Raw genomic sequence first — 72,089 nt, 5'->3', positions numbered from 1 at the left:
TGGGTGTCTTACAAGGCGCCACCCTCCACCTCTGCCCAGGCAGTCTCTGCTCTATGAATTTTTGTTGAAGCAGCTCTAGCAGTCCAGGAACAGCCCTCTAAGGAAGGATGTAGGATGAAGCTGCTGGAAGTAAAGCATCCAAAACTTGAGGTACGAGGGTGCAGAACTGGTGAAAGCCACCCAAGGGGACTATGGTGAAAGAAAAGAAGGGCTGGGCTTGGAAATATAGAACTTTGATTCAACTTCTCAGCATGCCTTATTGCTTGCTTTTTAGTGTTGAATACATTATGTGCTTATCTGAGCTTGAGCCCCAGTGTTGCACCTCTAGAATTGGGATAAGAATGTACAGTAGTTTTAAAAACTTAAATAAGATAATGCATAGACAAGTACTAAGCTGATAGACTTGTGCCTTGTAGGTATGTTTTAAATAGTGGACCTGAAATAGTTAAAATGTTTTTGTTTCTTTTGGAGGTCTCTAAATGATTTGCTTCTATTACCTCATTATAGCTTAAGAGCCCTGCGAAGTGTGCTGGAAATATTTTCTCAAATATCAAAGAGCCTAGTTAAGTCCATTTTTAAGTGAAGGCAATTCCTGATGATCCATGACATGAAACTCCATGTATTTATTTACTGCAGTACCACATTTAAATTCTTGTTCCATGGTCAATTAATAAACATTCAAATGTGATTAAACTGTAGTTATAAATATAGATATTTATTCTACTCAACATTTGCACTTTTGAGGAAACCACTGTAAATAATAGCTCAACATCACAGGACTGTTTTTTCTTGCTCTTCGTAAAATAGTTTTTGTTGTTATCCACATGAGAGAACATCATGGGATATGAACAGTAAAAGCAATGTTTCATGAAAATGAATGCATTTTAGTTTCATCAAAAATGATTCTAATCCTTTGAGTATGCAAGAAAAATTGCATGTCTTGAGATTACTATTATGTAGCTACAATTGCATAGCTTTCATAGAAATATTAGATGTAGTTTTCTCCTAGTCATAGATTATAAAATATATTGTGTTTTAAAATTTGCTGGAAATCATAACATTTTATGATACATGAAATAATGTGTCAGTTTTGAAGTTGTTTGATGGCTTTAAATATATTGTATTAATGGCAGAAGGCTTTAAAAACTAAGCAAAAGAAAGGAAAAATCCCAAAGGAATTTTTTTTTCACATTCTTGCTCTCCTCTTCTGCAAAATGACAATCTAACATAACCTATTTAATCAAAATTAATATGTAATTGCCACAATGTCACCACAGTCAAGAAAATAATCCATTGACTATATGCAAGTTTGCAAGGTAAATAATAATTAATATGTCATTTAATATCAAATATCAACATAAGATTTAATATGATAATAATAAATTAAAAGAAGAATAGTTTTAGCATCCATTTAGTCTAAAATATTTTGTACATTGAATCAGTTCTACATGCAATTGGCCAAAAAGACTGTACAGCTAGATTCTGGAAAAGAGTAGCCAAGAGTGTTTTTTAAATTGAACATTCGCACATGTATATAGTCATCTGTGGTGCCATTATCCATTTTGTGCACCTAAGGACCCATTACAAACACCAATTTAGGATTTGTGTACACATTTATGTGGCCACTTTTGAAAACTGACCTCCCTTGATACTCTAATAAGCAGCATAACTCAGAGCAATTCTTTGAAAACAAAGAATGAAGTGGTACATGCTGACTCTGTCCCATACATTATTTAACATCTTTCATCCTAGTGCATAAAGTCAGCATGCCTAAAGCAAATGAATGGCAACTAACACTATCCTTTTAGAAACATAGAGCTATGGACATGTATAATGTTTATATTCTTTAGTAGACATATTCTGTTATTCTTCAGTATCAATGTTAATATATTTTAAGTTCAAGTCTTCAAAATTAAGATAACAGAGATTTTATACCAAAGGAATCTAATACAGGAAAAATGTCTAAGGTCAGCTCTTATTTTCTTCCACAACATGATTTTTCTACATTAAATTTTATTTTCATGTAGAGTATTAATTTTATTTGTGAATCATAAATAATTAGTCTTCCTTCAATTTGACAGTTCTTACAATTTAAAAAAGGCATAAAAATCAAAATGTTCTTTACCTAATCCTCTATTCTCTAAGTCAAATTATATTTAGGGGATTTTTATTTTGATGTATAAACTGTCATTTAAGTCAATTGCTGTTAAACCATTGGCCTTCTTTTTTTATTTAAGGATCTGTCTTTCCTTAATAGACTCTCTATTCTTTAAGGCCACATTCTACAAAGATTCTCCTTTAGTTGGAGATGTGTTGCAAGTAGAATATGTTGGCTTACTGCTTTATTTTTCCTTTTAGCTACTTTAGCAATGTGTACCTTTGTTAAGAGACATATCTATTTATTGACAATTGAAAAATCACCCCTCCCTCTCATTTCTGATATAATGATCACCTTAAAGATGAAGTGATATGACTTCCAGGTCATGGAATCTATCTAAATATCCATGAACAGAGGAATGGATCAACACAAGATGTGGTATATATCTATATATCTATATACACAACAGAATATTACTCAGCCATAAAAAGGGATGAAATTGGGTCATTTGTAGAGATGTGGATGGACCTAGAGACTGTCATAAAGTGTGAAGTAAGTCAGAAAGAGAAAAACAAATATCATATATTAACGCATATATGTGGAATCTAGAAAAATGGTACAGATCAACTGGTTTACAAGGCAGAAATAGAGACAGATGTAGAGAACAAATGTATGGACACAAAGGGAGGAAAGTGGGGGTGTGGGGATGGGGTGGGATTAAAAAATTTATGTCAAAAATTAAAAAATTAAAAAAAAATTATCCATTTTCCTCAAATTTCTAAATCCACACCTTTCCTTTGCCTTCAGAATATTGATTTGTCCTATAGTGTCTTAAGAATTCCAGGGACTTCCTAGGTGGCACAGTGGTTATGTATCCACTTGCCAATGCAGGGGACATGGTTCAATCCCTGCTCCAGGAAGATCCCACATGCTGTGCAGCAACTAAGCCCATGCGCCACAACTATTGAGGTCGTGTGCTGCAACTACTGAAGCCCACGTGCCTACAGCCTGTGCTCTGCAACAAGAGAAGCCACGGTAATGAGGAGCCCTGGCACCCAATGAAGAGTAGCCCCCGCTCACCACAACTAGGGAAAGCCCGTGTGCAGCAACAAAGACCCAACACAGTCAATAAATAAATAAGCAAGTAAATAAATGAGTAAATAAATAATTCCAAAGCCGTCAACTCCCCATCCTCCTTCTACCAGAACTTACCTGAATGTCTGCCTACATCTGTTGTGTATTTTCCTCATTGCCTCTTTCTGTATCCACTTCTTTACTGCCATGGTAATTGCTTTCTCTGATTTTCATTTCCTTTAAGCTTTCTGGGGACTGTTCACCTCACAGCATGTTGTGTCTTTTGTCACTCCCTACTGTTACTCCTGCTCATTCACTGTCATTAATGCTTTGTGCTCTAGTGGTTTTTTTGTTTGTTTTTATTTGGCTTATCCCCTATAAACAACTAGCTTAACCCTAATTGTTGACAAATTACTTCTCTCCTTATCCCAGTCTGTTATTTGTTTTTGTGACTTTAAATTCATTCTCAGAAAAATTACTAATAATCATCATAGTAATTCATATACTATATTCAATTTATAATTTCTTTATCCCATAAGCAGCAATTCTTGATTTTGAAGATTTACTTAAAATGGCATCTATGAATAATGAATCCACTCAATTTTTATTCTCTACCTCTGGATATCTCTTCCAAACTATTTAATGCATTTCTTCATGTTCCTTACTCTTAGTATTGGGAATCTTTAGGATTCTATTTGAAGTCCTCTTCTCTTTACTTTCTACAACCTTTTCTTGTGATATCACATCTTTTACAGGGCAATTTTCCATGATTTTGTTCTCATGTTACTTGCATTTTTATTGGTAAGCCATACTTCTCTTTTAAAATAAAACTCACTAGAATATATGATACATAATGTGAAAATTTACCAGTTTTGTTCTCTATTATGTCCTCAGTGCAAATAACATAATTTAGGCTTCATATACATTCAGTAAGTATGTGTTGAATAAACTAAATATTTTAGTTAAACATATAAGTTTCTACTAAACATATTCCATCCATGGTCAGTATTGCTAAAACTGAACTCACCCAATACTAATATTCTCTATTTTCACCATCCATCATCAAGGTAAATGGCTCAACCATCTAAGTAAATTGCTTCCATTGACAATCTAGCGACATATGCCTTCCTCCCTCATACCTCAAATCAATAATCAAGTCCTGTTAAATTTGTCTCAGGCTTTCAAATCTTTCACTTCTCCCACGTATAGTGAAGTCACTATAGTGTATTCTCCCTCACCTGGATTATTGCAATAGGCTCTCATATATTCCCTTGTTGAATTGATTTCCTATCTTTTTGAGCTATAAATACAGACAAATTGTTGAATAATCCCCATGGAAAGATAAGTTGAATATATTAATTTCATTTTAATATATTTAATTTCATCATAATTTTAAATCTCAAAATTCTCTTTACATTGCCTAGAAATACTATTGAGTTTCAGTAGGAAGCTCACAATTCTTCTGGACAAAAACTATATTTTTCCTCAAACTTCCTTATCTTTTAATTTCTACCCCCCCACACAAAATTAATATGGTCAAAAAAGAAATAAATAAGAATCCACGAAAACAGTGTCCTCTCTCCACCTCTAAACACTCTGTAATTGCACTTATCTTGTCCCTTAACTTTTATTATAACAAAGAAATATTCCTGCACTCACAAAGCGGTAACTCCAGCTTTGTGTACTGGATTGCATTAGTTCTTACCTTTTAAAGAAACTTAGCTTCTTTTATAATCCTTTTATTCTCCTGAATCTTGAACCATCCTCTTTAGCATACAAATATACTCACATCCTTAAATTTCCACATGACTCTTCATCTCTATAAAGCTACTCTCCCATTTCTCAACAAAGCATTTTAGAAAATATTGTCTACATACTCTGTCTATATCTCCTCAACCCTCTTCATTGCGTCTACCCATCCAATCTTGTTCCCATGTTGACAATCAAAACTGCTCTTGGATGTTTCCCTTCCTTCATATTTGACATCCTTCCATTAGCATGTGACAGTGTTGATTACTTTCTCTTTCTTGACATAATCTTCTTTCCATCTTTATGACTCAACATTCTGCACTCTTCGTGTTCTTTGTGGTAAGTTCCTCCATAAGGTTTTAATTATCAGCTGTGTGATGATGATATCTAGTATACACATCACCTGGCTAAAAGCATCCTTTAAGCTCCAGATTTATGAACTAAATTCATGGTTCACAAAACTGATAATTTCTCAAAGATTTACAAAAACATCTGTAATGAGAGAGTGTTAAGTTTATCACCTTGCTACAGCAAGGGAAAGCACACACCATGGGAAACCACAAGGACTCTCACAAAAGGAGAGTTAGGGAAGAATACTCACAGGAACAGGGTTGCTGAAGTTTGGCACTGGACAATCCAAGCAGACAATTGTCCGAGTTTATAAACTGGAGATGCTGGAACACTTAGCAATTTTATCTTTTGAGTGCATGAAGTGCTGCTCTGCAAATAGTTTGTCAAAAGTCTTATCTTGGTAGGGATGGGCCTAAAAAAACAAAAATTGATATTAAAACTTTTTTTCTTTTTTCTGGGGGGGTGTCCCCTTATGCTCTAGTGGTTACAATTTGGTGCTTTCATTGCCATGGCCCCGGTTCAATCTCTGGTCGGGGAACTGACATCCTGCAAGCCATACGGTATTGTGGCCAAAATTTAAAACAAAATAAAGTGTTTGAATTTAAATAGTTTGTTATGCACATCACGGCATGTCTGAAAGAGTTTAATCTATCTTGTGAGTCATGAAACATATTGCAAGTTGTGATTTCTGTTCTAATTTCAGTTTCCCCCCTCAAAACCCACTTGCCAGTGGGACCACTTTTCAGTTTATTACTTTAAATCTCATATCACAAAGATATTTCATATTAAAATTCTTTTCAAAAATAAAACAAAAACAATAAACATAGAATCTTTCTCTACAAATTTAATATGCCCACTCTTTCCCTTCTCAGTAAATGACACTAATCATTAGAAACATTTTCTAGCTTTTGGATTTTTTATTTTCCTCACTCTCTAGGGCATTTTATCAACAAGTCTCCATTTGTAACTCCAAAATACATCTCAAATTTTCCAGCTTTCAAATTGCCACTTTCTCCTACCCTATTCCAAGTCTCTGTTTTTCATCATCATGCAGAGCAGAGGAAAATTAAACCAGAAAGTCACATGTCACATTCATACTTAATCAATTCAATGCTTTCATTTTACTGAAAATAAAACCAATACTTCACTAGACCAGGATGCTCTGACTACCTGGGGTTCAACTACCTGTGCAGCCCTCACCTCAGGCACTTTGCACATTCACATCCATGCATTTGCCCTATGGTCCTTCTTTCAATTATTTGAAAATGCCAAAGTTTTAAGTAGTGGCTACATTTTTCTATGTCATTCTGCAGCTTGATCTGCTCAAGTACTCTTTATTCCTCTGCATAAACTTTCTAATAGCAGTTCTCTTTGCCTTTTCAGATTTCTATTTAAAGGTAACTTTCTCAGAAAGACCTTCCATGAACACTTTTTCATGAATCAAGCTCCACTATTAAGTCTTGAACATGTATTCACATAGCAAATACATCTGTACTTGTAGTTGTGTGTGTGGGGGGAGTGGAGTGGCAGGGAGAGGTTATAATCTCATCTAATGTTAATATAAAAAAACAAAGGTTATGCCATTTTACTAAGTTCTTTGAATACAGTATTTGAGTATAATATTTGTCACTAAGTAGGTTTTGATAGTTTTATATATATAATGATATAACAATTATTATGAATATAAATATAAGAAATTAATATTACCAGTTTGTGAAGCTAATAAACAACATGACTAGGATCCTACCTTAAGTTCCTAAGTCCATAACCAATGGTATTTCTATTTTAACACATTGGCTCTCTTCAATCACTGATTTTCCAAATGACCACAGTTAGTTTATTCTACTTGAGTGTCAGTTTCCTTCTTAGATTTGCTTAAAAAGAGATATTTCTACTAAGATCCTTAAACAGTGTATTCAGTCATTTAACCTCAATTTCTCTAGTTCCTTTTATTTTGTAGTTCTCCTCATGCAATTTACTTTAGCTAAGTGTGCAGAGGTTAGTTTGATACCCCCTGAATGTTTTAGGGAATTTTAGAAGCCATATTGTGGTTCCTTGTGAGAATACATTTAGGATCATTTTGATACAACAAAGTATCCCGCTCGCTTTTATCCTTCTCTGCTCCAAAGACTTTTAAAATTGTTATTTATGTGAAAATATTATAAAATATTTTATGCGTATAAAATATATAATGAATATTGAAATCATCATAAGTATTTACCACATCTAAAGAAGTAAAACATTACATGACAACTGAAGCCCAATCTACACCATACTAGGTTTGCATCCCTTAAGACTTCCCACTGCGCGTAGCAAAGAATCTTAATGTTGTTTATTTTGTTTTTCATATTAAGAAAATGTTTTACTACGTCTTTGTACCTTCCAAACACATAAATTCCTGTCAATTTAATCTCTCACCAGTTGGAAATGAGAAACAGTTGTAACTGCAGACATTTCAGTCTTCTCTTGATGTCCTTTCATTCTTGCTTACATATTGACTGACATTTTTGTGAGCCAATGACAACCTCTTGAGCCAGTGACAGTCAATAACAACCAAGGCACACTAGTCATGTTCAGTTTTCAAAACTAGTTGCTTAAAGGCAAGATTCATGTGGTATATTACATGCCTTCCACATTATGGCAGCCATATCTTGTCAATGGTTTCACTGCTCTATAACATAAATAACCCTCTTTGCAACTTCACTGCCCAGCCCTGGAATTAATGTTGTTTATTTCTGTTTGTTGTATCTAATCTGCACATATAACCCCCAATTTCTTTTACTTTAGTAGAAAAAGGACACAACAAGCATCTATTTCTTTTAATGGGGCTCGGTTGGGATGGACTCAGCAAGAAAAAACACAAATCTTTGAAAAATAATGCAATTTTCTCACAACAAAATTTGTGTATATCAGTCTTTTTCAAGAACTTGGCTTTGACTGTTGATTTTTTAAAATTTGATTTTCTTTTCTGTTTCCCTAATTTCTGCTATTTATATGGTTTTTCTTAAAAACACATTTAGTTCATTTGTACAATTGCTTCAGTATCAACAATCAATAATTTTCAACATTATTTTCTAATTTAAACATTTAAAGCTATACATTTCTATTTAATTATATGCAATCATTTTTAGGCATTATATTTTTATCAATATTTAATTCTTAATATTTCTTAATTCTATTGTGATTTCTTCTTTGATTCATAACTTATTTACAAGCGTGTTGAATAATTTCCAAACACATGGACTCTATGTTTTAGTTTTCTCTGTGTTACTGATACTTAAATTAATCTTATTGAGCAGGGGTCAACTGTATGATGACAGTGATTAGATTTTTATTGAAATACATTTTATTATCTAAGACATGGTCAAACTTTGTCATTTTTTTTCATGTGAACTTGAGAGGAACTTGTGTTCTTTTCGGGTAAGTAGTTTTTAATACATACATTGACTTATTCTACTCGTCATTTTTCAAATTTTTCAAATCCTACAAATATTGCTAAATTTTGTCTATCAATTATGAGAGAGGTTTTTAAGTTTCTCTTTCATCATAGACGGATTTGTCAATTTCTCCATTTGTAATCTTTTTACTAAATTTTATTATCTTTAATGCAATATTAGAATGAAATCCCTGGTGAATTGTAGTTTTTATAATTATAGTTATGTTCAACATTCTAGGTAATAAAATTTGCCTCAAGACATATATTCTGCTACTCTTACCTGTCAGCTTTATTTTGACTTATACATTAAATATTGATTTTCATTGTTTTATGTTCAGTGTGTACTATGTGCACTTTTCACATTAATGTATGTTATAACTAATTTTTTTCTTAGTTGGGTCTTAATTAACATATGCATTGAACTTCTACTTGTAGTGATACTATTAATTTTTTTTTTATATGTAGAAGTAGTATGTAGAAGTAGTATGGCACTTCTATAGAGAATCTTCTTGTCCTTATTATGATTACCATATTTATTGTTCTTATTTAAATTATTTTACTTTTTTAAACATACATCTTATTTTCTACTCTACTTTCTATAATTTGGAGCCCAAAGAACTAATTGCACCAGTGGTATTTCTGCTGACTCCTCTTCTTTTGTTTTGCAGTCTTATATTATGATCTCATATTCAATTGATCTTAGTGGAACCTGTAAAACTTGAGTTGACAATTTATTCCTCACAGAATATGACATTTTTTTTTTGACAGATACAGTGGGTGCCACACACTCAGGACTACTTTCAGTTAACTATATCTTTGTGAGTTTGGGGATAACAGTTATTGAAAATTCAAAAATTAGATGTATTAGAAGGCAGTACTATTGTTAAAATTTCCCAGAGTGTTTTTGTTTTGTTTTGTTTTGCTCAGGTCTTGAGGACTTGTTTCTTTATTGTCACCCTGGTTTTTGCAGCCAATTTTTTTTTTTTTTAAGTATGGTTGATTTACAATATGTTAGTTTCTGGTGTACAGCAAAGTGATTAAGTGTTTTTAATATATATATATATAATATGCTTTTCCATATTCTTTTTGATTTTGGTTTATTACAGGATATTGAATGTATTTCCCTGTGCTATATCATATGACCTTGTTGTTTGTCTGTTTTACACATAGTAGTGTGAATATTTTAATCCTAACCTGCTAAGTGAGAAAAAGGAGCATCAAATCCCATACCCCCTTTCCCCTTAATAACCATAAGTTTCTTTTCTGTGTCTGAATCGGCTTCTGCTTGGTAAGTAAGGTCATTTGTGTCGTATTTTAGATTCCACATATAAGTGATATTGTATAGCATTTGTCTTTCTCTTTCTGACTTACTTCACTTAGTAGGATAATCTCTACGTCCATCCATGTTACTGCAAATGGCATTATTTTATTCTTTTTATTGCTTAGTGATATTTCACTGTGTGTATATATGTACCACATCTTCTTTATCTGTTGATAGACATTTAGGTTGCTTCCAGGTTGTGGCTATTGTCAACAGTTGCAGCCTGTTATTTTAATTGAAGTGTAATTGCCATGTAATATTATTTTAGTTTCATGTGTACAACATAGTGATTCAATATTTGTATACAATGCACAATTATCACCACAGTAAGTCTAGTTACCTTCCATCACCATGCAAAGTTAATACAGTATCATTGACTGTACTCCCCATGGTACAGATTACATCCCCATGATTTACTTATTTTATAGCTGATGTTTGTACTTCTTGATCCCCTTCATCCATTTTGCTCCTCCCCCACCCTTCTCCCTTCTGGCAACCACCCATCTGTTCTCTGTATCTGGGTCTGAGTTTTGCTTTGTTTTGTTTATTTGCTTTGTTTTTTAGATTCCACATGTAAGTGAAATCATGTGGTATCAGTATTTATCTGTCTTTGAAACCTATTCTTAATAAGATTTTCCTTTTGGCTCTATGCCTCCTGTGATAGGTTTTTCTCCTCCAAATACTAACTTTGTTCAAGACTAAGCCTTCTCTCATTCTCTAGGGGTAGTCTTCAAAAATACTATCTTCTAGTTTACTGAAATTAGCAAAATCCTCATTTCAGTATGTGAGTCTAGATTCCGTACCCCTCTCTTTTTTTCAATCTGGGTTGTTGCTCTTATTTTTAATATTAGAAAATGATTAAAATATTCTTGTATTTAATGTACTTTTCTACTTATTTTTGTAGTGAGGAGTTTTTTGATTATTAGGATACTGGTTTTCCAGAAACAGAAATTTCACTATTAATTTTCTACTAGAGAATATTGAAATAAATTATAAAACATCAGTAAGAGTCAAAATGTCCTCAAATAATTTACTTACTTTATTTATTTATTTATTTTAGTGCCAGAGTTCATCCTATAATGCCACTGTCAGATAATTATCTTTCATCTGCTTACATAGCATGAGAGACCTCCTGTCCCATAGCAGAATATAAATGTTTTAATTGTTTTGCATATATTAAGGCTTAGTCTTTGTCACAGTAAGTTGTACCTTTGAGCCTCATTGTCCATTTCCATATATATGAAATTCCTTCAAATTTGAAGTCAACTTTCACTCCCACAATCCTGTTCTGGCAAAACAAGTCATAGAAACGTATGTGTCCTTTTTCTTAAGTCAGAAAAAGGAGCAGCAAATCACAAAAATTACAAGGTATGATTTTAAACTTATCACCAAATCTTTCTTGGGGACCGGGGACAATCACACAATTGTTGACTGAGAGTACACTGTCAAAAGCAATGATCAGCATTCTAGAAGCATGTTTTAAACATTTTAAAGGCACTTTAAAATAGATCTTATAAAATAGAGCTTCTTAAGAAAAACTCGATTAAAAAGAACATATGAGTCTTGTACATTTTGTAAGCATAAGCAAACCAAGGCTCAGATAGAGCAGTGAGATTTAGGAACTCCTTAAAAATGGATGTTCTCCAAGGAAAACTCTTGCAGATAGAAACAGAGAACTGTCAGTAGGAGAGTCAGGACTGATCCTAATTGACATTTTAGAGCACAGAAAAAGCTGATTTCTAGAATAACCTTAAGAAATGCATAGAAACACAAAATAATAAAATGTGTTTCTCTGAGGAGAAGAGAATAAAAAAAAAAGGCTGTGTCATTTACACTGTATGTAATATATGCATTTAAACATTCATAAAGCAAAATTAATCCCGCATGTAAAGGGGGGCAGAGATGAAGGGGAAAAAAAGGAAAAACAAGGAAAATATTTTAAAAGGTAGAGATTTCTGTGACTTTAAAAAAAAATAATGTTCAGACTCAGCCTTGCCTGTGGATATTTATGGAGTATGTGTTGGCTCTCATTCAAGGTCCTGCTCTTAGGTCCCCTAGGATCAAGTCACTTCAAAATAAATTTAAAAGATTGTTCACACAGTATTTTAAAACATCTGTCAAAATGTAAGTTCAATTTTTCAGATGTCTTATAAGATGCTGAGTATGGTACAGTACCTTCACAGTTTTTTTGTTTTTTATCATCTCAGGGTACTTATTTTTTATTGATTTACAAAAATATTTGTACAGAATACATTCTTCAAGCAACAGATGCATACTTAATTTTTCTCTCTCCCCCTCTCCCCATGTAACAAATATAAGATATCTTATAGAATGGCAAACATATTTTAAGGCACATTGTGAGAAAATAAACACATGCGCAATTTAGTGGATTAATCTGCAGCCATATTCCCAGGACATTTTTTTAATTCAACTTGTAATCAAATAATATATGTCCCTTGAAACTATCTTCTATTTAATGACATCTGCAAGATCTGAAATAATCCTCCAGTCCTTTCTGGTTTAAATTGCTACAAAGGAATATAGCATTAATGATCATCATTAGGGGTCAAAATTATGGGATTCATAGTGAACTATTCATATTATAATGTAAATGAGACTTGCTATAGACTTCATCTCCTAGCTACTACATCTCTGCATTCTAATTCTCCATTCTAACTCTCTAGTATAGCAACATGGGTTTATATGTCATTAAATGAGCATTTGCAACTGACAGTACCTACCCATTATTTTTATTTATCAATTGAAATAAATTAATTAAAAGTTGTTTTGATAGTCTATGCTCATTTATTAGCCAGTCTATGTTATGAAAACTTAGCATTAGAGATTCTGTGATCATATAAGGTTGGGAAAATTTTGTTTCTTTCTTGGAGAGTCATCATGCATTTTTTTTTACATTAAGACAATGAGAACCTTTATCACAAGAAACATATATTAAAAAATGTTTAATCCAGTGTTTCCTTAATTTATTTGCAACAGAAAGCAGATTATGTAGGTCTCTAAAGTTTTCCAAACATACTTGGGGAAGGTTGACCCATTATAACTAATAGAAATATAAATTGAAGAAACTACTCATTAAATTAATGCATACATATAATGTATAAAATGTATACATGTAAATATATATACATATAGAAATGTAAATATTTTAATTAGTGTGTTATGAGTTAATGCATACGTATAGTGGATTGAGGCACCAGGAAAGAGAAGTATATGTATATAGAAGAGAAAGGAAGACAGCAAATATGGACAAATCCGTAAGGTGAAACCTTACTTTAGCTCAGGTTTTTAGGTAATCCATTTTCACATGAAAGGCAATGTTCTATTACTAACAGTGCAATATTCAATAAATATGTATATATAAAAGAGGGTAACAAGTCTTTTTTATCAATCTGCGTATAATGGATCTAGTACACAGAGAGAGAGGTGTTGAAGACTCTGATGAAAGGACAATTCTTGGGCAACATTCTTGGTGAGGAAGGGCGTGATCAGACTTAGAATGCAGGTGGAGGCTCTGGGAAGGAAGAATGTAATTGTGAATTTGGATCGATTTATAAATCTGGTGGTGGAAGCCTGCAGAAATTTTCATTTGAGCTTCTGTTTCCTCTATGAGTAAGGAGTTAAATTAGTTGACTTCATTAAGGGGATTAGGGCAGGTGGAGCCTGGTAGAGTTCTGAAGAGACTTTGGTAGATTTTAAAACATTCTTGTATACAGTAAGTCCCCTACATACAAATGAGTTCCATTACGAGAGCATGTTTGTGAGTCCAATTTGTTGGTAAGTCCAACAAAGTTAGCCTATGTACCCAACTAACACAATCAGCTATCTAGTACTGTACTGTAATAGGTTTATAATACTTTTCACACAAATAATACATAAAAAACAAACAAAAAATAAATAAAACATCTTTACTTTTACAGTACAGTACCTTGAGAAGTATAGTAGTACAGTGCAACAGCTGGCATACAAGGGCTGGAATCAAGTGAACAGGCAAGAAGAGTTATTGAGAATCAGCGAGGTTCTTGATCCTAGAGGTCTTGAGTCCCCCGGTCCCATCTTTCTCTTCAGTCTGTGTCTGTGTCTTCTTCAAGCTTGCGGCACCCGTCACTCACCTCGAGTCGCCGAGTTGATCACGGCAGAGGATATGAAGGGCTGACTGTAATCACACTGTTGGTAGGAGCACACAGCAAGGTCTCTCTCTTCAAATAATGGCTTTGCCTCATTCCCTATACTATCTTTTGTGGAACTCTGAATAAATAAATACTTTTTGGAGAAAAAAGATGGCGGCGAAGTAGAGAGACGTGGAGTGCATCCCTCTCCACAGATGCATTGGGAATGCACGGAGGGACACAGTCATTCCCACAGAGAGCCAGCTGAACACCAGCAGACGGCCTCGGACACCGGAAAGGGCTGCGGAGAACCTGACATAGCCGACTGAATATTCGTCTAATCCAATACTTGGACATTAGTCTGAGGCTTGGACAGTCTTCTGTAAACACCTCTATCACCAGGACAAGCAACCCCAAAAGTTTGGACAACCATGAGGAAACAAAGAAACACCATGCAGGCAAAGGAGCAGGAAAAAAACCCACAAGACCAAATAAATGAGGAGGAAATTGGAAAAATGCCTGAAAAAGAATTTAGAGTAATGATAGTAAAAATGATACAAAATCTCGATAACAAATTAGAGAAAGTACAAGAAACAGTTCATAAGAACTCAGAAAAACAAACAGCAATGGATAACAAAATAACTGAAATTAAAAATACTCTAGATGCTCTAACCAGCAGAATGACTGAGGCAGAAGAACGAATAAGTGAATTGGAAGATAGAATGGAAGAAATAAGCGCCACAGAGCAGGAAAAAGATAAAAAAATAAAAAGACTAGAAGACAGCCTCAGAGACCTCAGTGATAACCTTAAACGTACCAACATTCGAATTATAGGCATCCCAGAAGAAGAAGAAAACAAGAAAGGGTCTGTGAAAATATTTGAAGAGGTTCTAGTGGAAAACTTCCCCAACATGGGAAAGGAAATAATGAACCAAGTCCAAGAAGCACAGAGAGTCCCATACAGAATAAACCCAAGGAGAAATACACCAAGACACATATTAATCAAACTAACGACAATTCAACACAAAGAAAAAATATTAAAAGCAGCAAGAGAAAAGCAACAAACAACATATAAGGGAAAACCCATCAGGATAACAGCTGACCTTTCTACAGAAACTCTGCAGGCCAGAAGGGAATGGCAGGATATACTGAAAGTCCTGAAAGAGAGAAACCTACAGCCAAGAATACTTTACCCAGCAAGAATCTCATTCAGATTTGAGGGAGAAATCAAAAGCTTCCCAGACAAGCAAAAGTTAAGAGAATTCAGCACCACCAAACCAGCCTTACAACAAGTGCTAAAGGAACTTCTCTAAGTAGGAAACACAAGAAAAGGAAAACACCTACAAATACAAACCCAAAACAATGAAGAAAATGGTAATTGGAACACACATGTCAATAATCACTTTAAATGTAAATGGATTAAATGCTCCAACCAAAAGACACAGACTGGCTGAATGGATACAAAAACAAGACCCTTCTATATGCTGCCTACAAGAAACCCACTTCAGACCAAGGGATACATATAGACTGAAAGTGAAGGGATGGAAAAAGATATTCCATGCAAATGGAAGTCAAAAGAAAGCTGGAGTAGCAATACTCATATCAGACAAATTAGACTTGAAAGTAAAGACTATTAAAAGAGACAAGGAAGGACACTACATAATGATCAAGGGATCCATCCAAGAAGAACATATCACAATGGTAAATATCTATGCCCCCAATATAGGAGCACCTCAATACATAAGGCAAATGCTAACAGCTATAAAAGGGGACATCGACAGTAACACAATTATAGTGGGAGACTTGAACACCCCACTTACATCAATGGACAGATCATCCAAACAGAAAATAAATAAAGACACACAAGCTTTAAATGACACATTAGACCATCTCGACTTAATTGATATTTATAGGACATTCCATCCAAAAACGACAGACTACACTTTCTTCTCAAGTGCACATGGAACATTTTCCAGGATAGATCACATCTTGGGTCACAAATCAAACCTCAGCAAATTCAAGAAAATTGAAATCATATCAAGCATCTTCTCAGACCACAACGCCATGAGACTAGATATCAATTACAGGAAAAAAACTGCAAAAAATACAAACACATGGAGGCTAAACAATTCACTATTAAACAACCAAGGAATCACTACAGAAATCAAAGAGGAAATCAAAAAGTATCTAGAAACAAATGACAACGAAAACACAACAACCCAAAACCTATGGGACGCAGCAAAAGCAGTTCTAAGAGGGAAGTTTATAGCAATACAGTCCTACCTTAAGAAACAAGAAAATGATCGAATAAACAACCTAACCTTACACCTCAAACAACTAGAGAAAGAAGAACAAAGAAACCCCAAAGTGAGCAGAAGGAAAGAAATCGTAAAGATCAGAGCAGAAATAAATGAAAAAGAAAGGAAAGAAACCATAAGAAAAATAAATAAAACTAAAAGCTGGTTCTTTGAGAAGATTAACAAAATTGATAAACCATTAGCCAGACTCATCAAGAAAAAAAGGGAGAAGATGCAAATCAACAGAATTAGAAATGAAAAAGGAGAAGTCACAACGGACACCTCAGAAATACAAAACATCATGAGAGACTACTACAAGCAACTATATGCCAATCAATTGGATAACCTGGAAGAAATGGATACATTCTTAGAAAAATACAATCTTCCAAGACTGAACCAGGAAGAAATAGAAACCATGAACAGACCAATCACAAGTACAGAAATTGAGGCAGTGATTAAAAATCTCCCAACACACAAAAGCCCAGGACCAGATGGATTCACAGGCGAATTCTATCAAACATTTCGAGAAGAGTTAACACCTATCCTTCTCAAACTCTTCCAAAATATTGCAGAAGGCGGAGCACTCCCAAACTCATTCTATGAGGCTACCATCACCCTGATACCAAAACCAGGCAAAGATGTCACAAAAAAAGAAAACTACAGACCAATATCACTGATGAATATAGATGCAAAAATCCTCAACAAAATACTAGCTAACAGACTGCAACAGCACATTAAAAAAATCATACACCACGATCAAGTGGGGTTTATCCCTGGGATGCAAGGATTCTTCAATATACGCAAATCAATCAACGTGATACATCATATCAACAAATTGAAGGATAAAAACCATATGATCATTTCAATAGATGCAGAAAAAGCTTTTGACAAAGTTCAACATCCATTTATGATAAAAGCTCTCCAGAAAATGGGCATAGGAGGAAATTACCTCAACATCATAAAAGCCATATATGACAAACCAAAAGCCAACATTGTTCTCAATGGAGAAAAACTGGAAGAATTCCCTCTAAGAACAGGAACAAGACAAGGGTGTCCACTCTCACCACTGTTATTCAACATAGTTTTGGAAGTGTTAGCCACAGCAATCAGAGAAGAAAAAGAAATTAAAGGAATCCAAATTGGAAAAGAAGAAGTAAAATTATCACTCTTTGCAGATGACATGATACTATATATAGAAAACCCTAAAGACTCTACCAGAAAACTGCTAGCACTCATTGATGAGTTTAGTAAAGTAGCAGGATACAAAATTAATGCACAGAAATCTCTTGCATTCCTATACACTAACAACGGAAGAGCAGAAAGAGAAATTAAGGAAACTCTCCCATTCACCATTGCAACCAAAAGAATAAAATACCTAGGAATAAACCTGCCTAAGGAGGCAAAAGATCTGTATGCAGAAAACTTTAAGACATTGATGAAAGAAATCAAAGATGACATAAACAGATGGAGGGATATACCATGTTCCTGGATTGGAAGAATCAACATCGTGAAAATGACTGTACTACCCAAAGCAATTTACAGATTTAATGCAATCCCGATCAGATTACCAATGGCATTTTTCACAGAACTAGAGCAAGAAATCTTACGATTTGTATGGAAACGCAAAAGACCCCGAATAGCCAAAGCAATCTTGAGAAGGAAAAATGGAGTTGGTGGAATCAGGCTTCCTGACTTCAAACTATACTACAAGGCCATAGTGATCAAGACAGTATGGTACTGGCACTGGCACAAAAATAGAAAGGAAGATCAATGGAACAGAATAGAGAACTCAGAAGTAAGCCCAAACACATATGGGCACCTTATCTTTGACAAAGGAGGCACGAGTATACAATGGAAAAAAGACAGCCTCTTCAATAAGTGGTGCTGGGAAAATTGGACAGCAACATGTAAAAGAATGAAATTAGAACACTTCCTAACACCATACACAAAAATAAACTCCAAATGGATTAAAGACCTACATATAAGGCCAGACACTATCAAACTCCTAGAGGAAAACATAGGCAGAACACTCTTTGACATACATCAAAGCAACATCCTTTTTGACCCACCTCCTAGAATCATGGAAATAAAATCAAGAATAAACGAATGGGACCTCATGAAACTTAAAAGCTTTTGCACAGCAAAAGAAACCATAAACAAGACTAAAAGGCAACCCTCAGAATGGGAAAAAATAATTGCCTATGAAACAACGGACAAAGGATTAACCTCCAAAATATACAAGCAGCTCATGCAGCTTCATACCAAAAAAGCAAATAACCCAATCCACAAATGGGCAGAAGACCTAAATAGACATTTCTCCAAAGAAGACATACAGATGGCCAACAAACACATGAAAACATGCTCAACATCACTCATCATCAGAGAAATGCAAGTCAAAGCCACAATGAGGTATCACCTCACACCAATCAGAATGGCCATCATCACAAAGTCTGGAAACAACAAATGTTGGAGAGGGTGTGGAGAAAAGGGAACTCTCCTGCACTGTTGGTGGGACTGTAAGTTGGTACAGCCACTATGGAAAACAATTTGGAGGTTCCTTAAAAAACTACAAATAGAACTACCATATGATCCAGTAATCCCACTCCTGGGCATATACCCAAAGAAAACCATAATCCCAAAAGAAACTTGTACCATCATGTTTATTGCAGCACTCTTTACAATAGCCAGGACATGGAAGCAACCTAAATGCCCATCAACAGATGAATGGATACAGAAGATGTGGCATATATATACAATGGAATATTACTCAGCTATAAAAAGGGATGAGATGGAGCTATATGTAATGAGGTGGATAGAACTACAATCTGTCATACAGAGTGAAGTAAGTCAGAAAGAGAAAGACAAATATTGTATGCTAACTCACATATACGGAATCTAAAAATGGTACTGATGAACTCAGTGACAAGAACAGGGAAGCAGATACAGGGAATGGACTGGAGAACTCGAGGTATGGGAGGGGGCGGGGGGTGAAGGGGAAACTGAGAAGAAGCGGGAGAGTAGTACAGACATATATATACTACCAACTGTAAAATAGTCAGTGGGAAGTTGTCGTATAACAAAGGGAGTCCAACTCGAGGATGGAAGATGCCTTAGAGGACTGGGGCAGGGAGGGTGGGGGGGAATCGAGGGGGGGGGCGTCAAGGAAGGGAGGGAATATGGGGATATGTGTATAAAAACAGTTGATTGAACCTGGTGTACCCCCCAAAAAAATAAAATAAAATAATAAAAAAAAAAAAAAAAAAAAAAAAAAGAAGAGTTATTGACTGGAGGAGGGAAAGGAGGTGGGAGATGGTAGAGCTGAAGGATTGTCAGCAATAGGAGATGGAGGGCGAGCTGCAGTTTCACTCACACCTGACGTTGATGGCACAGGTTCTGGCTCCCTGCTGGATTCAGTTCTATCTACCTCTTAAAAAAATGATCCAATGATGTTTGGGTAGTAGCTCTTTTTTCTCAGCATAAATTACACAATAGCACTGGATTGCATTCTGAACAGCTGCTGCAACCTTCATGTACCATTCTACCTCTGTGCCTCAAGAACTAACAGTGCCTCCTCCAATAGAGAAAGCCCCCTTCCTGTTTCCTGCATGGCGAATCTCTTAGCTTCTTCAGTTACTTCTTCCTCTTGTCTCTCTTTGCTCTTTCTCTGGGCACATTCGCATCTTTGAAAGTTCGCAACTTGAAAGTTCATATGTAGGGGACTTGCTGTATAATGAAGTAAGTTGTCTGGAGAAGGAGAGTGAGTCCATAGAGTGGAAACAGGGACCCACGCAAGGTTTCCACTGTGAGTAATAAAGATTTTAATCAGTCCCCTTATTTTTTTTGTTACTGCTCTTAGCAATTTTCATGCAAGCATATGCCTCTATCACTTGAAGGATGGACTCTTTTGTTCTGCATGAGTATTCCTGGTTTACTTATGAGATGCTGGTGAAATTTGTTCTGTGAAATAAAATTAATTTATACTTAGAAATTGATATGGAGTTTTTTACTGAAACCTCCCACACTTTTCAATATTGGCTAGGAACATTTCTATTTTCTGAATAAGCATGTAGGTTCACAATGAATATTTATAACTTAAAAGTTTGTGGGCTTGAAATTAACTTCCCAGGCCAGTTTTCTTTACACTTGTTGCAAAAAAGGAATCAGCCACCTCCATATTGTTAAAAATCTATCTGAGCAGGGCCAGAAAGCATTTGAAGAAATAACTATAATTCAAATATCTCTGAAATTTTTAAGATTTATTAGTGTATTTATGTACTCACATCCACTATAAAGGCAGTCAAATGAAAGGAAGTTTTCTTTAATATTTAAAATGTATCAGATAATTTTGAATAGTCTTCACTTAAGCTATTTTGTTAAAAATGGGTTTGGGGTCAAAAAACTTTCAGAATTTTCTTGAGGGTAACAATTGGCCCCAATAATAATGCAAAGTTAGTTCTTTGATAAATCTGCTACCAAAGTAGTTTTGTCAGATAACATAGAAGATCCACAGTTAAATATGCATTTCAGATAAATAATGAATGAAAAATGTATAAATATGTCTCACACAATATTTGGACCATACTTATACTAAAACAGGATACATTGTCTATCTGAAAGGCAAATTTAACTGTGTCCTGTATCTTTATTTTGGTAAATTTGTGAACACTTTCCAAAGCCATCTCATTATACTATAGATTATTTGTAATTTGATTTCAATAGATAAGCATGCACATATGCACACACGCCCATGCATGTGCACACACACACACATTGCAACTGTTCTTTTATGTAAATTGTCAGTTTACTCACTGTGAGTTCTATGTAGCAAACACTGCCAATACCCCACCTGCATACCCTCAACATACCCCTCTGCATGACAAAAGCTTTTTCTTCAAACACTCATGACTCTGCCAAAGAGCTTTTAAATACAATCATAGTAAGCCTCTTAGTGCAGGGTAAGGCAGAGATGTATGTGTTTTAGTGTGTGTGTGTGTGTGTGTGTGTGTGTGTGTGTGAGAGAGAGAGAGAGAGAGAACATTAGTGATGGCCCTGGAGGAGAGAGCCTTCAATCAATGCTGGACAGAAAGTTGGTAGATCAGTAACCCAGCCTCCTTAGTCCAGTTGCCCATAGTGGCCACTGCACCCACTATTGTGTTTTTCTCCCCATTCTTTTGCTGATCTAACTCTTTCTTCCCTACCTAAGCAATGTTCTCTGAATTTTCAAGAACGAATAACCTTACTTAAAGGTTTGCTCTCATATCCTTACTTTAGGATTTGTTTCTGTGAAAACCTAGGCCAAATAGTATAATTTTAAAAATTCCTTATGGTTAGTTTTGAACTCCTCTACTGAGCAGTCTTCCAGAATAATGGCTCCCATTTTGCCTGAGATTTAGTATCTGGGAAACTTGCTAAAGGTGAAGATTTCTGTTCTTGTGCTAGATTTCCTGAATTAGAACCACTGTAGGTGGGACTCGGAAACTCACATGCATAAGATCCACTCCCTGCTCCAAATGACTTTTATGTAGTTAACCAGCATCAAGGTTTATAGCCAGCCACTGCTCTAAGACCTGTTGTCACTGGGATGAAAGAGTCTCTATATTTCTATTAATTAGCTTGCGTAGAAAGTAACCTAACATAGTGTGACATCACTGGTGTTAAGAATAGGATTGTAGCTTTGACTCTGACACTTGCTGTGCAATCTTATGTAAATGTATAAACTCTTTAGGGCTATATTTCCTTATGTATAAAATTTAGAGTGTACTAATGCTATACAGTTTCCCTAAATCACTATTTTATTTAAACTGTCTTTATTCTCAAATTTTCTGTTTGTATTATAACCATAGCTGGGTGAATTTAAGTGACAGAGAAGAGGAAGTAATTAATCATCCCCCCTTTCAGAATGGACACTTTGTTCTGAGTGTTTTATGTTAAGCAGAGCTCTAATCTTGGGAAAAATTACCATCTATTTGATTGTACTTTCTATTCTGAATTGTCCCTTTTCTCTTTTCTTAAACCTTGATCTTACATTTTCTAGGTTACATATATTTATATTTATACTTATATACACACATGTGTGTATAATGTATAGTGTGAGTTAATTACATTAATTTCATCAATTATGGCTAATATGCACATAAACTCCTCAACTACAACAAGACCTATGATACCTTGCATTATTTGTATTTTGTCACTTCTATTTGAAACTAATCCTTCACTATGACATTTTCAATCTTATTAATATTGATTGACATTCATATGGATATCAAGACTTTTTACAGTTTGCATTCATTTGCTTTTCTGATGCTTTTCCTTATAAGGTAAGAACAAAGAAAATAGAACTTGTTTCATATGCCTCTTACATTTAACAAATTCTAACAGGCATTCCAGGAAATGTAATATGTGCGTTCAGCTTGCAAATTATTTTAGAAAATAATTAAATCTTTAGTGCCAAATTCTTCCCTAGATGTGCATCACTGAAATTTTCATTAGCAAGGGAACTCCATGTAATGGGCTTGCTTATTACAGAACTATGTAAATCAGATTACAGGTAGAAGATTTTAAAATATTTCTATACTATAATTTATTATAGAAATTATAATTTAATTACATTTAATTTAAATATGGCAGAGGCAGTTCTTTACAATATTTCAAGAGCAGTAAAAGAAAACAAATATAACTTTGTTTGTATTTATTGAAAATATTTGAGTTCTTTCAAAATTCAGAATTGTTAAAGAAGGATGAGTCCTCACCATCTATCTGATGTTAAAATTAAAAATAAATATTTGTAGAAATTAAATAAATCATCTAAAAGCAGTTTTCTCCCTTTTTTTTTCATCCGGTGTCTATAGGGATTTACATTCTTAAACAGTATATTGCATTTTGCAAAAAAGATCTGAGACTTAAGAAAGCATCAAACAAAATGGTTAGAAAACATGATTCTTGGTAACTCTGAGCTTATTACTTTTTTCTCAGTTAATTTTGTACATTGCTTTGAAGTGCCATGTAATTGTATGCTAATGTTAATTATCCTTATTCAGCAGTGGGAAAAACTGAGAGCAAATTCATAAAGGACAAGCATAAGCTTACGAGTCTCTCAGGATGGCTCTAATATTTTTCACACATGGGAGAAGAGTAAGTTCAGTTTTATCAACTTTTCTGTGACTTTCTGACCTTAAGCATATCATGTAAAGCCAGCATCTTCTGATTCATAATTTATTTTGTCATCTGCCACCCCATGATACCACTCCCCTCCTGCCCAATGGAATATTAAACATTTCTTTTCTTGAGAAACACAAACTATTATTCTATTACACAGACGACAAAACTGAGGTCTAAGAAAGCCGAGTTTCTTCCTCAGTGTTACAAAGAGTATCAATGTACAGAATTAAGGAAAGGATTGGAACCATGTACATCCTTTCCATTATGTTTCCAGTGTTATCATTAAAATAGAAGGGGTTTAAGATTTTATAAAGTCCTTTGGGAATAAAGTCTATTTAAGCAGCATTGTGAATTCATGTTAGTGCTCAGTAATTAAATTCACTGTGAACTTTAGGAAATCTCTATTACAGCATCATTTCCCAGAAAGCTGCTTCACAGAGCATAATGGTCCCTGAACCAGAATACAGATAACTTTTGTTCAATTCTTAACTCCTTTTTTATTAATAAATAAGCTTTGTCATTTAATAATGCCCAACCTACACCACAAAGTGGCTATGTCTATTAAAACAAATCAGATGCTTGGAAATCTACTGAAAATTTTGAATTATTTATTTATATTTTTATATTAATTGCACTTTACACTTTTTTCTTTGTAGTTCTTTTAACTTTTTGTTTGTTTCATCTAATTAGATGTTGAGGTGATAACAACTAAATGTTTATTCCTATATTAAGAGAAATTAACACTTTTCCAGTTGATCCCAGCAGAGGTTCCAGAAATCTCACAGCTCCACAAGACAAAATTATGCATTTTTCATTCTGTTGTATTGTACATATAAATTAGCCTATTTCCTATTCTCAACAGATATTAGTGAGCATTACTATATTAATCAGAGGAGGAAGAGAAGAACAAGAAGCAGAAGGATCTGATGACACATGGGTACATTAGACTCTTCAACTCTGGAAACAGAGTCTTAGTATGTGAATTTGATGTTCCCAAGCATGCGTGAATAAAGAACATGTAGTGAAGTTCAGAAGTAGAGAACTAGTTGTTTGTTAAAACACTATCCCTGCAAATGTACAACGTTGCCAAATGCAGAGTATTTTAAATAAAGAGTTTAGGCATTATTCCAAAATGAGACTAAGGGAGTGACATCATAGAACAGATTATTTGATGTAATAGGCATGAGATAAGTGTGTTGACTAAAAAGTGGAAGGAGGGATGGAAAAGGAAGAATCAAATCCAACATATACAGGAATACATGAATAAATGTGTTCATAATGGAAGAAAGAAAAATGTTTCATTCTTTCTTCTAGAGTATTACTATTTATCAGGAGAGTTGTAAGCAGCACTAAGACTTTAAATAGTCAAGAAACCTGAAAATGTTCCCTAACACAGGTTGATATGTGTGAGAACACAGTAAAGAATTTTTAAAAGCACATAAGCTTTGGTGTTCATGGTCGGCCAGTGACACTCTGATATAACCCTAGATGAAATCATGCTCTCTCCTGTGGGCTTGAAAGAGTGATGAAAAGGCATAGTTTCCCTTCGGATCTCCAAAAGGAGTGGTTTACATTTTGCTACTTCAGTATATAGTCTAATGACCGACTGGGAGAGTGGAGAGAGGTTTACTGCTAAATTACTTTAATGAATTTTGCTTTCTAGCTGCCCCAGAATAAATATGATAAAGGAAGTCATGCTGTAAGCTACTCTGTGCACAGACTTTCTTGAATTAGCAACAGGCTATAGATTACCTTAATGTATACTGATCTGGCAGAGAAGCAATAGATTATCAATCATATCTTATCAAAGATATTATTATTATTATTACATCTATCAATCTTGCTCTTTGCACATATCTAATCATGGCTTAACTGTGTGCAAAACACCTGTCCTTACCAGGTTGACTAAGTGTAACAATGTACAGCATTGTAATCTAGTTCTTGATCAGCTATAATCCAATGAAACTTCACATTTTAAGAAATTTCCAGAGTAAAAATATTTTAATTAGTTTCATGTATGTATGTGTGTGGTTTGTAAAAAAAAACTAAAGAAATAGTTCATTATCAATATTATACATTCTGTTTGATTAGAAAGGCTTGAACACATGATGATTTTTGAAAAACCTGCAATAATCAGAAAACCAAAGGATTTTTTCCCTCACATAATAATCAGTGTTATTTTTAATGAATTGTAGCCAATTAGCTTGATCTTACTGCTTTTTATTTAAAATTATCATGGCTCATTACTAGAAGTGGAGACATATAAAAATAAATCAATAAAATTTTATGTAAGTCTTGCCTTTGGAGATAAACTATTTCAAAACCTGTATAAAATTGTCTTTATTTTGGTTTGTCTTAGATGAACCACTAAGAGGAAATGTTTTGGCCTGAGACTTCAGTTCCAAAACATCGCCCTCAGCCATGCATTCCATATTTGTAAAATATGAGATAAGAAATCATATTACAAATACTTTAAAGACTAAATAAGATTATTTACATATAGGAGATGGTGGTGATACCCTCCATTAAATTTCAATAAATGAGTAATTATTGTATGAAATATCTGACTATCTGACTATTAACCCATAAATGATTGAAGTAAGCATGGGCTTATTCTTACAGCTCTTTCACATTAGGTTTTATGCAAGTGTCAAAGATGCCAAAGGACTAAAATGTTTCCACTGACCCTAGCAGGATTCTTAACTCTCCCTTCTCACCATTCTTGCTAAACCTTATTTGACCAACCAGCTGATGCTAAAACCACAGCCTTAGTATAGCAGACCTTATGCAAGGAACACCCGTGCTCTCTGCTCCTTTTGAAATCTGAACAATTAAGATTGAACTTTACCTGAGCTTCCCCAGTCTACCATATAAATACTTTAGGCTTTCTGAACTGTCACTTTGAGCTCTTATTGTGCTACAATATTTTTAATAAAGGCTTGAACAAATGACTGCCACAGATGTCAATGAGTCCTCTTTTATCACATTTCCCAGGACAGCATTCTTCTAATTATCCAGTTGTAATTTTTCTGGGGTAATAGACTTGAGAAACTCAAATAACATCAGAATGACCCATAACTTCCTTGCTATATGATCAGCCAACCACACAGTTCTGAAAAATGTAGTGAGGAAAAATGAATCTATCCATTACTTTAGATGTTCATAGATTGAAAATCCTTTACTGCTTAGTCATTCATTATCTGAATGATAGAGACACCCTTTATATATACAGACGCTGCTCTACCCTCTGGAATAGCAGTTCTCAAATATTAGCACACATTTAAATCAGCTTGAGGGTTTCTCAACATCCCCAGAGCTTGTGATTCAGTATTTCTAGGGTTGAACCTGAGAACTTACACTCATAAGAAGTTCCCAGGTGATGCTGATGCTGTTGTTGCAGGGAACATACTCACAACCACTGCCCTCAATAAATTTTACTCCAGAGGAATGTTGAGCTGAACCAGAGGAGCTTTAGAATTTTCTCCTTATTTCTTCCTTAACCACTTTATTGGAAGAATGATTGACATACAAATGACCACACATATTGAATGTGTATATCTTGATGAATTTGGAAATAAGTATACAACTGTGACACCATCATCACAGTCTATGCCATAAATATCCATCGCCTCCAAAAGTTCTTCCCACTTTCTTTATTTCTTCTTCCTCCTCCTCCTTCCCCTCCCCTCCCCTTCTTCGTCTTCTCCCCATCCTCCCCTCCCCCTCCCTCTCCTCTTCCTCTTCCTCTTCCTCTTCCTCCTCCTCCTCCTCCTTTTCTTCTTCTTCTTCTTCTTCTTCTTCTTCTTCTTCTTCTTCTTCTTCTTCTTCTTCTTCTTCTTCTTCTTCTTCTTCTTCTTCTTCTTCTTCTCCTTCTCCTCCTCCTCCTCCTCCTCCTCCTCCTCCTCCTTCTTCCTTCTTCTTCCACTTAATGAAAGATCTACCTTCACAGTAAATTTTAAAATATCAATATAATAAAATTTAAAGTATAGGCATTATGCTGCATACTAGATCTCTAGGACTTATTCTTCTTGCAAAACTGAAATTTTGGACCTTTTTATCCACTGAAGTTTATTTCAGTGGAAAATTTTTATTATGCTCCTACTCTACATTGAGGCAGTAGTTAAAAGATTAATAGATCTGTGCATCCAAAGAAAGGTGAAACACAAATATTTTGAGTAGATATTAATTACCTGAATTTACCCACCTTCTTATAAAATAGTGAAGAGAATTTTCAATTATTTGTTAATAATTGTTTTGTGATGTGTTTTATATAAAATATCTTATTTTTGTGTATAAACTCATTTTTTAGCTAGAAAGTCCGTTAGTTTTTTCAAAATCAAAATCAGGTAAATGCTGACACTTGGTGAAATAAAACCATGTTATTTGCAGAGGGCAAACTAATGCTGACTTTATCATGTAAAAGTATGTTGAATAAATTAGCTTTTTAAATATAATCAAACCCTAAAATAAATAAGTAGTATATCAGATGTGGAGTCATTTTCTTGTTATTTAAATCATTTCTGGGTCACTTAGAATAATTTGTGTTGTAGTACATTTTTGTATATATGCTCTTTTAAATAACCTCTTTGAAAATGCATTTACATTATTTTATATGACATGCAGATATAGCTCTCATTAGCTAAATGAGGCTGAGTTTCTCTCACCTTGCGAGTATGTAGCTACATATTTTTGATGAAAACCTAGTCACGTCTTTTGCATGAGTTTGAGGAACTGTTGCCCATTCCTTACACACGCTGCTTTATTCTTAAAAATGAATAAATAGCCTTTATTCTCATGAACATTTTATAAGACAAACATCTATGAGTACATTATTTAGTTTAGTTCCCTTGGCTGTTATACCAAGTATGAATATTCTATTTCCTAATGAATTTCATGACAACCTTTCTGTCAGCATATGCATTGAAGTCCCCAACCTATTCAACAGTGAAAATCAACACAATACTTTTTCCTCAAAATATTATAAGTGGAATGCTCTCCAAGACCTTCTTATTTTACAGATTACACACACACACACACACACACACACACACACACACAAGCTGCAGAGAGTTTAAGTTATACATTTGCTGAAGCACACACAGCATGGTAATGCTTATACCAGACCCTAATGCTCCTGCCTCAGGCTTTCCCCAGCTTCACTCCACAGTCTACGATGAAACTAAGTATTTTTTACCTAAAAAAATACATGTGGTAGTTCTGTTAGTTGGCAACAAACAAACAAAGAAAGCTTGAGCTTTTTTGGCCACTCTGTTCTGTAGAATGTGCTGATGTGTGTGATGATGTAAATGATGTAAAAAAATACATAAAAGTTTTGAGTAGATCAAGCACAGTGCCATTTAAACTCCAAAGAGAACAATCATTGTTCTATATTACAATGTCATTTTCATACATGTTAAACCAACCAACTTATAGTTTACATCCAACTGTTCTAATATCCAAATTCCTAGGTCAGTGAGCCTTTTCTTTTGAACTTTGTTGTCTTTGCCTGGTAGATTATTTCTTTTAAGATTTCATGATTTTTATCGTAATCTCCTTGTTGGCTAAAATGGATTCTGTTTGGTTCCTGGCGACATTCTCTTTCTGTTTGCGATGTGGGTATATTCCTGAAGATCAAATTTTGCAATTAACTCCAGTTCCAAATGCTTCATTGAAAAATGACTAATTGTGAGTTCATGTCTGTTATTCTGTTAGTTTAATTTCATCTCATACCCTGTGATAAGAAAATATTTCCTATAAATCAACTTTATTTTTCATAGCACAGGCTGGTTTGTGAAGTTTCACAATCAGCCCTTATATGGGATACCAAGCCCTTCTCACAATCCAACTTATAGTAGTCTCTCAATTCCCACTCCCTCCTTGGTGTTGGTAGAAGACCATATCTCCTTTTCTGTGCAGCCAGGAAATGCAGTTCTGAAGTCTTCAGGGACTATATTTGGTTATGATATCTTCCTAGATATCTTGACAACTGGATATGCGTTAGGTGGGTTTAATGTTCTGCCTGTATATTTTTTTCTCCATTTTTATCAGCTATTGGTTGTCTTTCTTTATGTCTAGTTTATTTATAATGACTTATGTGCACATGTGTGTGTGATTCACTCAGTTACCAGGACAGATATGTCCACATCAATCTGTGGATAATTTTACTTAAATAATTTACCTAAATCCCAGATCTCTTCTGCACTGACTTTGTGTTTAAACCTAATTCAGTTTTGAAAGTCATATATTTCCTTTCCTCTGATTTGCACTTTGGTTTATATTATACCTGTGTTTATATTAACTTATTATTTCTTATGAAATAGAAAGCCAGTTCTCCTCAAAGAGTTGGGCCTTCTTTCCATTCTGTAAGTTTCTGCTGGGAATTGGCTGTGTAGGTAATGACTACATTTCCAAAACATCATGCATCCAAGTGAAACCATGGGATAGAATATGGGACAATAAAATATGACACACGATGCTTTTATTCTTGATTGTCTAAACAAAATATTTTTCAGAATCCTCCATTTATCTCTTCCGTTATCTACTCATTGGATGTAGAGATTTGCTATGATTCAGATAAACATAGATTCATAACATAGAAGAACCTGGGTTCCTGAATATCCACATGGAATACTTTGGGTCAGAAATTCCTCCATGAAGCTGTGTGAAAGAAATATATTTTTATATTAAAATATTAAGAATACAAAGCTTATATTGCAGATTTTTTGCACAAGTTTAAATATGTTAAATTATTTGATCCTGTGATGATACTTTCAAATTTTTAGTCTCATGTGAATTTGGAGAATAAACAGGAATTTTCACATTTCATGTCATTGATTATCTGCATTAATTCTCTAGTTCTATTATCCTGATTCTTTTTTTCTTGCATTTTTGTTAATGTTGATTGTTTACTACCACTGACATCTTCTTCCTACATAAAAGTGTGACCCAAGACTCAGGATCTTGGCTCTTAGATCATTCTGCTCTCCTTTCATGAGAGTAACTGCCATTAGAGATATTGCTTCTAAACTCATGGCTTCAAAATTTAAATCTCTATTTCTATTTTCAACTACATAGTATTTTCAACTAAATAATCCAACTTGGATGCTGCAAATTTACACAGTTGAAAAACGATTTTAAAATCGACATTCAGCATTTGCCCATCAAACCATTGTGCCTTAGAAATCCCCAATTCTCTCAGGAATACCATAGCTATTGAAATAACTCAGGCTAGCAATCTCAAATTTAGCATGTAAAAGTATTCAATTAGAGTATAAAAATATGAATTCCATCATAATACTATGATTTCAATCTGAGATTCAATCTCCATTATTACTTTAGGGTTTCAAACGTATTCTAAATTCATATATACAAAAGAATTCACCCTTTGTCCGTTATCATTGCCCTTCTCTTCTGGCTTCTATTAATATAAATAGTGCTATGGTACAGCCAATTTTCAAGTCAGAAACTTAGAATTCACTATGAACATTTTTTCTTATTAATATGAAAAACCCAACCAATCATTGGACCTCAACATTCTATTTTTGGGTATCTTTTTGAATCTATCCACTTGACTCCAACCCCATCTGTATGTTGTACTTTATCACTATATTCATCATGCAATATTGTTATGTTTATTTTGTGGGTATATTGTTTGTGACTAGGTAAGTTCTTTTAGGGTAGAAGTCACAGCTATTAGCGAAACCATTCTATCACCAGAACTTATCACATTTTCTCAAATACAATAGATCTATAACTGTTAGATTAATGAATAAGTACCCTTTTAAAGGGCTACCTCTGTTTTGGAGAAGTGTAACAGGTTATACAAGGGTCTACAAATAGCCATTAACACTTGCTAGGAAGGCCATATTGGTCATGTAATTTGTCAGTGAAATTGAACATGAGTGCCACCATCACACTTGAACAGAGGCTGTACAAGGAGGGTGTGGCAGAGTTTTCTCTCTGTCTCCATATTGGCCATGTTCCAGATAGAAGCTGCTTCATCAGCTTGGAAGTGGAAAAAAGCAATATGGAACAAATTAATGATAAAAGTGCAGCGTGTGAGAAATAAATTGTCATAAACCATTGTAACTTAGGGGATCCTGTGTAGCCTCACCATGGCTAGTCTAAGCTGACAGACACTGGCTAATATGTTAACTATTTCTCTTCACTTTGATCTTATTCTATCCCCACTCTAGTTTAATCTCTCTCTCTCTACACATACATACATATATACACACACACACAAAGTTAAATGCCTTCTGTTATAATGTATACACTCCATATCAGAATAGTTTTGTAACAATATAAAATAAAATGTATATGATAAAATGTAACTAATGATATTGATGTACAGTTATTAAAATATAAGAAATACTTATTTTATGTATTTATATATTACATATATATATTATCTACACACATAATTCTTTGGTGTTACTTTGCCACCAACAAGAATGATAAATATTTCTCTTATATTATGTGCAAATATCATTACATAAAAATGATAGTAGTTATTAGACCTTCCATTACTGTTCCACACAGACTATTACTAAGGATTTTACCTCTCTTATTTAAAAGAAAATGCCACTTCTCAGTTGGATGTCAGTATAACCAAGGAAAAGCATTTTTTCTCACCCAAGTTTGAAGGAAATTTGAGATCTGTCTATCACACCCAAGCAGGTCCATGGCCTAAAAATAAAGAACTCATAATATAATGGAAATTACACTATCAAGGAAAACAATGTGGAGACCTTAATCATAACTCGGAGGTTCTTTTTAGAACAGGAATATGAAAAGATTGGTTGTGATTTATTTTTCTTTTTAATTATGCATAAATTAGAAAATGTCCCTTATATAAAACTGTTTTTAATAATGTTAAAAAGAATAAGGACTAACTATCATAAACTCATTAAAATAATTTCTTCAGAACTTTTGAAACTGCCAAATTAAGATGATAAAATAGGTTTAATATTTAAAATCTAAGAAAAAAATTAAAAAGAAAATAGGGGATGAACATGACATTAATTTTTTAAAGTGGGCATATGTTCCTGAGACAGATTCAGTGCTGAGCTCCTGTCTATTTCACAGCAGTGTATTTTTCATCAGCTCATGAAAGCACTAACCCTGCCATGGACCTATCGCATCTAATATATTAAGAATATTGAACTGAGTCTGTATTCAGCTTGGGAGCATTCAGGTGTTCATCTGTGGTACAGAATGTGATGTGCAGGAAACAAATTCATAAGCACTTTCTCTAGTGTATGTACTTAACAAACTATTAAAATCTCACTCAGCTTTCTTTCACAAATATGTGGAAATACAAAGCTTATGTTTCATATACAATGAAATCTATTATTCTTCGATGATCTTTCTTAAGATGATTTACCATAGTCTTCTATCCTGAAACATTTTTTCAATTTATACTTCAAAAATTTCCACTTTTCACCATTGAATATGATAGGTTTGTCATATATGGCCTGTGTTATGTTGAGGTATGTTCCCTCTATGCCCACTTTCTGGAGTTTTTATCATAAATGGGTGTGAATTTTGTTAAAAGCTTTTTCTGCACCTATTGAGATGATCATATGGTTTTTATTCTTCAGTTTGTTAACATGGCATATCACACTGATTAACTTGCAGATATTGAGAAATCCTTGCATTCCTAGGATAAATCCCACTTGATCAAGGTGTATGATCCTTTTAATGTATTGTTAGATTTGGATTGCTGGTGTTTTGTTGAGGATTTTTGCATCTATGTTCATCAGTGATATTGGCCTATAATTTTCTTTTTTCATGATATCTTTGTCTGGCTTTTGGTATCAGGGTAATGGTAGCCTCATAGAATGAGATTGGGATTATTTCTTCTCTGCAATTTTTTGGAATAGTTTCAGCAAGATAGGTGTTAACTCTTCTCTAAATATTTGCTAGAATTCACCTGTGAAGCCATCTGGTCCTGGACTTTTGTTTGTTGGGAGTTTTTTAATCACTATTTCAGTTTCATTACTTGTGATCGGTCAGTTCATGTTTTCTATTTCTTCCTGATTCAGTCTTGGAAGGTTGTACCTTTCTAAGAATTTGTCCATTTCTTCCAGGTTGTCTATTTTCTTGACATACAGTCACTTATAGTAGTCTCTTATGATTCTTTATATTTCTTTGGAGTCCATTGCAACTTTTCCTTTTTTCATTTCAAATTTTATTGATTGAGCCCTCTCCCTTTTTCCCTTGATGAGTGTGGCTAAAGGTTTATCGATTTTATCTTTTCAAAGAACTAGCTTTTAGTTTTGTTGGTCTTTGCTACTGTTTTCTTTGTTTCTATTTCATTTATTTCTGCTCTGATCTTTATAATTTCTTTCTTTCTACTAACTTTGGGTTTTGTTTGTTCTTCTTTCTCTAGTTGCTTTAGGTGTAAGATTAGGTTGCTTATTTGTGATTTTTCTTCTTTCTTGAGGTAAGATTGTATTACTATGAACTTCCCTTTTAGAACTGCTTTTGCTGCATCTCATAGGTTTTGGATCATTGTGCTTTCATTTTCATTGGTCCCTAGGTATTTTTTTTTTATTTCCTCTTTGATTTCTTTAGTGATTCATTCATTGCCTAGTAGAAATAAAAACAAAAATAAACAAATGGGCCCTCATTGAACTCAAAAGCTTTTGCATAGCAAATGAAACCACAAATGAAATGAAAAGACAGCCCACAGAATGGGAGAAAATATTTGCAAACCATGTGACCAACAAGGGATGTCTCCAAAATTACAAACAGCTCATGTGTCTCAATATCCAAAAACCAAACAATCCAATCAAAAAATGGGCAGAAGACCTAAATAGACATTTCTCCAAAGACATAGAGATGACCAAAAAGCACATAAAAAAATGCTCAGCATCACTAATTATTAGAAAAATGCAAACCAAAATATAATGAGATATCACCTCACACCAGTCAGAATGGCCATCATCAAAAAATCTACAAACAATAAATGCTGGAGAAGGTATGGAGAAAAGGGAACCCTCCTACACTGTTGGTGGGAATGTAAATTGGTACAGCCACCATGGAGAACAGTATGGGGGTTCCTTATAAAACTAAGAATAGAGCTACCATGTAATCCTGAAATCCCATTCCTGGGCATATATCCAAAGAAAATCACGGGTTCAAAAGAATACATGCACCCCAATGTTTATTGCAGCACTATTTACAATAGCCAAGACATGGAAACAACCTAAATTTCCATGGACAGAGGAATGGATAAAGAAGGCGGGGTACATATATACAATGGGATATTACTTAGCCAGTAAAATGAATGACATAATGCCTTTTGCAGCAACATGGATGGACCTGAAGATTATCATACTAAATGAAGTAAGTCAGAGAAGGACAAACATCGTATCTCTTATATGTGGAATCTTAAAAAAATGGCACAAAATAACTAATTTACAAAATAGAAACAGACTCACAGACTTACAAAATAAACTTATGGTGGGAAGGGTGGGGGGAGGGATAGACTGGGAGTTTGGGATTGACATGTACACACTACTACATTTAAAATAGATAACAAACAAGGACCTACAGGTAAAAAAAAATTCCAAAAAGCAAGAGTGATAGGAAATGTATTCTTAAATAAAGTAAGCAAATTACAATCTGAGAAAATAAAAGTGAATTTAGGTTTGTATATATGTGTATTTCTTCATACTAAATATACATGCATATGTATATATATACTTATATGGATATATATGTGTATACACACATATATGTGTGCAATGCCTATGTATGATTTCATATTTGTTATATAGTATGTATATATATGTGTGTTATATAATAAATATATACATATATATAATGTGTGTATGTATCTATGTATTAAAAGTGTCTAAGTTTAAGCAGTAACTGAGCTCTTAGAAACAGACTTTAATTTGGAGCTCATTAGGGAGAATATTGAAGCTCTTCATAATTTTTCTTCTTGTCTTATTTTCTATTTTTTTATTTTGAATGTCATACTTTACAAAATATGATGACATCATTGTGAATGGCCCCACTTTTTCTTATACTGCTAATGAAGAAAACATATTAACAAGTAACATATGACACAATGTTTTTCTTTGATTATCTTCCCAGTCCATCATTGGTGTGTATTGCATTGATGTGAAAGATCTTGCAGTTTCTATGTCCTCAATTGCATTTCACATCATGTGATAGGCAATCCTTTTGTAAGCCAGCTTCCTTTATATGTTTGTATTTTCCATTCTTAGGTTCCACAAAACACTCAATTTATGCTTTGCAAGGAAGTAAGAAATTGCAGTCTTTCCTCCAACCATAAATATTTGTTCCAATAATGTCAAATTTGTGCCACTATCTTTCCATGCAATGATTTTCTCCTCTAGTTTCCTGATAGAGATATATAAAAGTAACTTTTCATTTTGTTTTCAAACTATATTTTTATCCTTTTGAAGACATTTAGAGGTAATTAATTCCACACATGTATCAATAATGTAAATGAATTAACTGTAAAGACAACTACTTGGACAGCTATGACCCCATCTGTATATGACCAGGCAATGGCATCTTTGTCACATCATGGCTGACAGCAATGATATGATGGAATAAATTTAAAACCACTTCCTCATATTCAAAGAGTTCAAATGGGGAAAAAAAATCTATGTACTGATCCAATATGGTGTGTTGATAAAATAGAGTGATTACAAGGATTTTTTGTCCTGTTTGTCTCTTAAAAATGCCTTCCAATGACTTGAGCAAAGAATTCTATCTAGCCTCATAATTTAACTTGTCTCCATTATTTATAAATTATATGACCTGTATTTACTAAGAGTTCAAGTTTCATGAAAATTCAACTTCCTTAAGAATCTGAGAGCCTACTTTTAAAAGAGAAACAAAACATCCTTCTGAGACTATGACAAACAGAGAGCTAGGGTTATTATCACTTTTAATGTTTCCTTAGTTAGATGCTAAGTTGAAACTCAACTACCCAAAAGGGAAAATGGTATATCTGTTTTTAGTACACACCTATTATCTTCTGACAGTAACACAATTTGGCATAGGGAATTAAAAAAAATCTGTAGAAAATGGCTAAAATGATCCCCTGTCCATTCAGATAGCATTCAAAAGATTGCATATAGAAAGCAATTCCAGCTGCTATAATTTGTACTGATTACTTAATTACTTAAAGGAGGAACGCCTGAACCAATAATCCTTAAATGCAGCAGGAGTATTAACTTTTAAGTGTCTTTTTAAAAGACTGACAAGAAAATAAATACATTTTAGAGTTTAAAATAGAGTATGTGTGTTCTATAATCTAATTAAGCAGCAATTTTCCACCTTTACTCCTTTGGAATTTGTAAGCTGTTTACATTCCCCAAATACTCTAGAAACAGGAGGTTTAGGGCTCAATAGGGGAAGAATGGATCCCCAGAGGAAAGGATTTCTACCAGAAGGGGAAACGGGGCTATTAGGGCAGAAACAGTAGCTCTCTACTAGACCTTAACAAATACCACAAAATGTTTACTCAATTCTCTGCTGATGAATAATTTTTATTTTTAAATTTCTTCCTATTATACACAGTCATCTTTGGGTACTTGTGGGGTTTTGTTTGTTTGTGGGGTTTTGTTTTGTTTTGTTTTGTTTTGTTTTTTTCTGTATTATTTCCAAAAGTAAAGTTGCTATGTCAATGAGAGTTGAGTTTTTATGGATTTTTAAGGGTTTATATGAATAATCAAAATTCTTTTCACAAGTCATGAAATATTTTCTCATGATTTCAAAAGTGTGTACCCAAGGGTTCTGTTAATTTATTTGTTAGGGTGCAGTGTAAGATGATACTGTATAGTAAAAAGGTTTCAAAACACTGTAGCTTAAATGAGGTAATTTTTCTCTTGTATGAGAGATGAACAGACAGTCCAGGGTTGATGGGGTGGTGCTTAGTTTCTACAAATATGGCCTCCTCTTCAAGTTTAAAACACCATTCCATTTCCTTCTATTTCCCAGGCATCTGGAAGAAAGGAAGTAAACAGGAAAAACATTAACCTATTAATTCATGATCCATAGATATCACTTTTGCTTGCTTTTAATTGTCCATTTTTAGTTACATTGTCATACTCAGAAGTAAGCGGTGCAAAAAATATAGACTCCAGCTGTATCCATCTGCTGAGCTAAAATTGATGAAGCACAACCTTGACCATCTTCTAATTCAAATGTTTACTCTTTCTCATACAGGTTTTAAATAGCTCTTTGTTTATAAAACATCCTTACCATACATCTTTGGATTAATTATTTTAAACTTGTTTTTTATGGTTTTGTTTATACTTTCTTTCCATATTGAAAGTTTTTGCTGTTAATGCTATAATTTAGTTAAACAATATATATATGTATGTAGTCTTTGGGCATGTCTTTAGAATTCATGCTTAGAAATTCCACACCTTCATCAATGTTCTAAAAATATTCAATTACTTCCCTTTTAGAATTTCTGAGAGTTGAAACTTTTGCATTTAAACTCATAGGATTAGATTTATTTAATTAAAATGTTAAGGACATAATTTTTTTTTTCTTTTAATGAACTAATCCATTTGGCCTAACACAATACAAAAACTGCCCATCCTGGTATAAATTGGCTAAATAGATATATCTTGATAGATAGATGGATAGATAGATAGACAAATAATAGATAACACATAGATATAGAGAGATTAGTTTAAAATCTATTGGTATAATAAAAAATTAACACAAATTACTCTTTTAAAATTGAGTTTTCCCCTTGTTATTATTCCACATGAATTTTAAATTCATATTACTTTGTTCAAATTAACAAAAATACAATTTAATTTGCTTTCATGTTTTCCTAAGTATACATTGAATATGGGAGGAAGGATGATACTTAATATTAACAAGTCTTTCTATTTAGAAAACTACTGTGTCCCACCATTTAGTCATGGCTTCTTTTAGATCTTACAGTAGAACTATTCTTGCAAAGTAAGGCCCTTGTTATTAAGTGGAGAATTTTAATATTGAAATCAAAGGAATTCCAGAAAGTGATAGAGTAATATACTGATTGACATCAGTTAATATTATTTTAATATGTTTCTGCTGATTTAAAAGTGCAATTTTTCCCCTATTATTTCTATGTTGATATTCTTCCAGTAAATAATCAACTGATCAAAAGCCAGTAATAGTATTCCTGTAGAATACATTGGCTTAGGCTCACCAATAGAACTCTCTCTCTTCTATATTTCTGCCAGTATTATTCACATATTCCACTAATATCCAACTTATGGAGACAATATTCATCTATAGTTGCAGCCCTCTCATGTACTCATAACTTAAGGTTCTTATACAGATGGTTCAGGAAAGAAACCCTTTTGGAGGTAGACTCACTATGCTCTTCTCTGGAAGAGGGAGAAACCAGCAAATCTGGATACTTACTGACCAGGGCCAGTGAACCTGCTTCAGACCCTCTCACGGCTTGCCAGACCACCACCATCTGGGACACTCAGCAAACGTCCCCACACAGCTGCCCAGGAACAGAATTGTTACATATGGTCGATCTGGGTATATTCCAAGTCATGCCGGCAGATAGTAACTTATTCCCAGATAATTAATATGATTCAAAAACTTGAAAGAGGGGCTTCCTAGATGGCTCAGTGGTTAAGAATCCGCCTGCCAATGCAAGGGACTCGGGTTCAATCCCTGCTCCAGGAAGATCCCACATGTCGTGGAGCAACTAAGCCCATGTGCCACAACTATTGAGCCCGCGCTTTAGCGCCCATGAGCCACATGTGCTGCAACTACTGAAGCCCATGTGCCTAGAGCCTGTGCACTGCAACAAGAGAAGCCATGGCAATGAGGAGCCAGCACACCACAATGAAGAGTAGCCCCCATTCACCGCAACTAAAAAGAGACAGCCCGTGCACAGCAAAAAAGACCCAGCACAGCCAATAAAAAAAAAGAAAAGAAAGAAAGAACTTGAAGGAAATGGAATAAATGACAAAAATACCAGAATATGTGCCTACTTCTTGGGCAGGCCTAATGGTGAAAACAAAGCAGAAGAGAATAAAATGCATTTACATAATATACAGTTTAACAATTTGAAATATTTAAAAAAGAAATAATATGTAAGAAAAGTGCTATGTAATTAAAACAATAAAAAAAAGAGTTAAATGTAAGTAACTTGGCAACTAGTAAAAAATAGGATACTGCTAAAAACAGATTAGTATTCTAGACTATAAACCCTTGGAATTGTATCAGATCTTACAGCAAATGAGTAAAAAATCAAAAATTAAATTATATCCATAAATCCAATAGATGGGATATTGGGTCAGGAATTTTAATAATGAAATAAAAGGAATCCTAGAATAAGACAGAACAGCATTCAGAGAAGAAAAAATCAAATAAATTATTTAAAAAGTCATTTCTTACAAATGAAGAATACATGTTTTAAAACTGAAGGTATTTACTGAGGGCTGAGTAGAATCAATGGAGGAAATTTAAAGAAGACTGGCTTCAGGCTGCTGTCAAGATGGCAACCAGGACTAGGTGCTAATTTCAACCCTGGGGATAATACCTAGCAAAGGAAAGGCATTGATCTAAGGAATTAATGAGAAACCTATGCTTCTGAAGAAGATAAATTATTTTAAAAAAATCACCAGTGTGTGTGCAAAGCCTGAAACATACCATGTGGGTTGGGCAATCTGAGATAAGTGAAAAGCTCAGCAAGGGAAGTGATTTTAGTTTTCACTTTTTCCAAGTCATCTTACCTAAAGACTCTTTCCACAAATAGCTGGACCGAATTGTTTGCCTGAATTACAATGTGTATAATAAATAATTCGAACCTGAGTAGAGCTTATACCCTATACCAGAAGGAAAAAAAAAAAAAAAGAAAGAGAAAAATCAGAAAAGAAAATCACAGCCAAAACAAAGAAAACCTACATAGAAATAAGTAGGACACATATACAATAAAGAAGCTAAATATAACTGACAACATATGATACCTAGAGCAAGAGATAAAACAGACAAAACATGTAAGAGATTAGTTAATAAGACAATACAAGACAGAGATGAGACAATAGAAATAAATAGAAAAATGTTAAATAAATTCAATTATGTTAGAAAAAGAGAAAAACAGATAAACATTCAGACACATTTAAAGATATATTTAAGGAAAAAAATGAGGAAAAACAGGTCACAAAGAAGATCAAAAAACTCCAAGCAAAAGAGAAAATTGAAAAATAGAGATGGTAGATAAAAGCTAAATGTATTTTGTATTTCTGTGAGACATAGACGAAGAAATGAAACAAAAATGTAGCCCAAGATATAATAGACGAGAATTTGTTAAAGTAAGACATAAATCAACAAAAAAAGCACAACATAGAACCCAGGGAAATTTGCCTCCTAGTATGCAGTCATAACTAAATCTAAGTGTCTATTAAAGAATAATGATGAGAACCCTGGCAGAGGAGAAATTATAAAGATTAAAATACACAGTCAATATGTATTGCTAAATAGTCTTTATATACTAAAAAATGTAGCATCCAAAATAATAAATCAAACAATGGATTAAAAAAAGAGAATTTCAAAGAACAATAGTAGAGTACTTTATTTTTCTCATAACATGACAATCATATAGAGGAAGAAATAAGGCCATAAATGACCTAAATAACTTAATTGACAAGGCATATTACATAACCATATCTCACCGATATATGTGATATCGCCATATAATTTGGTGAATAAATATATGCACACGTTTCAAAAAATACTGAAAATACTTGCTTCATTTGTATGTGCCTGTGAACACTGACATAAAACTTAAATATACTACAAGTAAAGCTCATTCAAAATCTGTAAAATTAAATATATATTTACATATGATTACATTCTGATCTCAAATTAAACTTGAAATTAGTAGCAAAAACAAATCCTCTCACTTGTAAATCAATAAACACGAATAAAACTCTCTTACAATGAATGCTTGAATAAATCAATAATCAAAACAAATACATTCTAGAATATAACACTGATGTGACTATTCATTAAAGCCAACAGTTTAAATGATACTCAAAATAAAATTCACAGCATCAACTTCTAATATTATTTTTAAAAATAAGGAACAACTTTAAAAAATGAAACTAAGCACTAAGATGAAAAAGAAATATTAACCCCTTGTTGGTCACTGCATTTGCAAATATTTTCTCCCATTCCATAGGTTGTCTTTTTGTTTTGTTGATGGTTTCCTTTGCTGTGCAAAAGCTTTTAAATTTGACTAAATCTCATTTGTTTATTTTTGTTTCTATTTCTTTTTCTTTGTCTGGAAAAAATGGAAACTCAAATTTGAAAAGATACATGAACCCCAATATACATAACAGAACTAATTACAATAGCCAAGACATGAAAGCAATCCAAGTGCCTATCAGCAGAAGATGAATATAAACAGATAGATGATAGATAGATAGATGATAGATAGATAGATAATACATGGAATGGAATGTTACTCAGCCATAAAAGGGAATGGAATTCTGCCATTTGCAGCAAAATGGATGGACCTACAAAATATTACACTTAGTGAAGAAAAGTGAAGACAAATATTATATGACAGCATGTATATGTATAATCTAAAACGTAATACAAATGAATCTACATACAAAACAGAAATAGACTCACAGACATAGAAAATAACTTATAGTTACAAAATGGGAAGGGGAGAGGGGTAAATTAGGAGTGTGGAATTAGACACAAATTACTATACATAAAATAGATAAGCAACAAGGATTTAATGTACCAGAGAATTATACTCAATATCTTAAAATAACCTATAACGGAATACAATCTGAAAAAAAAAATAACTGAATCACTATGCTGTATACCTGAAACTAAAACAATGTAGTAAATCAACTATGCTTCATTTAAAAAAAAAATATGAAAAAGAAATAGAACCAAAAAATTGGAAATGGAAAAAGGGATTAAAAATAACATCTCTAAATTGATTAGAAAGTGCATTTAAGCATAGAACTAACCAAAACAAGATCTTTATTTTTGAAAAAATCCACAAAGTAGATCAGCAAATTAAAAACAAACAAACATAAAACACTAATAGTGTACATTTTGAATTATCCAAAATAGTAATGATTGAAACTACAATAGATACAAAAAAAAGTAAAATAATTATAAGGACATACCTTTCTCAATCAAATGCAAATAATTTTGACCACCTGGACAAGTTGACTAAAATTTTTTAAGAAAGCTTAAAAAAGTAATACTAATAACTGTAGTTCAGGATTACTGCAGAGATGTAGGCTGTCAAATCTTGCACAAATTTTGCAGCTTAAGCACCTTCACCACTCTCATCAAAGGTTCCCACACCTCCAAGAAGGAAAATCTGTATTTGCAAAAGAATGGAGCACCATCTAGCTTCCTCCACTTTAACTCTGGGGGAGTTATAAAATTGGAACAAATCAATTGCCATAGAATAAGCGTAAAATAACCTGAAAATTGAAAGGAGTGGGTAGAGTAACAGCTTACAACTGGATAGTAGCCAAAATTCAAAGACATTTTAAAACTTAGAAACATGAAAATATCATGATCTCTGTACAGTTTAAATCATAGAAAGAAATAAGTCTACACAACATACTTTCGATCAATTTTAGGATGCTGACCTGTTGAAGTCTCATCAGTTTTGATAGTAGAGATGATAGTATCAGTTGAAAAGTGTAGATACAATGATTTTCAAAATCATTTTAGAACAGAGTAAATAAAGTTATGATAAAAGTAGCTGCGCATGATTATATCAGAAATTTGGGTAAATTACAGAATATATCAGTAAATAGATTTCTCTAGTTCTCTAGATTAGGGATCAAAAATGATTTAAAGAACTAAACAGTAAATACTTTTAACTTTGTGGGCAATATGGTCTGTGTCAGCTGCTTGATTTGGCATGAAAGCAGCCATAGAAAATTAAGAACAAGCAAACAAATGAGCATGGCTGTGTCCCCATAAAGTTTATTTACAAAAACAGTGAGTTAGATAAGGCTCCGATGCAGACTTTTCTGAACTCTGGTCTAGATCATCTATATGAGGCTGTAGGAGGAAAAAATGATGATTAAAAAAATAACTAGAATTCATAACATTTATGAAATTGACCAAAAAATTTTAAAGACATTGCTAGCTTTTTTTAAGCTGTACTTTATTTAATTCACTATAAGATGGAGAAACATTCATTCCATTTTTATTTTCATTTTATTAATAATGATCCTTACTGAATATGGCAATTTTCTGAGGGCCACAGTGTTGTAAATGATTGGTCTACATTTGGAATAAGATTGTCTGACTCCACTACAGCAGGTAAATAATGTTAAATAATTAAAACCATTGGGCACCATCCCAATTTATCTATGCAGGACAGTTTCAGAGTGAAAAGGAGACACTGAACTTCACCTCAAAATATGAATCATCATTTAAATCTAAAATTTTATTAAAATAACATTATTCATGCTAAAATAGTCACTTGATAGAAATATTTGTGAAGAGGAAGTTCATTTTCCCAACCAATAGATGTTAGTAAAAAAGATGATTTTTCATGTTTGATAAGCTCCTGTAGGATTTTAGGGCTTAGGAAAGATCAAATATTAGGAAACTACCATTGACATAACCTGGAGTTTACACAGCTTTTCTCTCTCAAGAAATATATTTATGAATGTGTATGAAATAATTGAATTTACTAATGATTATTGAAAAAGGGAGAAACAATTTTCAATGGACAAAGATAAATATTTTCTTTATTTGCTCCATAACGCAATTTTAGTCCATGCACGTGGAACAAGATTGACTGCTCTTGAGTTAGACTTCCCTTACAGTTCTAATATGTTATTAAACATTTATAAACTTTAAAGATATTAACTAATATTGCTTACCTTGCTTTAGGTTGGCATAATTAATGCCTACATTTTATTTCCACTTAAAATTTATTTATTAAACACTATTCAATGATGCTCACTTAGCCTACGTATTTTAGAATTGTGCTATATATATATAACTTAATTAAATAGACATTCAAGAAGTCAGTAGTTTTATTATCTCAGAGGGAAACCTGTACAATATGATTTACAAAAAGTGCAGGGATGAGGGCAAATAGCTGAGTGCTTTAGGCCTGAAGATATTTATAATGCTGAAAATAAAACAACTTCAAGTTTGAGGTTGTTCTTACAGATTTTCTACTCTAATGACTCAACTGATTATTAAGTACTTTTAAAATAATTTGCCTAACAGTTATTCAGGCTACCCTAGTATACAACCAGTAAAAGAAAACCATTTCTTTATGATTTCATAGCATCATCGAAAAGCTCTCATTTTTCTTATTTTGAGCTGTATTTATCTTCCAGAAAGGTGCTAACTTGTCATGTCTATCAGTTTAGATCATATAATATAATTTATTCTTTATATTTTTAAATAGTGCTATCATGAGCTCCTAAATCTTGCTTTCTTGTCATTAATTCAGAGGATCTTTTGTTGCTCCTTATATAGCAAATAAATTTCCTTTAGAAACCCTATATATTTTTATATTAATCTTTTAAAATAAGTGAACTCTACCCACTTGACCATATTATTTTCAATAGTACCAAAGTAGCACAAATTATTTTTCATATCTAACAAAAACACACAAAAACTAATCACCTTTTTTAAGCTTTTTTTTAACAAATTTTTGAAGCTTTTATCCCATGACCTGTAAAATAAACCATTGGCATTAATGGACAGGAAGAATTTTTTTAAAAAGAAAAGAACATGTCTAAAAATTTCTCAATTTCAACAGTATTCTTGATTTCTGTTAATTTATAAAAATAAATTCTGGGATCTGTTCCAACATAGGAGTTATGAAAACAGTGTTACTAATCACTGATTTGACCCTAGATTTTCCTTGCAACAAAAGGTCCTGATGCTAAAGCTACTATGTTTGAGGAACAGCATTGATGCTTATGCGTTTCATGTGTCATGAAAATGGTAAGAGTGGAAAAGAGGTGAGAAAGCTAGGAGGGAGATATAATGTATATGCTTTATGGGGACTTGATTAAGATTTTGGCCTCTATTGCAAGAAAAATGGGAAGCCATCAAAGAATTTCAAGTAAGTGCATGACGTATATTATTTAAGAGTCCATCTGACATTTAAGTGCATCCAAGGGGGAAGTCAGAGACCAGTTGAACATGATTTCAAAAATCCAGATGACAGAATTTTGTCTCTTGAACTAGGCTGAAAGAAGTGGAGAAATAAGCACTTGATAGTTCTTTTTATTTATTTATTTATTTATTTATTTATTTATTTATTTATTGGCTGCATTGGGTCTTTGTTGCTACATGCGGGCTTTCTCTAGTTGTGGCAAGTGGGGCTACTCTTCTTGTATTGCATGGGCTTATCATTGCTGTGGCTTCTCTTTTTAAGCCATGGGCTCTAGGTGCATGGGCTTCAGTAGTTGCAGCACTCAGGCTTAGTAGTTGTGGTACATGGGGTTAGTTGCTCCATGGGATGTGGGATCTTCCCGGACCAGGGATCAAACCCATGCCCCCTGCACTGGCAGGTGGATTCTTAACCACTGTGCCCCCAGGGATGTCCCAACAATTGACAGCTTTCAATATGTGAGATGACAAAATCTGTAAAGCATAAAAAACATTTTAAAGGAATTCACCTAAAAAAGGATCTGAGAAATGGAGTAATAGTTATATAATTCAGAATTGATGTTGTGTTCATTCTGTATTTTTTGCTTAAAATGAGTTACAGTGTAACATGGGTATATGCCAGTTATGATCAGTAGAAAGGGTGATATTAATGATGTAAAAGATAAGTAGAAAAATTGCCAGAGTGATGACCTTGGAAAGAATATTAAGAGCCTACCAGATGCTGGGAAGTATTCTCAGCAGTGAAGACATAGCAGTAAAAGGACAAAGGTCCCACTCCCCTATAGCTCACATTTTAATGGGATGGCAAATTGGAGATAAAGTTCAATAAAAATAACTAAAAGTTATAAATATAAATTATATTGGTTTAAAGTGTTATATGAAATGCAGAGGAAATACTTTAAAATGGTACAAGTTTGCTAATTTATATAAAGTGTTCAGGAAAAGTATCACTGCTTAAGTAGAGGAGAAGATAGGATCCAGTGGGGGTGTCCTTACATAGGAGATGGGTAGTCCATGCACTGAAACATGAGAAAAGAGACAGAATAAAGGTAAAGACACCAGTGGGCTAGCAGTTTCAGCAGTGAGAGTGATATGGAGGTTTTCTTCTAATTGTTTCTGTTATTTCAATAAAAGAAGGATCAGTGCTAAAAACAGTTCAAGATGTCAAACACTTGTAAGTGGAGAGGGATTCAAATCCATTCAGGGTAGCTTAAGCCTTGGGAAGAAAATCTCAGGCCTAAGTACAAGAATACATTTGTTCTTTTTCAAAATTGTTCTGACTCTTCTGCGCCTTTGAATTGTGTATACATTTTATAAACATCTTTCAATTTCTACATACATACACATCATGCTGGGGTTTTTTATGGGGTTGTACTGATTCAATAGGTTAATTTGGGGAGAATTGACTTATTTTCATCTTCTGAATCTTTCACATAGAGTCTCTCCATTTATTTAAACCCTTGGTTACTTTCATTACTGTTTATGGTTTTCACTATAAAATGCTTGCACTTTCATTGTACTTATTCCTAGTTTATTCTTTTTGACACAGTTGTGAATGCAATTTTTTAAACTATATTTTTAGATTAAAATCTTAAACTGATTTTTTATATTGACCTTGTGTCACCTTATCTTATAAAACTCATAAGTTTTATATTTTCCTTCAAATTCTCTATATAGATGCTTAGAGATCATGACCTCTGCATAACCAGAGTTACTTTCCTCTTGCAATCTGGGTGGATTTTCTTTCTTTTTCTTGCCTTATTGCACAGAATAAAGACTCCAGTACAAGTCTAATTGGAGAGACTGATGACCCTAGCTTTTCTTCCAGTTTTAGTGAGAAAGCATTCAGTAGTCACCATCAAGTGTGGTCTTAGGTGCTGCATTTTGTTGATACCATTTATAAAGTAAAATGTGTTCCCTGCTATTCTTACTTTGCTATGGGATTTCCTAATGAACAAATGTTGAACATTGTCAAATGTGTGTTCTTCATGTGTTAAGATGACCATGTGCTTATTTATAATATAGTAATATCGTGACATTCTAAAATGATTAATTATATTGTTTTACTTTCAGTTGATAAATCAACTTTGCATTCATTATCTGAATAAACTCCACATGATCCTGATGCGTCATCCTTTTTGTGTATTTTTGCACTTTTTTTTATTGGGCTATAGTTGCTTTATAATGTTGTGTTAGTTTCTGCTGTGCAGCAAAGTGAGTCAGCTATATGTATACATATATGCCCTCTTTATTGGATTTCCTTCTCATTTAGGTCACCACAGAGCACTGAATAGAGTTCCCTGTACTATACAGCAGGTTCTCTTTAGTTATCTATTTTATACATAGTAGTGGTATTGTTGCATTTCATATTCTAAAATTTTCTTAAGGAATTTTGTTTCTATCTTGATTAGGAATATTGGTCCATGTTTTCCTTTCCTTGTGAAGACTGTTTTAGAGTCAGTGTAATCTTTTTTTTTATTAAAAAGCTGAATATAATAATTTAATTTCTAAATGTTGAAAAAAAAACTTTTGATGACTTTGTATGACACAAACCCTCCAGGACAATATTGGAACAATTTAATATGTGTTCCAGAAAACTTGGCTCACAATTCACCCCAGCCCAACTCCAAATATTTTTTTAATTGGAGGATAGTTGATTTACAATGTTGCATTAGGTTCAGGTGTACAGCAAACTGAATCAGTTGTACATATGCATATATCCACTCCTTTTTAGATTATTTCCCATATAGGCCATTACAGAGTATTGAGTAGATTTCCCTGCACTTTACAGCAGGTCCTTATTAGTTATCTACATTATATATAGTAGTGTGTATATGTCAATGCAAGTCTCCCAGTTTATCCCTCCCCCCCTTTATCCCCTGGTAATTATAAATTTATTTTCTACATCTGTGACTCTACTTCTGTTTTGTAAATTAGTTCATTTGTATGCTTTTTTTTTAGATTCCACATAAAAGTGATATCATATGACATTTGTCTTTCTGTCTGAGTCAGTGTAATCTTGACAGCAGAATGATTTGTAAAGTTTTTCCTCATGTTCCATTTTCTGACCAATTTGTATAAAGTTATACTTTTTCTTCCTTAAGAATTTTGCAGAATTCATCAGCAAATCTATCTGCACCTGAGGTGTTTGTTGTTATCGTTGCTGTTATTGAAAATTTTAAATTATGAGGACAATTAATTGTTAAAGGGCAACTCATATTATCTCTTTCTTCTTGAATGAAATATGCTAGTTTGTGTCTTTCAAGGCATTTTTTCACTTTATATATGTTTAAAAATGTATTGGCATATTTTTCATAATATACTTATTGTCATTTTGTAACTGGTAGGACATGATGCAATGTTCATTATATCATTCTGGATATTGATAACTTTTTTCTTTTTTCCCTCATCAGTCTGACTAGAGGGCTATCACTTTTATTGTTCTTTTCAAACAACAGCTGTTGATTTAATTTTCTCTATTTTTTTTCCTGTTTTAAAATTATTGATGTCTACTCTTATTTTTTTCCATCTGCTTTATTTTAAAGTATTTTTTTCTAGTTTCTTAAGGTAGAAAGTTTATTTATTTGACACATATCTTTTTTCTAATGCAAGCATTTAATGCTATAACCCCCCCAGCAAAGCTTTAGCTGCATTGCAGAAAATTGTATACATTTTGTTTTAGTTTTTATCTTTATATCAGTTCAAAACATGTTTAATTTCTCTTGTAATGTGTTCTTTGAAATCTGTTTTATTTAGAAGTGTTTTGTTTAAAGGCATAGTATTTGTTGATTCCCCAGATACATTTCTGTATGTGCTTTTTCATAATTTCATTTTTTAAAAATTTACTGAGAGTTGTTTTATGTCCCATAATATGATGTCTGTTAAATGTTTTGGGTGTACTTATAACAAAACTTGTATTCTGCTGTTCTTAGGCAAAACAGTGAGTAAAAGTCCATAGAACCAGGTTGCTAGGGTTCAAGTTTCCTATACCCTTGCTCATTATCTATCTACTTATAAATCATCTTCTCAGAATGAGGTATTGAAATTTCCAACTATAACTGTTCATCTATTTCCTTTTTAATCACTAGCACTTTGTTTCATACTGTGATGTGTGAAATGTAATTTTGTTAAGGATGCCTCATTCTATACTGGCATGTGAGTGACTATATAGTTCTCTTGTGCTAAAAAGAGGTTAAACGTGCTTCTCCACTTTCTTTTCTTGTAAAAGTGTTTTTCAAAATATAAATATATTATATTTAATATTATTAAATATATTACTACTAGTTAATATTGTGATTATACTGCTCCACTACAGTTAAGCATATGCCTAAATTTCTCAAAGGAAAGAAACCATTTGTTTACCGCAAATTGTCTTCAAGTTTCAGAAAGTATTATAAAGTTCTAGAAGGTGCTGATAGGATGTTTTGTAATTTATATAACCAATATACAATGATGTATGTAATGCTGGGTTTAAACATTCAAAGTAAGTCTGATACAACTGCAAGCTGATGGAAAGCAAGGTATGTCAAGGCCAAGTAGGCCCATCAATTAGCACATGGGACTAGCAAACTAGACTGTGAGTATTGACTCTTTACATCTCCCCAAAGCACACCACACTTGTTGAAAAGCACAGCACAGCATACAGACCAGAGGATGATTCCTATCTTGCTGAAGATCAGAGCAAAGAAATCTGAGAGCAGAGATCATAACATGAGCTAGTTGGAGTAAGACTCTTAGATCCTTCACTAGGATCCCTCAATATATATCATATACCTTTCACAGTCTTTCCCTCTTATTTCCTCACAGTTGCCACTTAGCTAGTTAAAGGGAATAAATAAGTGAAAGTGTTATAGTGGAACAAAGACTTTTGTTTTAAAATGTTAATCACCTTTTTTTACAAAAGGAAATGATAAAGTCTATATATATCCAAATCTAAGTAGAAATTAGCAAACACTTCTGGCTATGAAGGAATAACTGGGACTGGATTTACTAGCCAATCTTGAACAACTAGAAAACCACACACACACACACACACAGAGACTCACAGAAGTCAAGTGTTTTCAGACTTTAAATAGCAAGTAGCAAAGGATAATGATTCTTGGGAGAAGGAAAACACATGGGATGGACTCCAGCAGTACCCAGTTCACTGCCTGCAAAAGTTTTCAGGATGCAATGAATGCAGAGAAAAGTTTTCAATCAGACAAGACATTCTGCTGAGTTGAGGTGACAGGTTTTGCAGATCAGAGAGATCAAAGCAGTTAGAATGGGTGGGGAAGATTACTGGAAAAGTGGGAACTGCAGAGCCAGAGAGAGAGAGAGAGAGAGAGTGAGTGAGTGAGAGAGTGTGTGTGCTAGAGAGCTACAGAGATATTTCCTTGTGTCTTTAGCAATGGACTCAGGTTCAATGGCAGAAGAAAGGAAAGTGCCTAAGTTACATTATACTTTCTTCTAGTTACTGAGTGGAAGAGAGTATCATCAATCAGAAAAATAAATACTGGAAGATGAGTGAGTGCAGGAGAGGAGGATGAGTGAAGTAGTGGCTATCTCACCTAAATAACTGAAAATCCTAAGGAATATATGGGTTAAAGAGAGTGTAGAACCCAGGAAAGAGATCTGAATTAGAAAACATGATCATGACAATTTGGAAGTGGATAAGAACTTCAAGGGGCATTAAGTTAGAGTGAGAAGAAGGAAGAAAGCAGAGATAAATGTCCAAGAATAGGGCACTCTGATTACATCTGTAAAGCAAACACCAACCTTGAAAAGTTTTAAACATTTTTTCCTAATTTGCGGATTATCAGGTTTTTAAGATGAGAAAAAAAAGTTTTCCTAAGTGGAGTTTTTCTTCAAAACAATATATCTTCACCTTAAATAAATCTATAAAGATTGCCAATGTAAAGTCATGATAACTTTCCCTGGATTAAATTGGCCATTCAATATTTCTCTTCAGTTTACTGATATGCTTTAGTGCATTTCCCTTATTAAATATTACTTTTAAATTTCACTTTACAAAGTTGCTTTTGCATATGCTTGAGCGGCACCCATTGTATGGCTTTGTATAAGTCACTTTCCTACCCAAAGACACAGCCAGAGCATAATTATAACCTATTAAGAGTTCATATTTAACGTGTGTCAAACATTGGTAAACAGCAAGCCTGAAGTGAGCCAGTGGGATGCTGACTTTTCATAAGAGACTCTCTTTCAGAAGTAACATATGAGAATTTTTAGGTAGCACAGCTAGGACAATGTCTGCCCATTTTGGGGCCATGCTAATATCTTTTCAAATTTTAAAATAAAAGAATAGAGCAAACTGGTGATATAGGAATTTCTAGTGCCCATCCCTTCCCAGGAACATCAATTTGAATAATTTAACAGCTCATGAAGATGTCTTCACAAGATCTAAGGATTCCAGGTGAAGGGTTACAGTGCCTGAATGAAGCATAAAAATAAGAAAAGGGGCACTGAGGAGGGTAGGAAAGACATTCATATTCCACCGGTCACTCCTTGCCCAAGCTCAAGCAACCTAGCCCTGAGACACCTGCCTGGTGGGAGAAGGAGAATGAAGTGAGCACCCTAATTCACCCCAGACCCTAACACTAGGCCTGCTTCCCCAGCCCTAGTTGGTTCCTGGAGGCCTCCCATGAACACTGGCCCCCACCATGCCCAGTGCCTGATGCCTCCCATAGCCCCAGGCAGCTCCTGTGACAGTAGGTTCCTGGTGGACTCCAATAAACCCAGCTCCGGTGGCACCAGACTCCTGGCTCAGCCCAGTACTAGTCAGCTCTCATGGCCTCAGGTGACACTTGTGACTCCAGGGTCCTAGCAGCTTCCAGGACACCAAGTTCCCAGCCAGCAAAAGGCTGATTATCCCAGAACCAGGCTTTTCATGAATTTCAGCTCCTAGCTGGCTCCCGTGGGCCCAGGCCCCTGGCACACTCCAACACCAGAGCAGCCCCTGCAGCCTTAGCCTCCTGCCTGGATCCCATGATTTCACCCCACTGCCAGACCCAACCTTGAGGCCCCAGTTTACAGGCTGACTCCCATGGCCCCAGCCTCAAGGCCAAATCTAGGGAAGACAGGCTCCAGCTGGCCCCAGTACTAGACCAGCATCCACAGATCCAAACACCAGGCCCACCCAAATTATGCTTTTTACAACTTTTTGCCATGCATGTGGTTTACTATGGGTTTATGTTTATAATATTTTTTAATGTATAAAGAAAACTAAATACTGATTGCTATCCAATAAAAGAAGAAAACTAACTACATTTATTCTTTATCCATTTCAGTTTATTTCTTTAAAAACCTTCTTTATATTTAATATAATGAAAAGCCTTTGTTTAATATGACAGTTGTTTCATGTCTTGACTTTAAATCCTAAAACCTGAGATTACTTAAAATATTTTTGTACCCTGAGTTTGTTTCAGAATGTTTCAACATATTTGCAGTGGGTGGAAGGATGGTACCCCAAAATATATGTTTACATCCCAATTCCTGGAGGCTATGAATGTGACCTTGTTAGGATAAAGACCTTTAGCAGACATAGTTAAATTAAGGACCTTGAGATGAGTTTATCCTGCATTATCTGGGTGAGTCTTATATCCAGTGACAAGCATCCTCAAGACAGACGGAAGAGGAAAAAACACCCATCACAAAGGAGGAGGCCATGTGAAGATGGAGGCAGAGATTTTATCTACTTAGCCACAAGCTAGGGAACGCTTGGAACCACCAGAGGCTGGGAGGGGTAAGAAAGGATCCTCCCTTAGAGCTTTTGAAAGAAATATGGCATGCTGACTAGATTTCAAACTACTGGCCTTTAGAAGTATAAGAGAAAAATAATTGTATGGTTTTAAACCACAGTTTGTTGCAATTTGTTACAGCAACCCTAGGAAACCAATGCAATATTGAAAAAATAAACTTTTTCATCCTGTCTTTCATGGCTTCTCCTTGATTGAAAATTACCTCAAATTTTTACTTCTGGTTGTATTGGATTAGGGAATGCAGAAGGACAAATCTACTGAGATCAATTTGAAAAGTAGGGATGAATTATGGGATCAAGACCTCTTGAGAGAAGGAATTACAAAGAAATTAGCCCAACATCTAGGATAGCTTATCCCAGGGAATATGGATGGATTAGAGAAAGAAGTACCTAAGAGGTTACATCAATGGGTACAAGCTTTTAATGCATCATGTCTAGGGACACAAAGATTGGAGTTAAGATATTGCCAAATAAGTGAATTTCTAGTAAATACCATATATTTTTAAATTGGGACACTAAATGGCACCCTCTAGGATAAAGATAATTGGAAATAGTAAAGCCTTCATAGAAACTAAAGCCAAGATTCAAAATATCTCAATTGCTGCAATTAGATTGAAGTGATCAGGGATTGCTAAAATCTCTCATCTCCTGCCAGAAACAACCATAAATGTTTTCAAGAGAAAAACAACACGATCCTGGGCTAAATTTTTCTTGCATTTCTTCATATAGTCAGTGATCAATCAAAATAATCATGAATATGAAAACCTAAGATGAGGGAAGAAAAAAACAAAAAGAGTAAAGACTAAAATTGATGTCAAAGTAGATGCTGGCAATGAAGTCACCTGAGTTTTTAAAAAACTATCTTGTGCAGTCCAAAAAAAATAAGATAATCTGCACAATACTCCAATAAAAATTAATTTAAAAAATACTATCTGCCCATAAAATAACCAAAATAAAATTCTAGAATTGAAAAACATAATGGTCTAATTAAAAGCCTAATAGATATGTTTAATAATTGACCAATTTTTATCAAAGAGTGGTTTCATGAACTGTAATTTAGGTCACATTGAAATATCCAAATGGTCAAAGTTGTTCTATGTATTCCAACTTCCCTTTGATGTCAATCATGGCAAAGTTCATCACTATCAGGACAGAATCATTTCCTGACCAAGATAACTTAGAGAGTTAGAAATGGTCTATTCAATCGTTGTAGAGTTTTGTTTTGTTTTGTTGTACTAATTCTTTTTTTTAAGAACTTTTATTGAGATAGAGTTAACATATAATAAATTGCATATCTTTAGAGTGTACAATTTGGTATTTTTTTGATTATTAGTAATGTATATATGGCAATCCTAATCTCCCAATTCATTCCACCCCAACGCTCCCCACTTTCCCCATTTGGTGTCCATGTTTGTTCTCTGCATCTGTGTCTCTATTTCTGCCTTGCAAACAGGATGATTTGTACCATTTCTCTATAGTCCACATATATGTGTTAATATACAATATTTGTTTTTCTCTTTCTGGCTTACTGTCACTTACTGTATGACAGACTCTAGGTCCATCCATAACTCTACAAGTGTCCCAGTTTCATTGCTTTTTACAGCTGAGTAATATTCCATTGTATGTATGTACCACATCTTCTTTATCCATTCACCTGTTGATGGACATTTAGGTTGCTTCCATGTCCTGGCTATTGTAAATAGTGCTGCAATGAACATTGGAGTGCATGTGTCTTTTTGAATTATGGTGCTCTCTGGATATATGCCCAGGAGTGGGATTGCTGGGTCATATGGTAACTCTATTTTTAGTTTTGCAAGGAACCTCCATACTGTTCTCCATAGTGGCTGTATCAACTTACATTCCCACTAACAGTGCAAGAGGATTCTCTTTTCTCCACAACCTCTCCAGCATTTCCAGTTTGTAGATTTTCTGATGATGCCCATTCTAACCGGTGTGAGGTGATACCTCATTGTAGTTTTGATTTGCATTTCTCTAATAATGAGTGATGTTGAGCAGCTTTTCATGTGCCTCTTGGCCATCTGTATGTCTTCTTTGGAGAAATGCCTATGTAGGTCTTCTGCCCATTTTTTGATTGGGTTGTTTGTTTTTTTGATATTGAGCTGCATGAACTGTTTATGGAGATTAATCCTTTGTCTGTTGATTTGTTTGCAAATATCTTCTCCCAGTCTGAGGGTTGTCTTTTCATCTTGCTTACAGTTTCCTTTGCTGTGCAGAAGCTTTGAAGTTTCATTAGGTCCCACTTATTTCTTTTTGTTTTTATTTCCATTACTCTAGGGGGTGGGTCAAAAAAGATCTTGCTGTGATTTACATTGAAGACTGTTCTTCCTACGTTTTCCTCTAGGAGTCTTATAGTGTCTGGCCTTACATTTAGCTCTTTAATCCATTTTGAGTTTATTTGTGTGTGTGGTCCTAGGGAGTGTTCTACTTTCATTCTTTTACATGTAGCTGTCCCAGCACCACTTATGGAAGAGGCTGGCTTTTCTCCATTATATGTCCTTGTCTCCTTTGTCATAGATTAGTTGACCATAATTCACCTCTGGGCTTTCTATTCTGTTCCATTGATCTATATTTCTGTTTTTGTACCAGTATCATACTGTCTTGATCACTGTAGCCTTATAGAACAGTTTGAAGTCAGGAAGCCTGATTCCACCAACTCCATGTTTCCTTCTCAAGATTGCTTTGGCTTTTTGGGGTCTTTTGCATTTCTATACAAATTGTAAAATTTCTTCTTCCAGTTCTGTGAAAAATGCTATTGGTAATTTGATAGGGATTGCATTGAATCTGTAAATTGCTTTGGGGAGCATAGTCCTTTTCACAATGTTGATTCTTCCAGTCCAAGAACATGATATATCTCTCCATCTGTTTGTGTCTTCTTTGATTTCTTTCATTAGTGTCTTATAGTTTTTTGAGTACAGGGCTTTTACCTCCTTAGTAAGGTTATTTCTAGGTATTTTATTCTTTTTGTTGCAATAGTGAATGAGATTGTTTCCTTAATTTCTCTTTCTGATCTTTCATTGTTAGTGTATAGAAATGTAAGCGATTTCTGTGTGTTAATTTTGTATCCTGCAACTTTACCAAATTCATTGATTAGCTCAAACAGTTTTCTGGTGGCATTTTTAGGATTTTCCATGTATAGCATCATGTCACCTACGAATAGTGACAGCTTTACTTCTTCTTTTCCAATTTGGATTCCTTTTATTTCTTTTTCTTCTCTGATTGCTGTGGCAAGGAATTCCAAAACTATGTGGAAGAGCAGTGGAGAGAGTGGACACACTTGTCTTGTTTCTGATTTTAGAGGGAATGCTTTCAGTTTTTCACCATTGAGAATGATGTTTGTTGTGGGTTAGTCATATATGGCCTATATTATGTTGAGGTAGGATCCCTATATGCCCACATTCTGGAGAGTTTTTATTATAAATGGATGTTGAATTTTGTCAAAAACTTTTTCTGCATCTATGGAGATGATCATGTGGTTTTTACCCTTCAATTTGTTAATATGGTGTATCACATTGATTGATTTGCGTATGTTGAAGAATCCTTGCATTCCAGGGATAAACCCCACTTGATCATGGTGTATTGTCCTTTTAATGTGTTGTTGGATTCTGTTGGCTAGTATTTTGTTGAAAATTTTTGCATCTAAATTCATCAGTGGTATTGGTCTGTAATTTTCTTTTTTTTATAGTATCCTTGTCTGGTTTTGGTATCAGGGTGATGATAATGGCCTCATTAAATGAGTTTGGGAGTGTTCCTTCCTCTGCAATGTTTTGGAAAAGCTTGGGAAGGATGGGTGTTAGCTCCTCTCAAAATGTTTGATAAAATTCACCTGTGAATCCATCTGGTCCTGGACTTTTGTTTGTTGGGAGATTTTTAATCACAGTTTCAATTGCATTACCTGTGATTGGTCTGTTCATATTTTCTGTTTCTTTCTGATTCAGTCTTGGAAGGTTATACCTTTCTAAGTATCTGTCCATTTCATCCAGGTTGTCCATTTTATTGGCATATAGTTGCTTATAGTAGTTTCTTATGGTGCTTTTCATTTCTGGGGTGTCCGTTGTAACTTCTCCTTTTTCATTTCTAATTTTATTGATTTGAGTCCTCTCCCTCTTTTTCTTGATGAGTCTTGCCAGAGGTTTATAGATTTTATTTATCTTCTTAAAGAACCAGCTTTTAGTTTTATTGATTTTTGCTATTGTTTTCTTTGTTTCTATGTCATTTATTTCTGCTCTGATCTTTGTGATTTCTCTCCGTCTACTGACTTTGGGTTTTGTTTGCTCTTTTTCTCTAGTTTCTTTAGGTGTAAGGTTAGATTACTTATTTGGGATTTTTCTTGTTTTTTGAGGTAAGATTGTATTGCTATAAACTTCCCTCATAGAACTGCTTTTGCTACATCCCATAGGTTTTGGATTATTGTGTTTTCATTGTTATTTGTCTCTATATATTTTTTGATTTCCTCTTTGATTTCTTCAGTGATCTCTTGGTTATTTAGTAGCATATTGTTTAGCCTCCATGTGTTTGTGTTTTTTACAGTTTTTTTCCTGTAATTGATTTCTAATCTCATAGCATTGTGGTCAGAAAAGATGCTTGACATGATTTCAATTTTCTTAAATTTACCAAGGCTTGATTTGTGACCAAAATGTGATCTATCCTGGAGAATGTTCCATGTGCACTTGAGAAGAACATGTAATCAGCTGTTTTTGGATGTAGTGTCCTATAGATATCTACTAAATCAAGCTTCTTCATTGTGTCATTTAAAGCTTGTGTTTCCTTATTAATTTTCTGTCTGGCTGGTCTGTCCATTGGTGTAAATGGGGTATTAAAGTCCCCCAGTAATATTGTGTTATTGTTGATTTCCTCATTCATAGTTGTTAGCATTTGCCTTATGTATTGGGGTGCTCCTATATTGGGTGCATATATATTTATAATTGTTATCTCCTCTTCTTGGATTGATCCATTTATCCTTATATAGTGTCCTTTCTTGTCTCTTGTAACATTTTTTATTTTAAAGTCTATTTTATCTGATATGAGTATCGCTACTCCAGCTTTCTTTTGATTTCCATTTGCATGGAATATCTTTTTCCTCTCCTCACTTTCAGTCTGTATGTGTGCCTAGGTCTGAAGTGGGTCTCTTGGAGACAGCATGTATATGGGTCTTGTTTTTGTATCCATTCAGCCAGTCTGTGTCTTTTGGTTGGTGCATTTAGTCCATTTACATTCAAGGTAATTATCGATATGTATGTTCTATTACCATTTTCTTAGTTGTTTTGTTTTTGTTTTTGTAGGTCCTTTTCTTCTCTTATATTTCCCACTTAGAGAAGTTCCTTTAGCATTTGTTGTAGGGCTGATTGGGTGGTGCTGAATTCTCTTAGCTGTTGCTTGTCTGTAAAGCTTTTGATTTCTCTGTTGAATCTGAATGAGATCCTTGCTGGGTAGAGTATTCTTGGTTGTAGGTTCTTCCCTTTCATCACATTAAATATATTGTTCCACTCTCTTCTGGCTTGCAGAGTTTCTGCTGAGAAATCAGCTGTTACCCTTATGGGAGTTCCCTTATATATTATTTGTCACTTTTCCCTTTTTGCTTTTAATAACGTTTCTGTCTTTAACTTTTGTCAATTTAACTACTATATGTCTTGGCATGTTTCTCCCTGGGTTTATCCTGCCTGGGACTCTCTGTGCTTCCTGGACCTGGGTGGCTATTTCCTTTCCCATGTTAGGGAAATTTTCAACTATAATCACTTCCAATATTTTCTCAGGTCCTTTCTCTCTCTCTTCTCCTTCTGGGGCCCATATAATGTGAATATTGGTGCATTTAACATTGTCCCAGAGGTCTCTTAGGCTGTCTTCAGTTCTTTTCATTCTTTTTTCTTTATTCTTTCCCACATCAGTGATTTTCACCATTCTGTCATTCAGGTCACTTATTCACCCTTCTGCTTTGGTTAATCTGCTATTGGTTCCTTCTAGTGTATTTTTCATTTCAGTTATTGTGTTGCATATCTCTGTTTGTTTACTCTTTAATTCTTCTAGGTCTTTGGTAAACTTTTATTCCATCTTTTCGATCTTAGCATCCAGTCTTTTTTCAACATCCTGGATCATCTTCGCCATCATTATTCTGAATTCTTTTTCTGGAAGGGTGCCTATCTCCTCTTCATTTAATTGTTTCTCTGGGGTTTTATATTGTCCCTTCATCTGGTACAAAGTCCTCTGACTTTTCATTTACTCTATCTTTCTGTGGCTGTGGTTTTCACTTCCTCAGAATGAAACACTGCTGATACTGCTTGACACTGCTGTCTGCTCTCTTGTGGAGGAAGCTATCTCAGAGGCTTGTGGGTACTTCCTGATTGGAGGGACTGATGGTGTACTAATTCCTTTTATATATCATTATTTAGTGTACTATTCCCCATATGTGTGATGATTCAGTCACAAAATTAACCTAGTCTTAAAAAATTCAATTTCCCTCTCTTCTTTCTTTTAATAGCACTATCCATGTTTCCCTGTGCTCTCTAGAAACTCCTCTAAATCTCATGAACCTTACCACAAGCAGGATGGACTATATCCAAATTAGAGTTTATGCCTAACTCAGGTTGGCATTGAACCATTTCAACAACCAAGTCCCATGAAGTAAATTTGCTGTTACTTATAGTCACTGACTCATTACTTCAGCTAGACACTGCTAATCCTTCCATTATCTTTCTTTCTCTAAAAATGCAAAAACAAGCAAATTAAAAAATGTTAAGAGCTGTGAAGATGGTGAGATTTTACCCTACTAATGAGCTAACATATCAGTTTGCCACAGTTTCATAGATACTGGCAGAAGACATGAGACTTCTGGTTCAGAAACAATAGAGTTTATTACTCACAGCACAGCAGGCAGCCTGCCATCATGTTTGCATCCGTTACATTATTCCCCAGTTCCAATAGGAATGTTTCCCACAGAGCATCCTAGATAGATTTTGCATAAACAATAGGTTTGAACCACAGGTGAGGAATCTGTAGTTCAGGAGGAAAAAAAAATCTTACTGCTTATTGCCGAAGAGAGCAATTTGCAAACCTTCTGAACTTTTTTCTGAAGGGCTGTATTATCTTTGTTATCTTGGTAAAAAAATGAATCCATCCTCTGTCCCAGAAGGAAACCCTACCTCTATTTTCCAAGGCTGTTTGCTATCCAAATAGCCTTGAAAAGAAAGCCTGGAGCAAGGACTCTTACAAGATGTATAGAAATCCCAGGAGGAATTATCCTCCAATATAAATGCACAGTATTCCTGCTCACCTTTTCTTTTTTTCTCTTTATTCTCATTATGCATTTGAAAATAAATCTGGCATAAAATTATTTGCAAATAATATTTCAAAAATATATTTACAAAAATGTATCAATTATTTATAAATATAACTCATGAACATAGATTAAAAATCAATGTTACATGTTTAAGAAAAAGCAATCTTCTAAATCTTCTAGGACTGCTCTTCACAAAACTTTAAAAAAATTCTTTAGGGCAAGCTTTTTAATATCAATATATTCCTTAATATAAAATTTTTTAATATTAATAGTTTATTTATTAATAGTTTAATAATTGAAAGAAATAACCTATTGACTGTATATTTGTATGATTAAAGATTTAGTTCTTAAGCTTCTTCAATAAACATATTATTTTTAGCTCATCTTCTCCAAATGTGTTATTTTATAAATTTATTTAATACAATAGGTAACATTACCAAAAACAAAATGCAGTGGTGTGGAGGACTGTTCTAAACATGCTATAGCTATGAAGTCACTTAATGGTAAATGTGCTATTAATGTATATGTAAGGAAACCAAGACACACAACTTACAAACTGAAGAATAGACTCAATGCTGTGTCCTCTAGTTCCATTGCCTGTGTTCATATCCACTGTGATGCACTGCCTCTACATAAACATTTGTTCACTGTTGAGCCAAGTATCACTGTTAACTTTTCTTCCTTAGACTTAATTTTTCTGAAATTAATACTTCCCTTGAATTTTCCATTTTGTTAGTGTTCTGTATACATATTCCTACTCTAATTTCACATTATGCTCTATTAGATTTCTTGAAAATCTGCTTAATGTAATATTATTTTTTCTTGCAGACTTTCTTCTCACAGCCCCACCACTTTCTGATTTTATCTGAACTCTTGACTCCTTAGTTGAGTGGAAATTTAACTTCATAGTACATTCCATGACTGCTCTACTGGACTAGACTTCTTTATCCTCTTAATATATCCACCTTTTCATTTGTAGTTTCATCATTTTGTGGGAGCACATCCTCCATGCTGGCCTTAATTAAAAATGATATTATGAAATATTGATTTACTTTACAGATAAGACTTTGTAAAGTATATTTCAAAGATCCCTTATGTATCTTTTATGTGTGCCAAACCTCTGCTCCCTCGTCATTTTTGAATTTTGGTTTTTATTTCTAAAAATAAATATGAATCATGTGTGCAGCTTATTATTCTCCACCAAGTATTTAACAATTAACCAAACACTAAAAGTGCACAGGAAAACAGAGTATAGATTTGAAATATCTAAATGTTTTTCTGTTGAAGAATTATGAATTAAGGTGTCAGAATAAAATAGAAAATATTTTATCATGTGCTTTTATTTGGGTTTTTACCCATTGACTGATTCATCATTTGTCTTGTGACAAAAGCATCATGGAATCATAGAGAAATGAGAAATTACTTAATGCACTTCTGGTACTTTGTAAGAGACATTAAGCCACCAGAGAAAGGGAGCTATGTGAAGGTCAGAACAAACATCTTTCAATTTGATAATCTATTAATACTTACAGTGCTGGAAGAAACCATTAAATAAAGATATAAAAGTTTTTGAAAATGCCATTTCGTTGAGATGAAATTGCACTGACATATACTTTCAAATGATACATGGACTCTTCTTCCAGAGATATTTATGAATGAGTTGTGAAATGTCATCATTTGCACACAAAGTTCTGTGTAATCTTTCAAGTATTCAACTTTTCCATTAAAATTAATTGGAATATCCAGACTTCACTTTCTGGTATGGCAATATTTGATGTGTTATAGTTTTTTTCACTCACTTCTTAGTTGATAAAAACTGTTCTTAGACTATTTTTATTTTAGTTTCAAACTATTGTCAGTTCAGTCTATAGGGATAGCATTGAGAAATGGACTTTCTTTTGGTACCTTAGAAAATAATGTGTTGGTAGCATAAACATTAAATTTGAATTGTATTGTAACCAATTAGTTTTTAGAAAATAAAATGTATGAAATGTTTTGAATGTCATTGTCTGTTTTCATTGGAGTTTCATCTTTCTCTAAATAGGAGAGAAAAATAATACTTTTCAGTGTCTTCCTTAAGCAAAGACTTTATAAATATTATCGTTTAATCCTCACTACAACCCTTGTCAATACATATTATTGCTACTATTAAAAAAATAAGAATACTGACATTCAGACAGGATAAGTAATTTACCAAATTCAAATACCAGGTAAGCCAGAGAGGGAATATTTAAAACATTGTCTCTCTAAATCTAATCCCATGCTGCTTTCACAGCCTCACATGATAATAACAGTATGTCTTTGAATGTCTCAAAAGATTTCATTTTTCAATGTTTAGCATAATGCTGTGACACAGTTTCATTAAATGTGCACTGATTGAATGTCTGTCTTAAAAAGCAATTACTATGAGATCTTGAGTGATTTAATGATATTCAATGCTTATGAGCCAGGTATTGTTGTTACTTAATCCTTATTGTATTTAATTCTTATATCAACACTTGAAAGTTAGACTTTATTTCTCATTTTACATTTGCATGAAAGTCTGGAAATTTTAAATAATTTTATTTATTCAGTAAACGATATAAGCTTTAAATATTATGATACAACCCAAGGATATATTTGGGAAAATGGTATGTTTTCTGCATAGGACTCTTGTAGTCAAATGAAGAAGAGCTGTATTTTTACAGTCATATGAATAAATTTAAAATGACTTATAGTCCTTTGAATCAATGCCAAATGTGCTTTAAACATCAATAATAAGAGATCTAAGTTTAAGTATGTACCATATATACTAGAACTTCTGATGGGTTGGTTTGTGACTTTTCCTGATTGTCCAACTTCCTTTTCTGGACCCTTATTTCCCTGGTTTCTTCTCAAAACATGCAGTGTCTGATTCTTACAATAAATTGCTTTTTCCTTAAAACTGTTCCCCTGATTGGATCCTGATACAAATATGCTGTCCAAATATCCCTGCAAGTTACTTTCTAACATCAAAGGGAAAAACTTCTCTCACTGAAATGATAATGTCAGTCTCATTCTTTTGTTGTTGTTGTTTGTGTTTTACTTTTTATTTACAAATGATTTTAGACATTCAGAACAGTTGTAAAAATAATATGGAGAATTTCTGTATACCCTTCACCCGGCTTCCCCTAATGTTTACATCTTACATAGCCATATTAAAATGATAAAAAGCAGGAAATAAAAGTTGGTACAATATTAGTAACTGAACTGCAGAAATTATTCAAATGTCACTACTTTACTTTCCCCCAAAGTCATTTTTCTTCTGTTCAATAATGCAATCTGCATATCGATCTCACGTTGCACAGTGATGTTCTATCACCTTAGTCTCCTCCAATGTGTGATGGTTCCTCACTCTTTCCTTGACTTTTGTGACATTGATACTTTGAAGAGTATGGATGAGTTATTTTGAGAATGTCCTTCAATCTGAGTCTGCTTATATTTTCTCATGTCAATCTCATTTCTTCTTCAGTGTGTCATACTTCTCACTCACTAACTTGACTCTAGCTACATGGTACTCTCTCTATCTCTCTCTCTTCTCTCTCTAAGACCTCGAACACTTTTCTGTCACTGGTATTCTGAATTAACTCTTCTGCTCCTTAGAATATTTCCCTTGAGAGTCTTCAAATATCTGGCTTTTTTTCATCTGTTGGGTCTCACTGGAGATGCTGACCTATAAAAAAGGTCTCTTCGCTCCTGTATCCAATCTCCCCCCACCGCCCCATTACTCCCATTACATTAATGTTCATTTTTTTCACAAACATTATAATTAATGGTCATTCTATTAGGTTATGTGACATTTCATCTTGTAAAGAAAAAATTATTCTTACACATTAAAATGGTAAGGAAGACTTTTTATTCAAGGCTATTATGTAAGACTGTGACAAGAAGAAATCAAATAGATTCTGGTTGATCTTGAAGAAACTAACTTCTATGTTGCAAACTATGGAAGGCAAAAAAATCTCTGGGGAACCTATAGGTGCAGATAGCATCCCTGGCTCCCTTACAGATAGTAAGACAGCAAGGGCTTCAGTGCTAAAAAAGCAACAACTGAATTCAGTCAATGACCTGAATGATCTTGGAAGAAGCCCTCAAATCTCAGATGAGAATTAACAACTGAGCTGATATCCTGATTGCAGTTTTGTAAACTCTAAGCTGAGAACACACAGAAGCTGCAATCAGACTTCTGACCTATGGAAACAGTGAGACAACAAATGGGTGTTATCTGAAGTCACTAAATTGTTGGAAATGTGCTGTGCAGCAGTAAGAAACTAGTACAAACACAAAATTCTCATGATTATTTTCTTCTACCATGTTAGGTCAAATAATGTAACTAATTGTTACAGAATTTAGTGCAAAGGTAAATCTTTGTTTTTACATTGAAACATGTCTTTGCATTTAAGGAAAATGTAATTATTTCTTTTCATTTCCATCTTATTTCCTCACAATACACAATGAATTTGACAGGTGGACAACCATCTCTTTTCTGTTAATAGGATTATCCAGACAGTCAAGTTAAAGACTTTTTTGTTCAACCCAGATAACTTGCTTTCAGGAAGACACTATGTTCTCTAAGCCACTGCAAATTTCCAAGTCTCAGACTGACAACCCTCAGATAATAAGTGTGAGGTCTGAACTACATATGCCATCTCTTGTAGATGCTTAATGTGAGTCAGACTCTCATATGCAATCAACTCCAGGGCACTGCAAAAAACATTTACTCAATTTTCAAGGCAGAAGGTTTAATCCCATACTGTGTCAAACTGACCAAATTTAATGCTGTCTTGCAAGGCTTCTTCCTGGCCACTTGTGTCAGCTGTTACCTCCTTCTGGAAAAATATGTGTCTTTCTGATGACTAAGATTTCTGAGGAAAGTATATATGTCTCATTCACTTTTGTATCACCATTTCCCTTAGCAGACAATAATATGGTTGCATTCAACAAAATCTGTTTGAATTAATAACTAAACTGATCAATTAAGTTTAAAGAGTTGAGTATTTTTTAAGAACTAGATTTTAACTTCGCATTAACCAAAAAAAGTCCCACAAGATTGAAAATAGCAAATATATATATTTTACTCAGTAACCATATCTTCATAACATTTTGATAGGATCTTGGTTCCTGTTAGCTATCTGAAGAATTGTAGAGTTCTATATGTGTGTCGGAGGATTTTATTTTATTTACATACAAAATCAATATTGTTAAATACATTTGCTTTGTATTTATTTGTAGGACATATTTTCCAAAAATATATTTTCTTGTGTTCTAGTCCTAATTTTAAAAACTTGAAAATATGTGAAACTATCATCTTACCTGATAAACAATTATAAAACTTAGAGCCTCCCTACTTGCTATAATTTTGTATCAGCTATTAAAACTAATGCTGAATTATCCTCTCAAACCAACAGTGACATTAAGATCAAAAACATTCATTGAGAGCCTTCTTTATTTAACTAACCAGGTAGTGTTCTATGTAAAGAACCAGGGATAAATGGAAAATTACAGATTCCTTTGAAAACTAGAGAGAGAGAGAGAATGGTCTTGTATATGATTGTGAACAGTGGTAAGCACTATGAGAAATTGAAGAAATAGGAAATGTGGAAATGGAGAGAGAGAAAGCCTGCAGGGTGTAATTTTCAACAGCGAGGTCGGACACCTGAATGAGAAGGTGACTTTGAGTAAGGCTTCAGAGAAATGGGGGGGGTACACCACATGGGTATTTGATGAAGATCATGCCCAGAAAAGGGCATAAAAAAGTAGGTATATATACTGTGACTGACGAGCCAGGTGAAGACTGTGGGAAAGGAGATCCCAAAGGTAATATCATAGGATTTTGTAGGTTATTGCAAACTCATAGGCACTTTACTGTTTGAAAGTGGGAGACATTGAATGGTTTCCATGGTAGAAATGAATTGATGTGACCAAGTTTTAATGTAAATACTGTGTCTATTCTGTGGAGAATATCCTGGAAGGGGTTAGGCATCACTAGGAAAGCTTCTACAGCTACCCTGGAAATAAATGGATGATGGTTTTTGAACTATGGCATTTGTATTAAAAGCTTTTGAATTCTGATTATTTTAATTCAGAATCAACAGTTTTGTGGATACACTGAATACAGGATTAAAAAAAAGAATGGCTTAGGAATGACTATATTCGATTCAAACTACTAAAAGGATCTGTGTGCTATTTTTCTAACAATGTGGGAGGACCACAGTTTAGGGGCTGGGTAGATAAAGAATTTCATTTGGGACATTAAGTTTGAAATAATGGTTATACATCCTCATGAGGACACTAAGAAGGAATTCAGTGGAAAATTCTCAGACAGAAAAATACATGAGTGATCAATCTAGAAAAGGCATTTAAATTCAAAAGAATGGCTGAAATCAGCTATACAGGAGGTAGAGTACATATAGAAGAGTTGACCCTAGATAGATGCACACACCAAGTGTCCATGGTAACAGGAAGGACAGCAGTTTATGGGCACAGATATAGCTCATTGAGTGGATGGGACAATGAGGGGCCCTGGAAGTTCTTTTCTGATGCTTCAGTTTACTCAATGAAATAAAAGGAAAGGGGATTAGCTGGGCCTGAGGATGGAGAGAAATTGTTGGTGTTTAGAAGGAAAGTAATAGACTAACAGAAACAGCTCACTTGAGATAAATTGCCACTCAGTGACACCAGCTACTACGTTTGTATGTTTCTCACCAGTCAGATCCCACTACACTGAAGCAAAATTCTGAGAGATGGATGTAGCTGGAATTGGGATTTTGCCATAGGAGTACAATGAAATGAGTAAGAAGCAAATGAATTGGAACTTTATGTATTTTTTTTAAGTTTAAAAAGTGACATTGGAATTAGTCTGGGTAAGAATCCTATAACACAGTTCTCTTAGCAATTGCCACCTGATAGGCAATGGGGGTTCTTGACCAATTCCACAATTTACATAGTATGCATGAAGAAAAAAAGCCTTTCATTGAAGAAACATACAAGTCAAAGTCAGCCCAAAACAGAAGACTTGGGTCTTAGACTCTAATTATCAGAAAGACATAAATTAAGGCCAGAGTGTGCTTATGAACAAACAGCATGTTTTTACATTCCAGAGAAAAGGAACCCAGACTGTGGTTCCTTTCCCTTCTCATAGTTCAAAAAGCTAGCAACTTTATCAGTATTGACAAATATACTAATGAGGTAACATAAATCTTGATTTAGGTGACAGCTGTCCTGCTTCTGTGAACTTAGGAGTCTGTCTGGAGTTCGACTTAGGTATATACAGTGGGGGGAAGCGCTCGCTAGTCATGTGGGAAACTAGCTTTTCAAGGAGAATGGCAGTGCTCCCAGCTAGCTGTCCAGGCAAATCATACATTTCCATGTTCATATCTGGGCAGCCCTGCTTGTCACATCACACTAAAGAGTGAAATGAGACCATGATGTATTAAAAAGACATGAACTGAAAGGTCAAGATAGTACATTAAGGACTTCTCTGGTGGTGCAGTGGTTAAGAATCTGCCTGCCAATGCAGGAGATTCAGGTTCAATCCCTGATCTGGGAAGATTGCACATGCTGTGGAGCAACAAAGCCTGTGTGCCGCAACTACTGAGCCTGAGCTCTAGAGCCCACGAGCCACAACTATTGAGCCTGTGTCCCATCACTACTGAAGCCCACACGTCTAGCGCCCATGCTTTGCAACAAAAGAAGCCACCGCAATGAAAAGCCCTTGCACCACAACAAAGAGTAGCCCCTTCTTGCCAGCTCACCGCAACTAGAAAAAGCCTGCATGCAGCAAGGAAGATCCAATGCAGCCAATCAATCAGTCAATCAATCAATCAATAGATTTTAAAAAAGAAATGTGTTTTTAAAAAAAAGATAGTATATTTAGAATAAAATAGTGTGAACTCATTTAATCACTTCAATCCAGGATTTTTCTAAAGGTGATTCAGTACAAAAATAAATAAATGATAATTAGAACTACACTGATCCTTTAATGCTTCAGTAAGTTATTTAAGTGCTAATGGTATTCATTATCTACATAAATATGAACCAAAGCTTATTGGCACACATACAAGAAAAGGAAACAATGATATTGGGAAAGAAAAAAAATGTGTGTATATTATTTTACACAGAGAAATTTTCCTGTGAAAGAAAATATTAAAATGTGCAGAGTAGAATGCAGTGGAAAACAGGATTAATGATATTTAAAAATCAAGAGTACATGAGAGACTGAACATAAATGGCATCAAATTCTCAAAGGCTACTGTAATTTTACAGCAAAATGAAATGATAAACTATAAAGCAAGGGATTTACAAGAAGGAATCCTTTTCATTGATCTATTTCATTTTAATTTCAGAAAGAACCTTTTTGATCTTTTTTACATTCCACTTTGTGAAATATTTAACTACACCCTGAGATAGAAAGCTGATGTTCCAGAGGAGTCAGAATGAAGCACAGTTCTCTTAAAGAAATATCGAAGAACAATGGTGTTTGCTCTCTCCCTCTCTCCCTTTTTTCCCCTCCCTCACTCCTTTCCTTTCTTTCTTCTTACATTTCCTTCTTTACCTTTGAAATACTTTAATAAGGCTTGCCATTATTTTCCAGCTATTAAGACATGTTATGTGTTCCATTTTCTGTTACAACATTTAATTGGTGACTGAATGATAATGCAAGCTTTTTATATTTAATAAAATTACAGAAGAAAATCACTTTGATTATACTCTAACACGTTTGAATTGAAAGAAAATTGATTTAGCAAAGTAAGTATAGTCAATTGAACTGGAAAAAAAAGCCTTCAGAAAAAAATATAAAACTGATTCTGTAAAGATAATAACTTATTTGGGATTCCATAGGCTTTCACTTTTGTGTCCTCCATATTCAGACATCTAAGAAAGTAAATTGGACAGTGGCTTTATAAAATAGATAATAATATATTTTGTTTCATGGAGAATGTTTATTTTAAAACTTAGCTTAAGCCATATAATTCAATCTATATATGCACCTGATTCATTGAATGAGATTGTCTATGTCTTGTGATTAAAAACAAACTCATCGATAATTCTGTAAAGATAAGAAATAATCTGTATTGATGTATTTAAACATTTTTCCTACAGAATAATAAAATATGGTTCAGACATACCTCACATCAATATATCCAAATATCTACCCATTTAATTTGTTCCATATACTCTTCTGAAGTTTCCTATGTTCAATAAATAATACCCTTACATAACCATGAAGTGAAGTATCAGTCTTAATTCTTACTCTCCCTTTAAGCTCACATTAAATCAAAATCTGCTGATCAATTTTCTCAAAGTCTGTCCCAACCTAACCTAATTCTCTCAGTCCATTTTCTCTAGCCTACTTCAGGCCACCCATCTAATTGATCTGCACAGGTCAAACTTTCTCATTGGCCAGTATGTTTCCTGTCCTAATCATATACAACCCATTCTCCATTTTTAGCATGTATGAGCTTTTAAAACTAATCATCTATGCATATACCTCTTTTGGATATATTTTGATGATCTCCATAATGCAACCAAAGTCTTCAATGTTATTTAACATGGCTTACAAGGTACTACTTGGACTGACCCCTGCTTAATTCTCCACCATGATGCGTGTTTCTCTTTACAACATTCTCAACATCTGGTTGAAGGCTGAGTGTATCATCAGAGCATGAGCGACTGAAATATTCCCTTCCATTGTCGACTTGGAGTTACGGTCACTATCTCTACTGAGTGTCCAAATCAATACATGTGTTTCTGAATTCTTGCCATTTATTCAGAAGCAAAGTAATGTCTAATGAAAATTCTGTGCATAATGTGCTTGAACTATCAGGAACAAGTGAAAATAAAGCAGGAATAATTTGTAAAAGAAGATATATGTATGGTCAATAAATATTTGAAATTATTCTCAACCATAGTAAACTTTAAAAATGTAAATTGATAGAGGAAACTTTTAAAATACTGGCAAAACTATTCTAAAAAGCTGTTAGAATGCACTGTCGGAAAGACATTAGGGTCAGGATTAGAAGTATCCCTTATTGCTGATGAGAATATAAACTAATCCCAGTTTTGAAAAATAATTGTTTTGCATCCCTTAAATATTAATTGCATTTTTTTAGTGTTCAGCAATTTCCCGTAGACATTTATTTGATATAGAACAGAGCATGGAATATATGTATACATACAGTCAATGCAGCATTTTTACAGTAGCTAATCTGTGCAAAAAGCTTATGCTATTCAGAAGAGGAATGATTACATAAATCATATCATATCTACACAATCAACTGTTAGGCAGCCATTAGAATAAAACAAAGCAGTTTATGTTTATTAGCCTAAAAATTTCTATGATAAATCTGGGGGGAGATAAGGCAAAGTGACAACCAATATGAATAATGTCATCACATTTTGGTAAGAAAATGTGTAAAACTTCTTGTGAAATGTGATTCACATTTTGCATAGAAGGTATTCCTTTGCAAACGAATGTGTGCCTTGATAGATAAATAAACATAGAGATGAGTCAGGGAAAGTTGTTATTAACAGTATGTGACAGTTTACTCTGAAGATTACATTGGAAAGGTTGCTATCTTTTCTTTCTTTTAACATTTTCTAGTTCGTATTTTCATTAAATAAAAAAGGATGTCAGAAAGGTGACTTATCCAGATGGCATTATCTCTTTTAAGCCCTTGACTTTTAGTGAAGAGGGATGAGTGTAGACCTTGTGCAGAACAAAATACACATTCAAGCAGCACATTTCCAGAGACAACTAGAAAATATTTTAATTGTAGTCTCTAAGCTCATTAATTTTTCCTCCTAGTGCACTAAATGGTCTTACCCCAATGTCTGGCCCATTGCCTAGAATGTGTAGAATGCAGAGTTCTTCTGGCTCTATGTACTAAAGCACCTAAACTTTAAGCTTGCTACTACAGCAGGACATTCTCCACAAACTCTTCGCTAATTACCCTTTATGACAGTTGGAGACTAATTTGCATCCTTTTGAATCTTGGCTGAACTTAGTAACCTGAGTGAGTATGACATGAGCCCTGTGTAGTATCTCAAGGAATATTTGTTTGCATAGTTTTTTCCATGACTAAATAGATGGTGGTTATCTGGGAAGCTTTTAGAAATCTTGAAACTAACCAACTAGGATTTCATTCCAATTTTTCTCCACCTGCTATCTTTTCTAATAATATTGTTAATAACTAAATATTCCAATCTATCTGTCCCTTCAAATATTCTCCCATGAGAACTCACTAAATACAGATTTC

Source organism: Hippopotamus amphibius, chromosome 15 (genome assembly GCF_030028045.1).
Source record: "Hippopotamus amphibius kiboko isolate mHipAmp2 chromosome 15, mHipAmp2.hap2, whole genome shotgun sequence".
Taxonomy (NCBI): Eukaryota; Metazoa; Chordata; class Mammalia; order Artiodactyla; family Hippopotamidae; genus Hippopotamus; species Hippopotamus amphibius.
Note: the sequence above shows the minus strand (reverse complement) of the source record.